The sequence below is a fragment of the Coffea eugenioides genome, chromosome 6 (assembly GCF_003713205.1).
Source record: "Coffea eugenioides isolate CCC68of chromosome 6, Ceug_1.0, whole genome shotgun sequence".
NCBI lineage: Eukaryota > Viridiplantae > Streptophyta > Magnoliopsida > Gentianales > Rubiaceae > Coffea > Coffea eugenioides.
Window position 1 is genome coordinate 20,483,569 of NC_040040.1, and position 72,089 is coordinate 20,555,657.

General features: G+C 35.0%; 5 protein-coding genes, 1 long non-coding RNA gene and 1 pseudogene across 9 annotated transcripts in view; all 7 read left to right on the forward strand.

The window, feature by feature from the left end:
- LOC113773803 overlaps positions 1–2,779 on the forward strand; it is a 3,182-nt pseudogene extending 403 nt beyond the window's left edge.
- An 11,594-nt stretch (positions 2,780–14,373) lies between these two features.
- LOC113773804 (probable leucine-rich repeat receptor-like protein kinase At1g35710) lies at positions 14,374–17,247 on the forward strand. The gene is made up of 2 exons (XM_027318412.1): positions 14,374–16,630; positions 16,847–17,247. The coding sequence occupies exons 1-2, from the start codon at positions 14,374–14,376 to the stop codon at positions 17,245–17,247; spliced, it is 2,658 nt and encodes an 885-aa protein (XP_027174213.1).
- Positions 17,248–24,520: 7,273 nt separating this feature from the next.
- Positions 24,521–26,474, forward strand: LOC113776018. Its single transcript, XR_003468962.1, has 2 exons — positions 24,521–24,649; positions 26,213–26,474. It is a non-coding gene; the product is annotated as an uncharacterized LOC113776018 (long non-coding RNA).
- Positions 26,475–26,563: 89 nt separating this feature from the next.
- Positions 26,564–31,801, forward strand: LOC113775806 (pentatricopeptide repeat-containing protein At3g24000, mitochondrial-like). 3 transcript variants are annotated; one of them, XM_027320822.1, is made up of 4 exons: positions 26,564–26,941; positions 28,201–31,285; positions 31,377–31,445; positions 31,780–31,801. In XM_027320822.1, the coding sequence occupies exon 2, from the start codon at positions 28,219–28,221 to the stop codon at positions 31,240–31,242; it is 3,024 nt and encodes a 1,007-aa protein (XP_027176623.1). In that variant the 5' UTR covers positions 26,564–26,941; positions 28,201–28,218; the 3' UTR covers positions 31,243–31,285; positions 31,377–31,445; positions 31,780–31,801. The 3 variants fall into 3 exon arrangements, with proteins under 3 accessions (XP_027176623.1, XP_027176622.1, XP_027176624.1); XM_027320821.1 differs by lacking the exon at positions 26,564–26,941 and adding an exon at positions 27,715–27,834; XM_027320823.1 differs by lacking the exon at positions 26,564–26,941 and having other exon boundaries at positions 27,995–31,285.
- A 41-nt stretch (positions 31,802–31,842) lies between these two features.
- On the forward strand, positions 31,843–34,256 carry LOC113775808. 2 transcript variants are annotated; one of them, XM_027320825.1, is made up of 4 exons: positions 31,843–31,911; positions 33,482–33,554; positions 33,637–33,762; positions 33,842–34,256. In XM_027320825.1, exons 2-4 carry the CDS (start codon positions 33,528–33,530, stop codon positions 34,070–34,072), a joined length of 384 nt encoding a protein of 127 aa, XP_027176626.1. In that variant the 5' UTR covers positions 31,843–31,911; positions 33,482–33,527; the 3' UTR covers positions 34,073–34,256. The 2 variants fall into 2 exon arrangements, with proteins under 2 accessions (XP_027176626.1, XP_027176625.1); XM_027320824.1 differs by lacking the exon at positions 31,843–31,911 and adding an exon at positions 32,919–33,309 and having other exon boundaries at positions 33,477–33,554.
- An 8,397-nt stretch (positions 34,257–42,653) lies between these two features.
- On the forward strand, positions 42,654–46,114 carry LOC113773805 (MDIS1-interacting receptor like kinase 2-like). Its single transcript, XM_027318413.1, has 2 exons — positions 42,654–45,432; positions 45,637–46,114. The coding sequence occupies exons 1-2, from the start codon at positions 42,654–42,656 to the stop codon at positions 46,026–46,028; spliced, it is 3,171 nt and encodes a 1,056-aa protein (XP_027174214.1). The 3' UTR covers positions 46,029–46,114.
- Positions 46,115–62,619: 16,505 nt separating this feature from the next.
- The window catches only part of LOC113773806 (probable leucine-rich repeat receptor-like protein kinase At1g35710), a 12,156-nt gene continuing 2,686 nt past the window's right edge, over positions 62,620–72,089 (forward strand). The window contains exons 1-4 of the mRNA XM_027318414.1: positions 62,620–63,082; positions 63,297–64,022; positions 70,991–71,680; positions 71,751–71,909. Coding sequence (XP_027174215.1) covers positions 62,620–63,082; positions 63,297–64,022; positions 70,991–71,680; positions 71,751–71,909 — 2,038 coding nt within the window. The remainder of the gene's footprint in view (positions 63,083–63,296; positions 64,023–70,990; positions 71,681–71,750; positions 71,910–72,089) is intronic.

A 72,089-nucleotide genomic window follows, 5' to 3' on the forward strand; every position in this document is an offset into this window, starting at 1 on the left:
CTCTGGTAAACCTTACGCAACTAGCACATCTCGATGTTTCTTCGTATTCGATTGAAAGCTTATTACCTCCAGGGATCGGAAACTTGATAAATTTGGTTACTCTAAATTTGAGCCACAATTTGTTTTTTGGTCCAATCCCTCCGACTCTTGGCCACTTGTCCAAGTTAACCTCCCTTTACCTCCATAATAACAACTTTAGTGGGACAATTCCTTCCGCTCTTTTTAATTTGACAAGTCTTTCCCGACTATACATTCACTCGAATCCCTCAATGGGAGGATTTCTCTCAAAAGAAATAGGAAATTTGAAGAGTTTAGTTGAATTAGACTTGAGTTACAATAGATTTTCTGGCAGCATCCCTCCAACTCTTGGCTGGTTGTCCAATCTACATTTCCTTGATCTCAGCAATAACCACTTTAGCGGGACAATTCCTTCAGCTCTTTTTAATTTGACAAATCTTTCCCTACTATACATTCACTCGAATCCCTCAATGGGAGGATTTCTCCCAAAAGAAATAGGAAATTTGAAGAGTTTAGTTGAATTAGACTTGACTTACAGTGGATTTTCTGGTAGTATCCCTCCCACTCTTGGCCAATTGTCTAATCTAGATTTCCTGGACCTTAGCAATAACCACTTCAATGGGACAATTCCTTCGGCTCTTTTTAATTTGACAAATCTTTTCCGGCTAGACATTCACTCGAATCCCTCAATGGGAGGATTTCTCCCAAAAGAAATAGGAAATTTGAAGAGTTTAGTTGAATTAGACTTGACTTACAGTGGATTTTCTGGTAGTATCCCTCCCACTCTTGGCCAATTATCTAATCTAGAATTCCTGGACCTCAGCAATAACCACTTCAATGGGACAATCCCTCCGACCTTGGCAATCTGACTGCTCTAGTTAGTTTGGACCTCTCTTCTAACCAAATAAGTGGTTCCTTGCCTCTTGGACTTTTCAATCTGCCTTTTCTACAAATTCTAGATCTTTCCTCAAACCAACTTACAGGCCCAATTCCTACCCAATTTGGGGATGACATTCTTAAATCCGAGCGGTACTTCTTGACTTTGAATCTTTCCCACAATATTCTCTCTGGCACCATCCCCTCGTCTCTCTGGCGACCGGGGGACGTCGACCTGTCCTATAATGCTTTGGAAGGTGAACTTCCGTGCGAGCTTGTCTCTTGGTTTGGTTTAGAAAGATTTGCCGGCAATCGAGACTTGCGTCACGATTCCACTCTTTGTGGAGTATCTCCTTCTGTTATGGTAAATCACACTCCTGTTGTTGTGGGAAATCATAGACATCGCACCCTATACTACATCATAGGTCTTGGCGTAACCTTGTTGGTGTTCGCAATAACTGGCGGATTAGTAATTTATACCCGCTGCTTCAAGAAAGTTAAAGTTGAGCTGATGGACAATAAACATGGAGACATTTTTAGAATATGGAACTATGATGGACATATGGCTTACGAAGACATAATTAAAGCAACCAACGATTTTGATGTCTGTTATTGCATCGGGACAGGAGGGTATGGCTCTGTATACAGAGCACGGTTGCCAAGTGGGAAAGTAGTGGCTTTGAAAAAGCTTCACCGTTTGGAAGGCGAGAATCCAAATTTTGACAAGAGCTTTAGGAATGAAGCCGACATGCTTTCTAAAATCAGGCACAGGAACATTGTAAAGCTCTTCGGATTCTGTCTGCACAAGCGATGCATGTTTCTGATTTATGAGTATATGGACAGAGGAAGCTTGTTTTGTATCTTGCGAGATGAAACCGAAGCTGTGCAGCTGGACTGGATTAAAAGAGTGAATTTGATCAAGGGCATTGCCAGTGCATTGTCCTACACTCCTACCTGCATCATGATTGTGATCCGCCAATCATTCACAGGGATGTATCAAGCAACAACATTCTTTTGAATTCACATCTCGAAGCAACTCTTTCTGACTTTGGAACTGCGAGGATTTTGGAACTTGATTCATCAAATCAAACAGTCATTGCAGGCACCTTTGGTTACATGGCACCAGGTAGGTTACCTTTTTATCCCAGATCACCTTCTTCTTTTCACCTTGTTTTTCATATTTTCTTGATGCACATATTAGGCTTAACTTTCAAGGACAGAAAAGAAAAAAAAATTCTTCCAACTGAAACGATTATTTTGTTGAATAGTAAGTATGGTAACATTGTTCAGATCATCTAGTATTGAAAACTTGATGCAATTTGTACTAAGAGTCTAGAGTTGGATACCAATTAGATTATTTGGACTAAGAGTCTAGAGTTGTCCCAGTTGAGATTAACTTCATTTTTATCCAAATATATAATTACTTGCCAATGCAGAGCTAGCCTATACCATGGTGGTCACTGAAAAGTCCGATGTGTATAGCTTTGGTGTTGTGGTGCTGGAAACGCTGTTTGGAAAGCATCCACAAGATTTCCTTTCTTGCATATCATCACAACCCAATGAACCAACAATGCTGAAGGATCTTCTAGATGCCCGTCTGCCCCCTCCGACTAACCCTTTGGTGGTTCGAAATGTGGTTGTCGCAACTGCGTTAGCCCTGGATTGCATCAACGCAAACCCGAAATGTCGACCAACAATGCAGCAAGTGGTGAACCGATTTGAAGTGGGCAGGCGAGAATCAACTAGTCCTTTGCACACCATTGCTGTGAATCAGCTTGTTAGTCCACCAGTATTTTCACTGCGTGACCAAACCTACACAGATGGACAAGTGGTTTAAGCACCACAAATGAATTCCAAGTGGATATCTCTGACATCATCCAATTTTTCTGTCCATGTTTTTACCTAAACAACTTTGACATCTGGTAGGAAACAGAATAAGATCTGCTTTGCAAAATAGAAGCTTGACCAAGCACTTAGATTGCTACATACTACCATTTAGTGTGCTAATGAAAATAAAGTGTACTAATTAATGAACAAGTGCTTGGATTCCCGGTAGTTCATCAATTGAGGAAAACGCTGGTGATTCCGTTTTTTTTTTTTTTTAAGGAAAATGCTGGTGATACCTTATTGCTTCCTGGATTTTTAAGCTAAAGTGTATAATAGCTTAAGAAAACGTTGTACTATTAAAGAAATTCTGGAGCGCACGAAGTACCCATAGAATCCAAGGGAAACAGGGAGTTGATATGTGTAGGAGGCAGGGGAGGTGGCCGTTGGGTTGGAGTGGAGTGGATATTTGCGTTGTTTTCAGAATGGTTGGTAAAAAGAATTATTGGTTGGGATTTCACAATTGGGTGCTTTACAGATGGTTGATGATACTGTTATCCCATATGTGAACCAGGGAAAATTATGATACTGTTTACAGACGGATATTCCTGATACGCATTCAGAATCTGCTTCTAAGAGTAGAACTGATAGTTTGAGTAATCTTGACCTTTCTTCATATGTGAACCAAGGAATGCCTCTGCCTGGACGTATTGTTCACCAAGAAACCTAGTCTCTGGTAGATTGGATGATCAAAATGGTTCTTGCAAATATACTATAACCTAATCTAAAGAAAAGGGGAACCGAAGGGATTTTCTCATCGGAGGAAGGCACAATTAAGTGGTAGAGTGGGAGGTCAAGAGTTCAAGACTTAATGTCTTGGTAGTACCAATAACCCAAGATGCTGTTGGCTTATAATTTAATAGTATATTGATTTGTAGTATTGTTGTATATAGGTACAAATGTTCAGGAGATGCAAGGAAAGACATTTGAGTTATAAATTCTATTTTATAACAAAAAATGGAAAAATAAATTATGTAGTTAGCTAATTCGGTTTTTCTTTTCTTAGCTAACTATATGTTCCGAAGCAAAGATTTCGGTATCGAAAGTTATATGTGCAGGCATTGTGCATTAATGGAAATATAGAAACACATTAGAAGGTTAATAGCAAGTTAAGTTATGCTATAGATGTTATGCACGTATCGGGTTAGATCCCGCCTTCCTTTGATTTTTTAGTGCTAGAAAACAATAAACAGTATTCGTAGAAATAGTTTTGTAAGTTCAAAAATTTATTGTGATTTTAACAACTTCTCAAAGAAGTGTATGATTGAAGAAATGATATTCTTTAGTAAAACTAATGCTAAATCAAAGGTAGGTGATTCCACATGTAGTTCAAAAGATCCTGCAACAAACTTTTCTTTTAGTCCTAATTATGCATTGTTTTTCATTCCTGAGCATGGTAGTCTACTTGTTTAATTCTTGTTTTAAGATTGTAGTTTTCAATTTGTTTTATGGGTCAATGTTACTTATTTTGTAACTTACATCTGTGAAATATAATTGTATCAACTACTTTAATTAAATATTTATACCATAATCCTACCAAGTATGTTAAGACTTAACAATCAAAAGAACTGAACTTCATTTTTATTAGAAGTCATACATTAAAGATTTAGATATCGAGCTGTAGGTCATATCAACTAAGGTAGGATATTAAAGATAGTTTTTTCGCATACCATTATTTCTTAGACAATAAAAGATATTTCTTCTTAAAACATTTTGTCTTAGATGTCAATTAATTTTCTTTCTTGATTCGAGTGGCATGGTTTTGATTATAATTGGTGCATTATATTATATGTATAATTTGATAATTTCATGCAATTAGCCTTTGAATTAGTTATTCATACCAAAAACCACCACATATAAACTCATATGTATTCATTCCAAATTAAGTGAATATTTATGCAAAACGATAGAGGACTTAAGTAGATATTTATGTAAACGAAGATGCTTTCCATCCATTTTTTATTGTACCTAATGTCATAGGAGATTATGTGAGTATTTTGAAACTTTAAAGGAGGTCATGTCATATTACGCAAAAATACAAGAGGTTGAGCAATTTGCCTATATAAAAGAAGCCAAATTTTGTACCTCTGTAAACTACTATAATATGATTCAAAGAGAAGCTTCTAGACTATGAATAGTTTTTCTTCCATGACAATAATACGCATTGTAAATGTAAGAGGGAAAGGAAAAAAATTAATAGAAATTCCACTTTTTCACTATCTAAGAAACTTTTATCATCAATGGACTTTAAAACAAATAAGCTATATCTTAGTTGAACTATTTGTACTTGAAGTTGGGGCTATATCTAAGCAGTTGCACACAAGACCCGAGTGAAAGATCGACTTTGACTCTCGAAAGCGAGATGAAATCAGATGCCGAAAAGGACAGCATTGCAAGTGTTCCAAATTAAAACGCGTAATAAAATATCCATGTCGGTTATTAGATTCAAAGGACCTTGACTTGATTGTAAATGCAAGACTTTAAATCCAAACTAACCCAGGTTAATTAACTCATGCAATTGACCTGAAATGGCAAAAAGGAATTAGCCACTTCATTTAGTAAAAAAGAGTAAATTGCTCAGCCGACTCCCAAAGCGATCCATCACTTTTGTACACTTTTAACCCCCAAATATTATATATATATATATATATATATATTATTTAAACCCTTGGACAAGTTAATGTGTAAGTTTTTGGCCATTCTATCAATTTTTGCTATTTGACCTGACAGAATGGAAGGGCAAAGGGGTGAAATTATCCGTTACATATTTGAGCAGGAGAATATACTTCTAAGGCCAACATATATATTATATACTACTCATATTTAGAATTGTAAACGAATCGTGTCGAGTCGAGTATCTCATGTTTGAACTCTGTTCGTTAACCTATTCGAATAAGATTCATGTTCGTTTGATAATGTTTGAGATCTAATTCTGTGTTGGTGTTCGATTCGATAAACAAAATCCTAGTTCAAATTCTACTCGTTTAATATAACCGAGCCGTTTGCGAACAATTAAACCCATGTTTGCAAACAATTAAGCATGAAATTAGTATTACAATATTACCCATAAATTTTGTAAAATGACAATTAAGTCTATGTTCGTGAACGAACTCCTGTTCGTTCAATTACTTATCAAGTCAAAATATTTGTTAGAATTCGACTCATATAAAATTTCCAACGAGTCTAAATAGGCCGAGCTAATGAACAGTTCAGTTCATTTAACGACTCTACTCATATTTCTCTTCTTTTCACGAGACTGCCAAAACAACGTTAAAGAAAGTACCAGTACTTTTTCTCCTTTCTTGTTTCTTTTTCGCTTTTAAATTCACAAATTAAGCCTTGCATGCTAAAATTTACTGTTAATCACATTTTCAAAATTTGCCCTTGGATTTCCCCTATAGCAAAAAAGAGGACACCCATTGGATTTGAGAAGCATACGAGGATGATGGATAATGTTCTTAAATAAGACAAAGTTTATGAATAATTTCCTTTTAATTGTACCACTTCTTCTTAAAATTTGGCAAAGGTTACCAATTTATTCAAAGTTCTATTGGGTAGAATTGTACACGTATCTGGTAAAAGTCCTTTTCCAAAAAAATATGTCAGTTCAAAGAGATAATAGAGTTGCTGAATCATTCTCTTTCTGAGAAGCGTCTAAATTGCGTTTGCCTTTTAAGAACAATCAACTTGGTTACAGAAACCTTTCAGCCTGATAAATTTGACCGGTTTTTGAAGTATGAAAGATGTGACATATTAAAACACGTATGTCGTGGTGCTTGTTTAATTGTCCATATCAAGTCATTAAATCCAGACTACCACAGATACTCTTCGGAAAACTTTTTCTTGCGGTTGTTCCAAACCTATTGCATCATAACTGCACAATTCAAATTACACAGACCAACCAAATTTGTGAAAAAATCATAATATTATAGTTAAATTATGCAATCAGATTTTCAAATTTTGCCATAGAAGTAGTCATTCGACGCGACACACCACCAAAACCACCCACATAAACAATAAAATTAAGAAACAAAACTCAACTCAAATTGAACCACCAATAATAGTTTCGCTTGAAAATCATTTTGGAATGCAGAGTGTAAAGGCAGTAAAAATAGTCCAATCTCGAAAGTCGAAAAAAAAAACTGAAGAATGTGAAGGAGAAGGCATTTGAACAACTATAATCGATGCTAAGGTATAAATTCATTAACATACCCACATTTTCTTCAGTTTAATTAAGATGTAAATGACAATGACAATTGAATATGTTTTAAGCAATTGAATATCCTCAAGCGGTAAGATTATTGCAACATGCCTTTATTTCAATTACACAATAAATACCACACTTCAAGTAAATGTGTTTGTAACACCATTTAAGTATTTGCACCAATACATAAGCTTGTATGACTTGTACATGATGCAAAAATGATTATAAAATAATTCTATATTCCAAAAGTACCCAAATGTCTTCATAAATAAACGCTTTAAATGTGCAAATATGAGGAGATTTCTGTAAACATACCAAAACACATACTACCATCACTTGTATCCAAAGTTAAAAATAAACTCCACATCATTTCACATTTCAAAAATACCCTTATCCATGCGGTTGAAATTCAAAACCCTTTTTTACCACAACTCATTCCTATATAGTATAAGAATGTTTATTCCCTCACATTATAGCAATTCAAAAAAAAAGAAAAAGAAAAAGAAAAAAGGAAACTAAACTTAGGTCATGTTTGGAATGCATTTTTCTGATTTTTTTTGTAAAAAAATTACTGTAACAATTTGATATATGTGAGATAAAAAGATGATTGACAAAATATGTTCACAAAAAATATAGCAATTGAACACAATAACTTTCTCCAAACAAAAAAATTGCTTTCCAAACAAGTAAGTTTGTAATTTCCCCCGTCTCCTCCTTCTCATCACATTGAACACAATAACTTTCTCTAACTCTTCACCAACTAATGAATACTTTTTTGAAATCAAGTACTCATAGAGAGTTTGCAATACCTAGTGTGGTATAATGTTTAGAATTTCTTTTATAGTTGCACTACAAAGGGTAAAATGGTGCCAAATCACAAAACCCCCATCAAGAATTTGATAATCTTACTAATCCCGTAAAAAGAAAAAAACACTAACAATAAGTATAATTATCATGGTCTTAGATTTTCCAAAAGCATAATTTAACAAGATAACTTAAATTCTTTTATCAATTTGTAAGAGAGTAAAATTAAGCAGTTTATAAATTTTTAAGTGCAAAAAAAATAATTTCAAAAATCCTAGGGGCTATCTAGTTAAAACTCAAACTTCGGCTATTAATGAGATAGTTTGGATTGCACTTTTTGAAAAGTTTTTTTTTAACAAAAAATTACTTAACACTTTTTTCGGATATGATGTATGTGAGGTAAAATTAAAAAATATGTAAAAAAAAAAATCACCAAAACCATAAAAATATTCTTAAAAAATTAATAATCTAGACTAGCGACGGATTTAAGGTGGGGGCACTGGGGGCACGGGCCCCCACTGTCCCCCTTAAATTCTTATAATATTTATACAATTTTAACGTAATTTTGAGTGTGCCTCCACTCCCCAAATTCCCTTTCCTCCTTTGTCCCCAATTCCCCCCCTACAACCGATGGTCTATCTTTCTTAATCCATCCTTTACTTCCTTTATCCCCACTTCCCAATTTCCTTTTCCTCCATCATTTATTGCTCCTCTGATTTCCCTTTTTCCCCCCCAACAAAGCCACAAATCTATCTGCACCGAACTTTGCTCATAAGCACATCCCATATGCCGTCCCACACTGAATTGGATATTCTAAGTTGGATATTCTTGCACTTGACACTGAATTGCACACTTATATTAATGACTTGAAATCAGCTAAGGAATTTCTCGATTTAAGAAAAATCTCTGATCTAGCTCAAAGGTTGGTGGAGACTAAGAGAGATATTGTGTATCTATTGGTTTATATGCTCTTAAAGTTGGTTTTGATTTTGCCTGTTGCTACAGTTACAGTAGAAAGGGCTTTTTCAGCTATAAATATAGTGAAGAATCGGTTACGAAATAAAATGGGAGACACTTAGATGAATAATTATTTAGTTACTTATATTGAGAAAAATATACTTCGTGAAGTTCAAAATGAGAAAGTCGTAGACAGTTATCAAAATATGAAAACTCGCCGTGAACAATTGTAAATAGTTTAGTTTGTTTTTGAAATAAAATTATTATTACATTAATAATTTTGAGTTTGTCTTTTTATGTTTTTCATGGAATATACGTATCATTTGCACTTGTTGGTGATTTTTTTTTTTTTTTTGCTTAAAAAACTAGATAAAAAGTAGATAAAAAACTTTTAGTGTTATTTTTGCCCCCACTGAGATTTTTTTCTGGCTCCGCCACTACTCGCAACCTTTTTTTTTCTACCAAAAAAGTTTAAAAATTTACTCCACAATCCTCATATGGTTCTTAAATCTAATTATTGCTCTCTTTGTGCTAAAGAATAAATTCTAACTTCTAAGAGCAGATTTCTAAAACCCAAAAAAAAAAAATTGTAAATCTTAGATATAAGACGTAGCTTGTCAATCCTGGACATTAAAAAGAAAGAAGGAAGAACAATTTGAGTATTCCGTGGTAGTCTGGATTTAATGACTTGATATGGACAGTTAAACAAGCACCATGACATACATGTTTTAATGTGTACCACTAGAATTGTTGTGTGTAATTTGTTAGAAATGCCATTAAAACAAAACACACTCTGTATAATTACTCTAAAGTCCCTAGATCATGTACACATTCACATCTCCCCCGGTGAATTGATTGGTTATAGTAATCTTGTTGATCAGGATTTTCTTGTCTCCTCGATATTTTGGTCCCAATAATGATTTTTTTATTTATCTGAATAATTAGTAACACATAAGATATACTCATCTTTTTTCACAATTCGTAAGCTTAAACCTGTGATTGGAGGGATTGTTTAGCATTGATTACTGGTTAATGGGCATTGCTCAAAGTCACATCTTTCAAGTTTCAAAAACCAGTCAAATTTATCGGGCTGAAAGGTTTCTATTCAACTATGTTGATTGTTCTTAAAAGGCAAATATAGTTTAGACACTTCTCAGAAAGAGAATGATTCATTTGGATTGCATTTTCCGTTATTTTTCATGGAAAAATTACTGTAGCGATTTGATGTATGTGAGAGAAAAAGGTATTAGGGAAATGTGATCACGGAAAACGGTGTAATTTTCTGGCAGAAAATGGCAATCCAAACAGGGTTCTTTGAACTGACATATTTTTTTAGAAAAGGACTTTTATCAGATACGTATACAATTCTACCCAATCGAAATTCAAATAAATTGGTAACCTTTGCCATGATTTAAGAAAAAGTGGTACAGTTAAACAGAAATTATTCATAACCTTTTTCTTATTTAAGAACATTCTCCATCATCCTCATATGCTTTACAAATCCAATGGGTGTCCTCTTTTGTGCTAAAGGGAAAATCCAAGGGCAAATTTTAAAAATGAGATTAACAGTAAATTTTAGCATACAAGGCTTAGTTTGTGAATTTAGCAGCGAAAAAGGAACAAGAAAAAGGAGAGAAAGTACTAGCACTTTCTTTGACATTGTTTTGACAGTCTCATGAGAAGAAAAGAAATATAAGTAGAGCTGTTAAACGAACTGAACTGTTCATTAGCTTGGCCCGTTTAGACTCATTTGAAATTTTATATGAGTCGAATTCGAACAAATATTTTGGCTTGATAAGTAATCGAATGAACACGAGTTCATTCATGAACATGGACCTAATTGTCATTTTACAAAATTTATGGTTAATATTATATTCCTAATTCTATACTTAATTGATCGCAAACATGTGTTTCATTGTTTGTGAACGGCTCGGTTATATTAAACGAGTCGAATTCTAACTAGGATTTTCCTTAACGAATCGAACACCAACACAGATTTGGATTTCGAATATTATCGAATGAACATGAGTTTTGTTCGAATAGCTTAACAAACAGAATTTAAACATGAGATACTCGACTCTCGAGTTGACTCGTTTACAACTCTCTAAATATGAGTAGTATATAATATATATGTTGGGCGGCTTAGAAGTGTATTCTCCTGCTCAAATATGTGAACGGATAATTTCGCCCCTTTGCCCCTCCATTCTGTCAGGTCAAATAGCAAAAGTTGATAGAATGGCCAAAAACTTAAACTAACTTGTCTAAGGGTTTAAATAACATATAATATAATTTGGGGGTTAAAAGTGTATAAAAGTGATGGATCGCTTTAGGAGTCGGCTGAGGAATTTACTCTTTTTTACTAAATGAGGTGGCTAATTCCTTCTATACCATTTCAGGTCAATTGCATGAATCAAGTAGCCTGTGTTAGCTTGGATTTAAAGTCTTGCATTTACAATCAAGTCAAGGTCCTTCGAATCTATTAACCGACATGGACATTTTATTACGCATTGTAATTTGGAACACTCGCAAAACTGTCTTTTTCGGCCTTTGATCTCATTCTGCTTTCGAGAATCAAAGTCGGTCTTTCACTCGGGTCTTGTGTGCAACTTCTCAGATAGAGCCCCAACTTCAAGTACAAATAGTTCAACAAAGATATAGCTTATTTGTTTTAAGTCCATTGATGGTAAAAGTTTCTTAGATAGTGAAAAGGTGGAATTTCTTTTAATTTTTTCCTTTCCCTCTTACGTTTACAGTGCATTTTATTTTCATGGAAAAAAACTATACATAGCCTAGAAGTTTCTCTCTGAATCATATTATAGTAGTTTTACAGATGTACAAAATTTGGCTTCTCCTATTTGGGCAAATTGCTCAATCCCTTGTATTTTTGCGTAATATGACATGACCTCCTTTAAAATTTGAAAATACTTACATAATCTCCTATGACATTATGTACAATGAAAAATGGATTGAAAGCATCTTCGTTTACGATGATTGACCGAGACGTGGTGTTTCGAAAGTATGTTTGATAATAAAATTATAAAATCCACTTAACTCCTCTATAGTTTTGTATAAATATATATTCACTTAATCTGCTCTAGTTTCGTATTTATCTACACAATCCTCTTATAATTTTATGAAAAGTTATTAGACCCTTATTCAATTTAGTGCTTGAAATAAGGACAATATTATCATTATATCTAACATGTTATGAAGACTATTTTTCATCAAACTTCCCCTTCACATGGTTATGTGGATATTTTAAAACCTCATTTGGATCATATGGTATTATGCAAATGCACAAGAGGGTAGTCAATAATTTATCCTTCTTGGCTTCTTATTTAGGATCTTGGAATTTTGATAATTATTTTTAGGATAAATTACATATAACCCCCTTGTAATTTTATATATTACCACGTGACCTCTTAAAATTTTAAAATTTCCACATAATTCTCTTGCAGTTCTATATAAAGTGAAAAAGGGATGGAAAACACCATTAGTAACGGCAATTGAACTAGATGCCCTCAACAAATATGTGTGATGAAATGATAATGTCCACTAAATCATCAATACTTTGCATGAATATTCACTTAATTCTCGAGTGATTTTTACATTTATTCATATAATTCCTTTATGATTTTATGCCCATTATTTGTTTTAGTGCTTAAGTAACAGTGACATTGATATTTCAGCTAATTCCCGTCAAATTCTTTCTGAGGTAGCGTGAGTTTAAAGGTCTGCATTTAAAATCTAAGTCAAGGTCTTTCCAATCTGCGTCTTAGGGGACCAAGGGAGGCTTGTAACGTGTTCTTTCCGGCCTTGATTTGATTTCACATTTGAGAGTCAAGTTCACTGCAATTGTTGTGCAAAATTTCTTAGAAGACTTTTCTGCGGGACTTAAACACGGGGAAGGCTTTTTTGTTTCTTGACCAGGCTTTGTTTTTCCTTTTCTTTCCGATAAGGGTAAAATACACTTTACCTCTACGTGGTTTAATAATTTTTCATATAACTCTCTCAGTAGTTTTAAAAGATATACATAACCTCCTCATAATTTAAACTAAATTGTCAAAGTAACGAAAATGATCTTCTGTAACAGAAGCCAAGGAAATATCAAGAATATTCTTGTTTAAAAACTAAAGTGGTTGAATTGACCAAAATATATAAACTTAATATGTATGGCACTTTAACCCTTTATGATTTTATATTTTATTATATAACCCCTTATAATTTTTATATTTTACTATATAACTCCTTATAGTTTTCAAAATATATACATAACCCCTCTGAGATTAATTAATAATTTCCAACTTCACAAAAGGGTACTTTTGACATTTTAGTTGACTCCATTATAGAATGCAAATTCTGTAACTTTGACAGTTTAATTCAAATTATGAGTGAGTCATATATAATTTTTCAAACTGCAAGAGAGTTATTTGAAAAAGCGCTAAACCACAAGGGCGTGAAATGTGTATTGCCCTTTGGATAATTTAAAGGAGTTGCACTCTCAAGAATGACTGTATTAAGGATGACTGTATATTGCCCTTAAGAGTCAATGAGCCTTTCCCTGCCATGACCTCCAAAATACTTAGACCCTTGCGAGTAATTTCCTTTTAACTGTACCGCTTTTGTTGAATTTGGGTAAAATTTACCAGTTTAGTTAAAATTGAATTTCGCATCTGTACCTGTTAAACGAATAACCATGCAATTAAAATTTCAAAATTGGTGTCTAAATTTTATCAACAAAAGAATCATTGACAAAATATGAAGATTGTGCTGGTCTACACATTGTACCAATTATTACTATATCATCAAATGTTGTATTTCGTGTTGCACATTTTAACTAAATCTATAGAAATGCAAAAGAAGGATCATTACAGCTTAAACTCAAATGTCTTAGTGTTCACATGTACGCAAATGTCATGAATTTGATTGCCCATAGAAGGCAAAAGAGATACTAAAAAGGTATTGAATTACTGGCAGCAAAATGTACTTTTAGGACCGAAACATTACTAATTTGCTCCCTTTCTCGCTAATCTCAAACAACAAAAACGAAAGAAGTTCTAGTACTTCTTTTCCTTTTTATCATAACTTAAATTGTCCGTTCTTCTTTCTTTTTTTTTAATCTGCTAAACTCACAGACTAAGCCTTATATATCTGAGCTACAATTAGATTTTTTTTAAAATGGAAATCTGTCCTTAGAATTTATAATTTTCTCTTTAGCACAAAGAGCAATAATTAGATTGGAGAACCATGTGAAGATGATGGGGTGTGTTTTTAAAATTTTTTTAAGGGTTGTGAGTAATTTCCTTCTGATTGAACCGCTTTTGACAAAGGCTGCCAATTCAGTTGAAGTTCAATTTAGTAGAACCGTATGCCACTTGTTAAGAGTCCAATTCTAACTATAATTCTTTTCCTTCCCAATAAGAACGGTCAATATAGCCAATTGCGTGGCATTTTCACGAGAAATTCCACACAGCGTACCATTCAAATGCGGAAGGCCACAAACACTGCTGAGTGCTGACTGCACTGCATTTTAAGTGCGAGTCTTTCAATCCAGACTACTTAATCAGGGCGGGCGCTTACATTTCATCTATCTTATCTTAATTGCGGTCTTTCATGGTAATAGAGCATCGATGGATGTTGTATGCAGCGGATTTGTTCTTCTCATGATACTGCCTATCGCACCAGTAGCAATTGCAGGAGCAGCAAAGGAGTCTGCTGTGAATTTATTGGAAGCTGAAGCACTGCGCAAGAGTGGCTGGTGGGGAGACACTACTACTGCAACAAACGTCTCTGCCCATTGCTATTGGTATGGTATCATTTGCAACGATGCTGGTAGTGTTACCGACATACTACTTCGAAACTACGGAATTCTAGATGAGTTGACAAATTTCAGCTTCTCTTCTTTTCCGAACCTGGTTAGTCTAGATCTCATTGGAAATGGACTTCACGGAGCCATCCCACATCAAATAGGTGCACTCTCCAATCTCACCTATCTCACTTTGTCGAATAATTTTATCGAGGGCTTTATTCCCTCCTCCATCGCAAACTTGACAAATTTGGTTACTCTAAACTTGAGCTACAATTCCTTTTTTGGTCCCATCCCACCCACTCTTGGCCAATTGTCCAATCTAGAATTCCTGGACCTCAGCAATAACCACTTCAGTGGGATAATTCCTTCAACTCTTTTTAATTTGACAAATCTTTTTTGGCTAGACATTCACTCGAATCCCAAAATTGGAGGATTTCTCCCAGAAGAAATAGGAAATTTGAAGAGTTTAACTAAATTAGACTTGAGTAACAGTAGATTTTCTGGCAGCATCCCTCAAACTTTTGGACAATTGTCCAACCTTGACTCCCTTGACCTCAGCAATAACCATTTCAATGGAACGATTCCTTCAGCTCTTTTTAATTTGACAAATCTTTCCCGACTATACATTCACTCAAATCCCTCAATGGGAGGATTTCTCCCAAAAGAAATAGGAAATTTGAAGAATTTAGTTGAATTAGACTTGAGTAACAGTAGATTTTCTGGCAGTATCCCTCCAACTCTTGGACAATTATCCAACCTTGACTCCCTTAACCTCAGCAGTAACCACTTCAATGGGACAATTCCTTCAGCTCTTTTTAATTTGACAAATCTTTCCCAATTAGACATTCACTTGAATCTTATTTATGGTTCAATTCCCTCTGAAATAGGAAATTTAAAAATTTTGAAATTTCTTGTCCTTGGGTCCAACCGGCTGACTGGACAAATCCCTCCGACCCTTGGCAATCTAAATACTCTGTTTTCTTTGGACCTCTCTTCTAACCAAATAAGTGGTTCCATACCCCTTCAACTTTCCGATATATATTCTCTAAGATTTCTAGATCTTTCCTCAAACCAACTTACTGGCTCAATTCTTACCCAATTTGGGGATCACATTCTTAAATCCGAGGTGTACTTTTTGTATTTCAATCTTTCCCACAATATTCTCTCTGGCACTGTCCCCTCGTCTCTTCTGCGACTGGGCAACGTCGACCTGTCCTATAATGCTTTGGAAGGTGAGCTTCCGTGTGAGCTTGTCAATCAGTTTGGTTCAGAAAATTTTGCCGGCAATCCAGACTTGCGTTGCCCTTCCACTCTTTGTGGCATTTCTCCTTGTGTTATGAAAAATCACAGACATCACCCCCCATACTACATCATAGGTCTTGGCGTGCCCTTCTTGGTGTTCTCATTAATTGGCGGATTAGTGCTTTATATCTTCCACAGAACCAAAGTCAAGAAAGTGGAAGTTGAGCTGATGAACAATAAACATGGAGACATTTTCAGAATATGGAACTATGATGGACATATGGCTTATGAAGACATAATTAAAGCAACAAACGATTTTGATGTCAGTTATTGCATCGGGACAGGGGGGTATGGCTCTGTATACAGAGCACGGTTGCCAAGTGGGAAAGTAGTGGCTTTGAAAAAGCTTAACCGTTTGGAAGGCGAGAATCCAAATTTTGACAAGAGCTTTAGGAATGAAGCCGACATGCTATCTAAAATCAGGCACAGGAACATTGTAAAGCTCTTCGGATTCTGTCTGCACAAGCGATGCATGTTTCTGATTTATGAGTATATGGACAGAGGAAGCTTGTTTTGTATCTTGAGAGATGAAACTGAAGCTATGGAGCTGGACTGGATTAAAAGAGTGAATTTGATCAAGGGCATTGCCAGTGCGTTGTCCTACTTGCATCACGATTGTGATCCGCCAATCATTCACAGGGATGTATCAAGCAACAACATTCTTTTGAATTCACAGCTCGAAGCAACTCTTTCTGACTTTGGAACTGCGAGGATTTTGGAACTTGATTCATCAAATCAAACAGTCATTGCAGGCACCTTTGGTTACATGGCCCCAGGTAGGTTACCTTGTTATCCTAGATCACTTTCTTCTTTTCACCTTGTTTTTCATGTTTTCTTGATGCACATATTAGGCTTAACTTTCAAGGACAGAAAAGAAAAAAATTCTTCCAACTGAAACGATTATTATTTTTTTTTGGAATAGTAAGCCTAGAGTTGTCCCAGTTGAGATTAACTTTATTTTTATCCAAATATATACTTACTTGTCAATGCAGAGCTGGCCTATACCTTGGTGGTCACTGAAAAGTCCGATGTGTATAGCTTTGGCGTTGTGGTGCTGGAAACGCTGTTTGGAAAGCATCCACAAGAATTCCTTTCCTCCTTTTCATCACAACCCAATGAACCAATAATGCTGAAGGATCTTCTTGATGCCCGTCTGCCCCCTCCGACTAACCCTTTGGTGGTTCGAAATGTGGTTGTCGCAACAGCGTTAGCCCTGGATTGCATCAATGCAAACCCGAAATGTCGACCAACAATGCAGCAAGTGGTGAACCGATTTGAAGTGGGCAGGCGAGAATCAACTAGGCCTTTGCACACCATTGCTGTGAATCAGCTTGTCAGTCCACCAGTACTTTCACTGCCTGACCAAACCTACACAGATGGACAAGTGGTTTAAGCACCACAAATGAATTCCAAGTGGATATCTCTGCCATCATCCAATTTTTCTGTCCATGTTTTTACCTAAACAACTTTGACATCTGGTAGGAAACAGAATAAGATCGTGCTTTGCAAAATACAAACTTGACCAAGCACTTAGATTGCTACATACTACCAATTAGTGTGCTAATGAAAATAAAGTGTACTAATTAATGAACAAGTGCTTGGATTCCCGGTAGTTCATCAATTGAGGAAAACGCTGGTGATTCCGTTTTTTTTTTTTTTAAGGAAAATGCTGGTGATACCTTATTGCTTCCTGGACTTTTAAGCTAAAGTGTATAATAGCCTAAGAAAACGTTGTACTATTAAAGAAATTCTGGAGCGCACAAGTACCCATAGAATCCAAGGAAAACAGGGAGTTGATATGTGTAGGAGGCCGTTTGGTTGGAGTGGAGTGGATATTTGCGTTGTTTCCAGAATGGTTGGAAAAAAGAATTATTGGTTGGGTTTTCACAATTGGGTGCTTTACAGATGGTTGATGATACTGTTATCCCATATGTGTACCAAGGCCACATTAGTAACTTGAGATCGAACTACAAGACTTCAAAGAAACATGAGTTAGTTTATCATTGTACAGATGCTTTCGATACTTAAAAAAGGAAAGATTGAAAAGAACCTCAAGAGTTAGACATTTAAAAAACCATATTATATACTCACTTGTGATCTGAAGGATTTGGCCTCAGTTCATAAACAATTGCATTAACGACATTTCTCTTCAACTGTTGATAAGATGAAAACAATGTCATCTTCTTCAATACTGATAAAAGAACAAGATTCTCAACTTGAAAACAATTTACAACAAATTAAACCTTCGAGTGGAAACCAACTTCGATTATTATGTAGTTAGCTAATTCGGTTTTTCTTTTCGTAGCTAACTATATGTTCCGAAGCAAAGATTTTGGTATAGAAAGTTATATGTGCATTAATGGAATTATAGAAACACATTAGAAGGCTAATAGCAAGTTAAGTTAGATCCCGTCTTCCTTTGACCTTTTTAGTATTAGAAAACAATAAACAGTATTCGTAGAAATAATTTTGTGAGTTCAAAAATTTATTGTGATTTTAACAACTTCTCAAATGAATGTATGATTGAAGAAATGATATTCTTTAGTAAAACTGATGCATTTTTCTCTTGCTAAATCAAAGGTAGGTGATTCCACATGCAGTTTTAAAAAAAAAAAATCCTGCAACAAACTTTTCTTTTAGTCCTAATTATGCATTCTTTTTCATTCCTGAACATGGTTGTCTACTTGTTTAAGGATTGTAGTTTTCAATTTGTTTTATGGGTCAATGTTACTTATTTTGTAACTTACATCTGTGAAATATAATTGCATCAACTACTTTAATTAAATATTTATACCATAATCCCACCAAGTATGTTAAGACTTAACAATCAAAAGAACTGAACTTCATTTTTATTAGAAGTCATACATTAAAGATTTAGATATCGAGCTGTAGGTCATATCAACTAAGGTAGGATATTAAAGATAGTTTTTTTCACATACTTAGATAATAAAAGATATTTCTTCTTAAAACATTTTGTCTTAGATGTCAATTAATTTTCTTTCTTAATTCGAGTGTCATGGTTTTGATTATAATTGGTGCATTATCATATGTATAATTTGATAATTTCATGCAATTAGCCTTTGAATTAGTTATTCATACCAAAAGCCACCACAATTAGCCTTTGAATTAGCTTTACAATTCTTAGTATATAATTCTTATGTATGTTTTCATCCACAATATTATTAAAAGTCTTTCAACATACAAGATGCAGTCCAGTTAAAGAAACAGTTAAGAAGTCAAGAAGGATAAATTACTGACTACCCTCTTGTGCATTTGCATAATGCCATATGATCCCTCTAATGTTTTAAAATATCCAAATAACCTCCTTATGATTTTATGTAAAGGGGGAGTTTGATGAAAAATAGCCTTCATAACATGTTAGCTATAATGATAATATCGTCCTTATTTCAAGCACTAAATTGAATAAGGGTCTAATCACTTTTCATAAAATTATAAGAGGATTGTGTAGATAAATACGAAATTAGAGCAAATTAAGTGAATATTTATGCAAAACTATAAAGGAGTTAAGTGGATATTACAATTTTATTGTCAAACATACTTTCAAAACACGTCTCGGTCAATCATCGTAAACGAAGATGCTTTCCATCCATTTTCCATTGTACATGATGTCGTAGGAGATTGTGTGAGTATTTTGAAACTTAAAGGAGGCAATGTCATATTACGCAAAAATACAAGGGGTTGAGCAATTTGTCCAAACAGGAGAAGCCAAATTTTGTACCTCTGTAAAACTACTATAATATGATTCAGAAAGAAACTTCTAGGCTATGTATAGTTTTTTTTCCATGACAATAATACGCATGGTAAATATAAGAGGGAAAGGAAAAAAATTAAAAGAAATTCAACTTTTTTGTAGTTTTCTACTCCATTTCCTGAAATTAAGTCCAGGTACCATATATAACCAAATATAAGTAAATATTAATAATTAAAACAATATTTGGCAGGGACAAAGGGAAAATTAATAATAAAATAACCAACAATTAACACCCTATCAATACAGGACAGTGACTTGAGTAAGAAAGATGAAAATCACTATAGAAGATTTTGAATTAATTCCAAATGGCACCCCACGCTTCCAGAAAATCCCAAATGTCTATTTACACCATTCGATGAAAGTCCATATAGAAGATTATTGATTTTTTTTTTCAAATAATACTTTAACATTTTTTGTTTGTGACTTGATAAAAATGTGATAAGAATTAAAAACATGTCAAATTTTTCAAAAAATTTGGTCAATCTGGACAAACCTTCTTGTATCTTCACAAAATCACGCCTTTAAGAATGAGCACTGCCTTTTGATCCTTTTAATTATTATAAAGGTGTTTACTTTCTAATTTATGCCCTTAACAATACTAATATATCGATTGACTTCACTGAAACTGTCAATTTAGTGCCAGCAAAAGGCAAAGTTTCTATCGATCAGTTAATTTTTAAATTGTCTACCTGTGTTTTCTTGTCAATCTAAGTAGCCGGAATTTGTTTTGACTTTAGAACACTATGCATATATATTCTTTGCTCCTGCAAATCACCATCGTATAGAAACCTGAAGCTTTAATTTAGAGGTTAGACTAAATGAGATTATTAGAAAAAAAGAGAAAAGCAAAAGGAAAAACCTGGTCGTTGATTCAAAAACAGTAGATTAGTATCCTTGCATGGTTACAACGTTCATCCACAAAGCAAAGAGTCGGGGCATCGATTTACACCAAAATACACGCAGAAGAAAACAATTCCCCATTGTTTTAGACCAGTCTAAGTACACTCTTTAATTTCGCCGACTACAAGATCATAAGATATTGGAGATGGACTCTGACTCACATGTTGAGTTCTGTATAGTTCAAATCGATTCATATAATTTTTATTAAATTTAGTAGTGTAAACACTTATACTTTTAGTATAATCGTGACTCGTACATCAATTAATTTGTATGACTTGACAAATTTAAATTTACGCTTGCATTATACGAATTTTTACTAAAATTTATCGGAATTATATCAACTGATTTGAACATGACATAATTCAACTTGCAAGGCTCAGATCCGGGATGGATATATTTGGGGAGCAGCAGCTAGCTAGATTATGGCTCATGCAATTTTGCAACCAATTAGAAATATCGACTAAAGAAAAACATCTAGAAGGCAATTGTATTAAAAGTGAAATGAATGTCACAATTTAGACACCAATTGTTATATACAGAATTTCCCAGATACAAAATGTCACGTCGAGTAGTATCAAGTATTGATTTACTTTGTGCTAGCTAATTACTTCATTTTTTTTTTCTCTACCCAGCATTAATTACTTAAGATTAAGAGCATTAATTCTCTTGGCACGATTGCTTTTCAGTCAGTTGATTGATCTATTATGATGAGAAGTTCCAAAGCAGAAGCAGTTGAGTAGGGTTGACTGCTGATCCATGTGCTCCCGGAGTTCAATCATACTTTGCCACATGACGACCCAATCCATTAAGATTCCTTATTTATAATTTGGAGGGGATGGGTGATATTGAACCACGAGTGCTTAGAGATAAATGAATGTTAACAGATTATTTATTATTCATTTTTGGATACAAATGTCAAAGGAGTTCTTTTTTTTTTTTTTTTTTTGAAAAAAGTGTCGAAGGAATTCTTAGAGACGGGGTTTGACCAACATCGCATAAGTTTAAGAGTGGCAACCGGGCATGTGCACGGGGGTAAAAATGGGGCGGGGGCAGGGGCACAAAATTTTCACTTGCCTTAAAATTGGATGGGGGGTGGGGCAACATACACCCGCTCCGTCCTCCGTATACAATTAATATATATATATATATATAATACAATTTTAGGTACTATTTTACTCTTTGTCTCTCGAGGTTGATGATAAGCAAATGTTTTAAAATTGTTGAACTAGGTTAATGAAAAGAAAAGTTGGATTTATTGTTAAATGTTTTCAGTTTGTTGAATATGAGAAATCAATTCGACTGAATTTATTGAATACGGGAATGTAATTTGACTTGTTGTGTTTTGTTTCCATCTTAATAGCTTTTTTTATCCTATTTAACGTTATTTACAATTGTGTTATTATAAGTAAATATTTAAGATAAGTTGATTTCTTTCCCTCGTAAGAGACTGCAGGGGAAACGGGGCGAGGAACCGAGGGAGTTATTTGACAATGGGGCGGAGGTGGGAGATCATTGCCACCCATACATAAGTTCAACATTTGGGCTTGAATAACCAAATTTATTGGACTTGGGGTGTGTTTGTTTGGATGTAAAATGTTTTCCAAAAAACATTTTCGACATTTTCCACTGTTTGGCTTTTAATTAAGTGGGAAGAATATTTGCTGGGGAAAAAATTTTCCTTCAAAAGGAAGGAAAACAACTTACCCCAGCGAGTTACTGAAGTTATTTTCTTTTAATCAAACTTTTATATGTGGAGCTTTTTTCTAGCTACTTCGATGAAAGAACGATTAAGGAGACAGAGAGGTCACCAACAATGACTTCCATCTCCGGCGAAGGGATTGATCCAAGGTCAGATTCTAGCGATGTAAAATTCTTCGAGTCTTCCCTCCCCCACCCCTCTAAAAGGTACTATGAAAGTCTCTGTCTTTTGTATTTCGATCAAGGACACAGAGAGTAGAAAAGAAGGGAGAGATCACCAACGAAGACCTCCATCTCCGGTGGCGGCAACAGCTACGTGACTCAGGTAAGACTACAACAAATGTTATGGTGGCTTGTTGACCATTTCAGGACGTAAACTATCTTTTGAGTCATGTACGAGGTTGCTGCATGCGTTTCAATTTCCTTCCTTTTCTAGGAGCAGAGGAAGGAAGAATGACAGTTTTTGTTGCTATACTCTTTCGTTGACCAACTCTGGCACCGGAATCGCTAATTATTTAAGGAGCTGCATATGATTTTCATCTGTTTCTCCCTTTCTCGGACACTGAATTATGGCTGTTATATTACTAACTCTTTTCAAAATCTGTCAGAAATCGATAAGAAATGCATGAGACCGGTGTTAAAATTATGAATAACATGTCTACTAACTAAGCTTCCTGTATAGAAGTCTATCAAAATATCTTTCGCATGTAAACTGAGAGCATCAAGTTTATGCCTATTCCAGCAATGCGAGAAGTTGAATTCGGTTAATGATAACCGAGGATTTTGAAGGGATTATTGGAGGTTGAAGCCCGAGCACATCAATTATCTAGTATAAACAAATGTACATTACCTCTCATCTACACTAAATTCATCCAACTTTCATTCTATGTCGTTATAAAATAATGTAAATTTTGTTTTACAATACAAATAGCTAATTTAAGCGCGCTTAGAAATTTAGTACGTCAAGTTTATACCTAATCGAGGGATTAGATTGCCTGTCGCATAAATCACGGTTTCAAATTGATTTTTTAAATATAATTGTGTCACATGATTAGGGATAAAAAGATTCGCGTGATTGTGATTAGAAGTTGAAGGTACAAGCATGTGACTACTAAAACGTGTCAGCACCATATTTATGCGATTGATGTGACTGCAACTTTAAGCGACACAGGATTTGACCCCCCTATTCCAACAACGCGAGAAACTGAATTGAGTAAATTCCATTAAAATAACCAACAATTTTAGAGGGTCTGTTGGAGATTGAACCGCGAGTGCTTAGAGATAAATGAATGCCAAAGGAATTCTTAGGGACGGGGTATGGGGCCAAGTGACTGCTAAGGAGAAAAAGGCTTAGATTGTCATCCCACAAGTTCCACATTTGGGCTTGGATCACCAATGTTTTGGACTTGATCGACAAATTTTGACAGCGTGATCGAGCATTGTGATGTGATGGACTACGTTTTGATGCAAAGCGGAGTCCAAGCTCCAAGACTGGAACAATATCCATGCACTATAAATGTAAATCAAAAGGTCAAAAGATAAAAAAAAATATCTACAGATTTTACGTGTTTAGTGTATTTTTTAATCTTTTTCATTGGGGCGCCAATTTCTTTATTGAAAATCCTTTGAAAATTTCTTCAATTAAAAACACAAATAATTAAGGGAAACTATGTGTATTTTTTTTTTATTTTTTTTGCTTGAGGGGCGCGAATTTCATTCATACAAAATCAAAAATAAAAAAAGGAAAGAAAGAAAGAAAAAGAAAAAGGTGACTGTAACCTACCTGAGAGAACATTTTCAACCTAGTCAAAGCAAAAGTCAAAACCAAACCCGGTTAATCGCGGTAAAAAATGTACAACCGCTTACATAAATATCACCAACTATTATCAGAACTTTCAATTTTGTCAGGATAGAAGAATTAAACCAAAAGAATATAAGGTCTGGAACGGTGACGTTTTGGGCTAGATTAGGGTCAATTGAATGTATGAGTGAAATGGTGTTGTTTGAGTTAGTCTGTTAGTTAGAATAAGAGCACATGATTGGTAACTGAATTAGTTAAAGGTAATGTTTTTAAATCCGGATCGGATGTGTCCGGTCCGATTCATAACTTGTGTTAACTTGGTTCTGAGACTGATCAAACCTGTAAAAAATCGTTCAAATTGTTAAACTCGGGTCGAATCGTAAACCGGGGTTTTTTAATTTTTCACAAAATTGACTGAATTTTGACCGAAATTAAGGACTAAACATCTAAACCTAGTCTTCAGTCTATTCTTCACTCCAATCTTCGCCTCTTCAGTCTTCCAGCTTGGCTGCTCTTGCCGAGTTGCCGTCGTTGCCGAGTTGCCGTCTCTATTTCCTTCTCGGCTTCTCAGTCCAAACTCCAAACTTGATCCATAGCAATCAGCACGAAGGAAGCACGAAGCAAGTAAACTTGATCCCCTCGGCCCTCTGTATACATATCATCAATTTTTTTTTTAATTTTGTTAGTATATTTCTGATCTTGCTGTACTTATTTTTCTGGGTTTTTTTTGAAATTTTTACACTACTACCCAAAAAATAAGTTGCCAGATTATCTTGCCGGGAAATTGTTGGAATTTATGGAGGAAAATAGTGGTGGAATTTTTATTAGTTGGGTAGTTTTGTTCTCTGTTTCAGTTTATTAGAATAATCTCGAGACTAGCTAGTTCTTGAGGATGTTTCATGATCTGTGGAATACGATTCTTCGAGCAGAAGAACCGTAAAATTGGATATGATGGTCATATTATGGGTTTTTGTTATCTAAAAGAAATTCTTTATGAGTTTTGATACGGGTAAAAACAGAGAGTGCTGGAGCCTGGAGCACGAAGGTTTTGTCATTGGATGATTGCATGCATGCAAAATGTGAATAACTACATAAAGAAATGATTGGTTTTCTTGATTATGATCAGCAACAGAAAGAAAACGAAGAAAAGATGATTACTTATTTGTTGACCATGATCAGTATTATTGCCTGTTGATTTTTTACGAGGTCTAGTTCCTGTACTCAGTCAGGGTTCTTAATTTTTCTTTCAACTTCGATTCTCTTTGGCTTTCCCTTCGGGCGTGTTTTGTCAGTGTCCTCTTGCATGAAGGCAGTCATCACAGGATCAACCTCTTGATATTACTAAGCAGTGCATCTCTTTTTGCTGGAAATTCTTGTGAGCTAGGAATGAATATGGATGTGTACCACTGGAATCCCTTCATTTGTATTCAATAGAGTTTATTTTTAAGAATTAGAGATTGCTTTTACTGTCTGGAGTTTAAGGTGATGTTGTTGTGTATTGTTCTTATGCAATGCAATTATTGCTCTTATTATTTAAGAGGTTGAAAACAAAGAGATTCACAAATTTGTCTAATTCTTTTGATGTAATGGTATCCGTGTGTCTACTTGTCCTAACATATATAAGCTGAGCTCTTTGTAGTTATCTAATGGTCAGTAGCCAGAAGTGAAGGTCACCCTGTCCTTGTACCAAGGGCGTCCAGGCCAACTAACCTTAGCTTTATGTATATCTAGACAACAAAGTCCCACTCCCATGTTCTCCACAAGGGCTGGTTCTTTTCACCTTGAGAAAGTGCATATGAGATTGTTCAGTTAGTTGAACTGGATCTGCAACTTGTTTGGAAAAATCAGATAAAAGAATATGTCACCTGACCTGTGTTTTTAATTTGTCTAAGAAGATCCCCTGTTATTGTAAAAGCTGAAATTGTAATTTATTTATCATATCTAGTTGAATGTGTATATAATTAAATATGCTAATTTTTTAGATAATGAAGATGAAGCAGAAGATGTTGATTTAGAAATATTTCAGCTTCGAAACTTTTTTAATGATGATGAAGATGATGATTGGCATTAAATATTCAAATTGTAATTGGTATAGAATTGTTTGAACTCTTTTATTTTTATTTTTAAGATTTGTATCAATTGGTGTGATGATATTAATATGAATTTTATACTTTTGTCACTTGCCAGTGATTCATATAATGGTCTTGGATGGTGATGACGACTTGTCAAGATGACTTATTTTTGAAGCTTTGTTGTCCCAGAATGACGAAGAAGATTATAGAAACCTCAGAAATTGGATTTGTTTGGACCTTTTGAGTGTTTTCTAGACTTATATTGTTTTTTTTTTAATTCTAATATTTAGACAATTGGACATGCAAGTTGGATAACTATGATATTGCTCTTATGTTAATTGTGGTTTAACATTTATATCTTATTCTGTGCGCAGGTATGTGTGTGTGTGTGTGTATATATATATATATATATATTTATTGAATTGGAGTTGAACCGGTCCGATCGGTTGAATCTTGACCCTTTCACTTCACTGGTTCAATTAACGGTCCGGGTTTTAAAACATTGGTTAAAGGTTGTTAGCTGTCCTATTTGTACCCAACGGATTGGTTGGGAAAGTGAGAAAGGAAATTACAGAAATCAGTCTTCTTCTTTCTTTTTTTTCTCTCTCAACCCTTTTCCCTCTCAACTCATTCTTCTCTGCAATCCCCCTCTTCCTCTCTCTTATCCCCCCAAATTCAATTTCTGAGCTTATGCAGTCCGGATCCTGACAAATTTCTCGGTCTCGTTAGCAGTCACACGGTAGCAGTCCTTTGCAAAACGAAGCCAAAGCTGCCGCTGAGGCCACACAATCCACGCCGCCTCGTCCACTTCTTCTTTATTAACTTTCTCTTTTCTCCTTCGCAGGTAACTTTAACTCATTCTCATTCTCAGTTTTGATTTCGCCGTAGTTTCCACTTCCGGCTTTGATTTACTCGGAACACAGCTCATCGTCTAGGGTTTTGCACCGATTTCTCATAGATCTCGTTCTTCTGTTATTCTATTTCCGCTCATGTCTATACGTTCAATGTATCTGTTGCTTTTGGCGATTATTGCGTGAATCTACAGCGTATGATGTTTGTTGTCATTTTGGGGTTTAGCATGCTGCTGGGTTTAGTGTTTGACTCTGATTGTATGCTTAATTGCTGATTGTTTCCTGATCCAGATATCGGAGCCATTTAAGACTTCATCTAAAGCTGAAGAGAGAAAAGTATAAGAAATTTAAACGACAAAAGGAAAATTGTCTCTCTTTCTATATTGTTATTATTTTGGTTAATTCCCCTTGAATGTAGTTGTTGAGGATTGAATTTGTTTGAATATTGTCATTCCCTTAGAAAATATAGGAAATATGCCTTAGATATTACAGTCCTTGATATGTTTTCCTGCTGTTTCAATCCAGCAAAAGAAACCAAGTCATTTGCCTGAACTGCTGCCTCCTTCCCCACCCTGTTCTCTGTCTATTCGTTTATTACAATTAAGTTGTGCATAGCAAAAGTGCAACTTCATCTGGGACAAATGTGGACCAAATTAATTGATTAAGATGCTGAAAATGTATAGCTTTTGATTTATTGTGTTAGTAAAGGTGGTCATTATTCATATAGTTTCAATTGAAGTTTGTCATTATGCGGTGGGTATTCGGCTAACCCCTTGCTTCTTTGTGTATATCTGGTTGTACTGCAGCCAGAAACTTGGTTGGGTAGTGATAATTGGACGTTCTTATGCTTTTCCGGAGAGCAGTCTGGTGGCGTTTCTAATTTCATGTAAAATGATGCTTCTCTGAAAATTTTTTCCCCTTAAATGTGATGATTTCTTCCAGTGGATGTTCAGACCGTTGTGCTTTTTGACGTGGTCCAATAGATAAATGAGATACCTGTACATTATGGGCATAAATTATAATTTCTTCCCCCAGTAATATTGTTTCTCACAGCAGTAACATGTCATGCAAATTTTTGCAAAATGTGTTGAGTTGTATTATACGCTTTGCCAAGTATGTTGTTGCATCATTCAAATTGTCGAAAATGTATTTGCATTTATATCATTACTTTGTGGAACAGATCTTACTTTCATTTACTTGGATATAGATGAGATGTTTAACAATTATGTACTTATTTGTGCCTGTTGGCTAGGATTTAATTTTGGACTAGATGGCAGCAGGATTCAAGCAATTGCAGTCTAAGACACTTTTTCTTCCACCTCCTTTACTATCAGTGCGGTCTCTTTCTTCCTCTTGTGCTGCTCCCAGAATCATCGACTACAATAATATAGCTACCGATTCTCAATTCAGAAATGCCAAGATCCCAAGATTTGGGCCGCCTGATGCACCCACAAAGGGGTCCAGAAATGGAGGGAGGAACAAAGAAATCCCAAGATTCCGACTCTCAAATAGGTCCAAAAGAGGTCCAAATCTCGATTCTCCTGATTCGGAGTTGCTTCCCATGCAAAGAGGGATTAAAAGAAGAATTAGAGAGGATTATTTGGGCGGGGTGGATGACGACGGCGGTGTTGTAAATTTGGACAGAGGAAGGGTGTTGAGATGGTACTCGGAAACCTTTCGGTATTGTGCTGTAAATTTATGCTTGAATGAGGGTAAAGCTTGTCACGCAAATTTGATCAAGATTGGGATTGACCCTGACAGTCATTTATTTGTTTCGTTAATTAACTTTTATGCTAAGTGTGGAGCTTTGAGCTTTGCGCGTAGGGTGTTAGATGAGATGCCTGAGAAAGATGTAGTGTCGTGGACTGCTTTGATTTCGGGGTTTGCAGCTGAAGGGCTTGGCCAAGAAGGTGTTGAGTTATTTTGTGAGATGAGGAGGGAAGGCATAAGACCTAATGAGTTCACGTTGGCAACAGTTTTAAGAGCTTGTTCCATGGTCTCTGGTTTAGAATTCGGGAAACAGTTGCATGCTGAGGTTGTTAAAGGGGAGGCATTTACAGATGTTTATGTTGGTTCTGCTTTAGTTGATCTTTATGCTAAGTGTGGTGAAATGGAATATGCAGATAAAGTATTTTTCGTCATGCCGGAGCAGAATGCTGTATCATGGAATGTTTTGCTTAATGGGTATGCCCAACTGGGTGATGGACATAAACTTTTGATTTTGTTCTGTAAAATGACAGAGTCTGATATGAGGTTCAGTAACTATACCTTGTCAACTGTTCTGAAGGGATGTGCAAGTTCGCGGAGTTTGCAGGCAGGCCAGGTTGTTCATTCAATGGCAATCAAGATCGGGAGTGCCTTTGATGATTTTATTAGTTGTGGTCTAGTCGATATGTATTCCAAATGTGAGTTGGCAAATGATGCACTGCAAGTATTTAAGATGATCAGGGACCCTGATATTGTGACTTGGAGTACGATGATAAGTGGCCTTGATCAACAAGGACAGAAACTACAGGCGGTGGAGTTGTTTCGTTTGATGATGCAATCGGGATTGAGGCCTAACCAATTTTCACTCTCAACTGTTGTTAGCACTGCCACGGATTTGGGTGATCCACACTTTTGCAAAAGCATTCATGCTTGCATTTGGAAATTTCATTTTGAGTCCAATTTGTCAGTTAGCAATGCTCTGATCACCATGTACATGAAACTTGGTTTAGTTTATGATGGTCTAAAGGTTTTTTCTGCGATGAGTCAAAAGGATGTGGTTTCATGGAATGCACTTTTATCTGGATATCATGATGGTGAAAGTTCTGATCAAGGACCAATGATTTTTAAGAAGATGCTTACAGAAGGCCTAAGGCCAAACCAGTACACTTTAATAAGCACTTTGAGGTCTTGCACTAGCCAGCTAAATGCTAGTTTTGGGAAGCAAGTGCATGCCTATGTACTTAAGAATAACCTTTGTACTGATGGTCATGTAGGAATTGCTCTGATTGACATGTACTCTAAGTGCAGATGCCTGGATGATGTGGAGTTGATTTTTAACAGATTGAGTGAAAGGGACATCTTTACTTGGACAGTTCTCATTGCTGGTTATGCTCAAACTGATAATCAAGGAGAGAAGGCCCTTGGCTTCTTCAATCGGATGCATAGGGATGGAGTCAAAGCTAACGAATTTACTCTGGCCAGCTGCCTGAGTGCTTGCGCTGGGATAGCAAGCCTTATAAATGGACAGCAGCTGCACTCCTGGACAATTAAGTCTGGACATTTTTGTGATGTATATGTGGCCAGTGCACTGGTTGATATGTATGGAAAATGTGGTTGCATAGATGATGCTGAAATGATATTTAAGAGCATAGAAACAGTTGATACAGTGCTGTGGAACACAATGATATGTGGACACTCCAAACACGGGCAGAATGAAAAGGCTCTTCAGTCTTTCGGAGCCATGTTGAATAAAGATGTGCAGCCTAATAGGGTTAGTTTTATTGGTGTCCTTTCTGCATGCAGCCACATGGGTTTGGTTGAAGAAGGAAAGAAGCATTTCCACTTGATGAGCGAATTATATGGAATTGCTCCTTCAGTTGATCACTATGCTTGTATGGTTGATATCCTTGGCAGGGCAGGCAGGTTTAGCGAGCTGGAAAGCTTCATTCAACATATGAAAATAGCTCCAAATACGTTAATCTGGGAGACTGTTCTTGGGGCTTGTAAAATTCATGGAAATGTAGAAATGGGTGAAAAAGCTGCTCAAAAACTTTTCGAAATTGAACCTGATGAGGATTCAAGTTATATATGGTTGTCTAACATATATGCAGCCAAAGGTAGGTGGAATGATGTCTCAAGAATTAGAGCATTAATGTCGAGTAGAGGTGTTAAGAAGGAACCTGGTTGTAGCTGGGTGGAGGTCGATGCCAAAACGCATGTCTTTTTGTCTCAGGATGCTTCACATCCACGATTAACTGATATTTATCAAAAGTTGGAGGACCTGCATCAAAGACTTCAGTCAATTGGTTATACTCCAAACACACATTATGTGCTTCATAATGTACCAGATGCTGTTAAGAAAGAAAACCTCTTTCATCATAGCGAGAGGCTAGCTTTGGCTTTTGCACTTGTGAGCAATGCCAATGGTGGAAGAATTAGAATCTTTAAAAATCTTCGTATATGTGGAGACTGCCATGAGTTCATGAAGGGTGTGTCTGACATTACAAACAAGGAAATTGTTATTCGTGATTCCAAACGCTTCCACCATTTTCACAATGGAATTTGCTCTTGTAAGGATTATTGGTAATTGTGACACCGATGAATGAAGTTGAAGTTGAAGTGCATAAAAGGTTAAGTATAATAGCAGTTTGATATCCCATCAACTTATGTTTTCGACTTTCATCCTTATCATTTATGTCTCTTTTATTTGCTTGAATGCAGCTTGTTGAACAAGACTCTGAAGGACAGTGCAATTCAGAATGTAAAACAATTGAGCGAGCTTGTCAAGAGGTAATATTTATGGATCATTTTTGTTGATAAGATTTTACCAGTTGTTCCGCTGTATACTTTGACTGGCCAAAATTTTAGATACTGCATGTACAGACATTCTTAGTATTACAGAGAGTATATTTTAAGGAAAAATCAATTTCCTGTTACTGTATGTGGCAGTCAGAGTGAGGAAACTAATGTTACAACTGTTAACAAAATAGATTACTTGCCTGGCCTGCTTAACTTTGACAAGCCCTTTCTGCTTTCTGCATGTCTCACTGAATTTGCTCCCATCTTTTATTGACCCCTTTGGGAGGCATAACACCAAGATATTAAAAACTCCAGCATTTTGCAGGTCATGGGGTATTCAGATACTGATGTGGCAGAATACCTGTACAAGAACAAACCTCAGGTTGATTCTCTAGTGAAATTTCTTTGTAAGGACCTCACAGGAGCATGCAGCAAAAAGCCACCAAAAGCTCCTGAGGTAAATTTTCTCTGACGTCTACTGGCTAGTTTTCAAGTTAAAAAGATATGCTGAACCGTGGATTTCAGTAGTTTTTTTTCTCTATTGGGCCCATAAGGCAATCCATATAGCTATTTTAAATGCTTCTCTAGTCCTTCGTGACCCAAATCCTCAGGTGGCAAGAAACTGGACTCTGTTGCTGTATATAAAATTTTCTGTGTTCACAAACAATTGATTCAAGTGCCTTTGGGTATTCGTTATAGATGTAGACAACTAGGCTAGTTTCTCTGATTCTATCAATTAATGGTAATTACTGAAAATTTAAAGTTCTAAGTTTAAAGCAAGGGCATAAATTCCTGGATTAGTTCTTATTGGTAGTATGACATAATAACTTTATGAATATAACCAGACATAGAATTAGTGAAAGAGCCAATGAATGTGATTCTTGATAGATGTTGTACCAATTTTGAGAGCCATAGTGGAACTTATCTGATGTTAACATTGAAAAGTTTGACCATGACAAAACCATGTCTAACATGTCTAGTTTTTTGTGGAAATGAATAGGTGGACTAAATAGTGAAATGATGGGTTCAAATTTGATAGGTGTGGTTATTGAGTATTGGTCCCTGCAACAAAAGGATGTTAAAAAACAAATTTGTGTGTTATGCCTGGGTAAAATGCCACATGGGTTATCCATGACGCTTCAACAGATGCATCTGAAGTTATGAAGGGTCTGCTCTCATGCTTCAGTTTTTCTTAATCTGCTTAGGAAAAAAGTGATAATTTTAAAAAGCTATTTTAAGAGTTAAAAGGATATTTGTACTTGAAAGATTATGAAAAGTACATCAAGCCTGCTTGATATAGTCAATTCTGTTTTTGCTCAGTAATCTAATTGGAAAAGTATGACTGATGAGAACTGTCTAGACAGATGGCAAACAACAATTTCTCTGTTTAGGAAATTCACAAGGCTCCTGTTATTTATATTGATAGTGACAGGAGAGAGAGAGAGAGAGAATTGTTAAAAACCCATGGAAGTTTAAAGGTAGAACATATAATGCCATATCTAACAAATGTGACAAAATGCAAAGCTGCTGTTGAGAGATTTTTAAAGACTGGATAAGTTTGCTTCTAAAGCATGATGTTGTATTGATAGATCTTGTCACCAAAATGATGAGCATATACCAAGGATACTGTGGTTTTGATGTTGAAATATTTCAATGTTATAGCTTATCCATAAGTACCACCAAGGTGTTATTTAGCGCATGCATTGTAGCCATTGCAAGGCCAACTGTCCTCTACCCCCTACTTTTAATTTAATCATCAAGTGCTAATTCTATATGGGTGCACCATGACTTTTAAGACGTTTACAGAGATCAGAGATTACAGCTGACATCTCCGTTTGCACATGCTTTATTGCAGGTATAAGCATCATCTCTGAGTAGAATTTAATATGGATATTTGAGCTTAGCTAACAAGAAAAACTTCTTGTAGACGTTTCTTTGATTAGTTATCGTGGTTGCCTGTTCTGTTTATCAGTACCTTTTGCTAAAGAAATCAACCTTGTGATTCTTTCATTGTCTTGTCAGGATAGGATTCCAGGAGAGCCTTTTGTTCCCAAGTCCTCCAAGGAGGCTGAAATGGAGAAGATACTAAAATCTATGGAGGTGATTATCTGATATATGAGAATGGCAGCCTCCTTTTACTCTTGCGGTCAATCTTAACTCTGATCTTACTTTTGTGCTTCAGGGGACGCCAGGAGCTCCTGGCATGAAGATGTACTCAAAGGAAGATTTGATGAATATGGAAAACTTCGGTGATGATGATGTAGACGAGGAAGATGATGAAGATGAGGCACAATTTCCTTCAAATTTGGTAGCCAAGAAGATCCTTTTTTGCTTGAATGTCATTTAATATAAGTGATTCCACATGCTAACTCAAAATATTGCTGCAGGGAAAAGTCTCGAGGGAAAAGGAAAACAAGAAGGATGATTGGAAACGAAGGATTACAAAAGGAATCCTAAATGCTGGCGAGACAGTCAAGAATCATGCAAACAAAGTCTCTCACCGGATTAGAAAGTGGTGGAAACCAAAGAAGGCAGGCTGTATTGAACAAGAAGAATTCAAATGCCAAGAAGTCAGAGCTCTAGTCCGTAAAACACTTTTTAACAACAGCAATTCCTAAAGCTTTTTCTTTTAATCCCTTGACCTTTTCTTCATTGTATAATCTTAAATTCCCATACATGTGGTGCTCTGCAACTAGTAAATTGCTGTATTTTCTCCAGCAGTTTTGTTTTGCCCTTTGAATCAGCAAAGGTTGAGCTCCGTAGCAGGACTTTTATTGGTGCTCATATTGTGTATTTTGAACATCATTCTGGCGCTGAAGCCATCCATTCTTCCCCTTTCACCTCACAAACTCCCGCACCAAAAACAAGGATAGAATCATAGAAGAAGAAAACAAATTTACCTCGTACGCTGCTACTAGCGCTAATGCTTTCATACCTTTCCCAAATTTATTGGATGAGTTGGAGTTGGTTACTGCTGCATTGGATCTGTTTTAGAACGACGCACGTCCAAACTTGGTGTTCTCACTGATGACCGCGTACTCGGGAAGATTACTTGAGGATGCTTTATCAAGTTCCAAATTTTCATTCCTTTATTGTTTTTTTTCTTTGCCATTTTCACCACGGAAAGAATGACAAAACAAAAAAGAGTTTGTGCATTAACTTGCAATTTGCAATGTGCATTAACTTGTAAATACACTGCCTGGGTTAAAAATATCCCAGGATAAGGAGAGTTCAAGATTGACACAAAGTAATAAAGGTGTAAACTAATAAAACAAAAAAAAAAAAAAAATCGAGGGGTCAGTATCCAATTCAATTTCATACACTCCACATAACTTGTGTGTCTTGCAGATTCTTACAGCGGCGGTCCATCGCCGCCACTAGCTCATCGACTCCCCACTTTTGTAAGCTCGAACGACATTGAACACTCCTTCCGGCACCATTATCAGCAATAACATATGGCAGCGCCAGTAAATTGACCGTTCACTAACTGCTCATTAGATAATCAAGAAGTAAAAAATGAGCATCTTAAAGGAGAGGCGCAGATGATTGATAAAGGAATTTCAAATGATCTCCAGTCGGGGTGAATATGAAATTCCTCATCATCTGAATGCTTAAATTCTGACCGGATTTAATATCCCTATCTCTTCTAAGTTATCCAAACATGATGGGGATTCAAAATCCAAGTCCAACTAAATCCCTCAATCACAAAAAGTAAAGTAGAGTTAGAGGCTGCCGCCTACTAAAATTTCTTTCAGAAACAGAGACTCCTAAATGAGCACAAGCAACATTATGAATTTCCGAACTTTAAAGAATAAGAATACACTGTCAAGTTGAATCCAAGTTACAATCACAAGGATCCTCTACTTCACGCATGACACAATCACCAATAATCCAAGCAGGCTGTTCATATGATCAGCGAGTGTAGCAATCCACGCTGACATAATGTACTGTAGAGCAAAGAAAGAGGCAGAAACAACTTTGAGCATATGAGCGCCAAACAATTAACGCATCCGGAAACACTACTGAGTCCTTGACGCCTGACAGCATCGACCATTTATTGAATACTTGAGCATTATATCCACATCACGGGGATTCTTCTTGTTAGGGGCCACTGTCATGCTTCCCAATATGGATTCTCCTTCAAGGTACAGAACAGTTTGTTTCCAATGTGTGGCTCGTGATTTGGGACCTGTATGTACGACATTTTTGAGGCCAGGAATAATTACTATCAAGTTATGCTTAATCAATTATTGCTGCCTTCATACAAAGACTCTACACAATACTCATGCTAAAAGCCCAGGTGAAAGAGAAGCCATTAGTATTTGTTCAAGCGACAATGTAAACAAAACAAACTGAACACAGAAGAACCTGTTTCTCACTCAAGCAACAAAATTATGTAGCCAGAGAATAGTTCTTCAAGTTAGACTACAGCTGATTCTCACTTCAGAAACAGCTAGGACACAAAAAACTTGGTACACATACATGTACAGATACAATGATAGCTAATATTATCTGATACAGCGACACCTAAGGATAGATATCCTTGCACACATTTCCAGCCAATTTATCCATTGTGTTTAATTGAATGCATTACTTAGTAGACAATCGTCTGTCTATCTCCTTCTGCACATTCAAAGAATACTGTTGACAAGGAACAATTCTTGCCCCTGACAACTTGCTTAAGCTATTACAAGTAGAACTAATTTCTTGCTGCTGGTAGAATATTCAAAAAGAACATACACAGAAATCTATATTCTACATTTTAAGCTACAACATACAACACTCATATCAAAGGAATGACTAGAGTTAACGAAATGGCTGATTTGCAAGTTAAAGGCACAGGGCCATATTTTGTACGTCTTTGATTTCTGAACTATCAGAAGATAGAAGCAAGAAAGAAACCTACCCTGTCATTTGGGGCTGCAGCATGTCCATAGTGGAGAACAGCGCTGAAAATGAAGACATAAACTATGAACCAACAATTTTTAGCAATCAAAGAAATATCCATCTTACATACAACTGACCTGTTGAAACTCATTCGCTAGTAAAGGCACAACTAGCCCAAATAATGACATCAAAATGGGAAAAATAATGCAAACTTGACCAGACAAAAGGATCTCAAATATCATTAACAAAAACTTCAAAGACACCATAAAACAAACTAATGAAACAAAATCAAGCCTAATCAATTTCTTTAATATTCAAAAAAATCTTAAGCTGCGAAAATTAAAAAGAAATTCTCAACTGATAAACACTAACATCCAAGTTTACGTGAATAATTCTCTGATCTTAGTTGAACTCATAGAGTTACATTTAACCCCAACGCTACATCATATAAATATAAAATTTCCACCCCTTCAATGCTTTCAGGTTGTTTGTCGTCTCAATTTTCACTAGAATTACCAGCAGCCATTTGCTTCAGGTGGTTAGCATTAGATGTTGATTAGTTTATCCAAAGAGAACACATACAATGTGGGGTCACCCTTAACTTCTAACTAGATTGCCACTTACAGATGAATTAATTGTTATGACTTATCAGGATCCTGCAGAAAGAAAAAAGGTAGAGAATTTGAACGATAATAATCAAATACACTACTAGTTTTTGGTCGCAGTCCAACCTATGCCACAGTTGGAGCCGCCCCTTGTGGCTTAATTATTAGTACAGCGGGAGGGAAACCAGTTTCGTTGGCTATTCAATGGCCGAAACTCAATTGGATTGCAGACATGGCTCAAACAACCTTATACTACTCGATGATCGAAAACCCTTTTATCAATTCAAATGATTAATTTAATTTCTCTACTTCACTAATATTAGTTTTATGTTCGTTATCAATTGTTAAAAAAAAAAAAGGAAATTTCGACATTTTTTTCCCCACAATGTTTTGCGAAGGTGTAATTTCATTCACAATTCAAATGAAAACGAAAGCGCTAAGAATTATTGCTCATCAAACTTCCGTTGACGTGAAGCCCTTAGCCAGCGATATGACTGACACTATTGCTGAAATTTCAGCATTGAATGTAACAACTTGCTTCAAGTACATCTGCCGCTTTTGGAATTTGGTTTTGAATTTATGGTTTGTGCCTGCAGAAAGACGAAGCCGTGGATGGGGCGAGAGGAGACGGAGACGTGGTCCCGCAGTGACTTTAAGAGCTTGTCTCTGTTGAGTCTGTGGAGTTCCGTTGGAACCTCCGGGGGAGAGAGGGAAGAAGCCATTGCCTTCCTCCTCCTGTCTTCCGCATACGAGATTGAAAACTTTCACTCCTCGAGGCTCTGTAAATTGAAAAGGACAAAAGCTTTTTCTATTCCAATTGTAGTGTAGTATTAGTGAGTATTATGAGTTTTGGCACGATGAAAATGAAAATCGGATTCGCGTGACAAGTAAGTTTCTGTGTCTGTACAGCGAAAAGATCTACTCCTCTCCTGCTTAAAAAACTCGTACTAGTAATCAACTAAAAAAAAGAAACAAATTATCAGTAGCATTTTTGTTGTTTATTTGTCTGAACTCAACAACTCATAAAAACGAAGAAATGAAGTACACTAGGCCGGGCTTTAGCTTAGTCGGCCGACTCTCTTTTGAACCTGAATATTTGCTCTTGTTCTCACATCTGTTTCAGATGATTACTCTTTATCTGGACTTAAATGATTGGGCCAATCGAATATTCGTGGAAAGATTACAAATAAAGAAAGGGTAGAAGAACATTTTAATATTCATTCAAATTCAATTATTGGAATTGCTTGTACTGGAGTGCATATATAACATAATTTCAACATCAGTTTCATTTTCCAGTTTGTAAAATTTTGTTGGCTAATAATAATCAGAAGATGCGAGTAGCTATTTCAGCCCAAAATTATGAAATGTGCATTTGTGGTCAGAAATGATAACAATCACTTTAAAAATCATGCATCCTTATTGATCAGGGAGAATAATCCATCCTTTTCACTATATTCGTGTAGAAAAGACGAAAGAACCTAATGCTAATTAATTGCGCAATAGAGTAGAACAGAAGACACTTGCAGAGAAGAACAGGTCTCTTCGTCTATGCGTAATTGAATGCGGAAGATTGCATGGAAGTGAGTAGTTAAGAGTCGGACTACCGGCAGTTTTGTGTATTTTGCACGTCGCTAACTTTGTTTGCACACGGCGTAATTTTTTTCGCATAACGTGTAACCCTTTTTGGTCGATGATTTCCAAGGCAACCCTTTTTGGTTGACTCTTGTCCCCTTGAGCACCATATATGATACATGCGTGCATCGTTGGACGGAAGCTGGCACAGTGGCACGTACCAATCTATAGTTTTGGTGGTAAGTAGTTTAGGCTTAGTTTGGGAGTTTATGATCGAAAAGATGAAGAAAAACTTAAGTTATGGGAGAAGAGAAGGGATATTGTTATGTTGTTTGGAAGTTTTAAGAATTAGTAGAATGATTTTAGATATGAAAGTCATTAAATATTTGTTCAAGACATTTTTAAGGATAAAATAGGTATGTTAAAAAATTTTCACATGTTTGCTCAAACTTTCTCTCCATTTCTCTCCAATTTGGGAGAAAGAAATTTGTTTACTATTCATCCTCCTATTTCCTTTCTTTTCTCTCTTACTAAAAACTTATAAACAAAAGAAAATCAAATTTTCTCTTCTTTCATTTTCTTTTCTGTCCAAATCCTCAACTCCCAAATGAACCCTTAGAGTTTAGATAGTGTATCTATTCATAATAAAGCATTAACGTGATTTTGTCAACAATGCGTTTTCTTCATTTTTGTTCTGCTTTTTAACTTCTTCGGGATATTAGAGCGAAAAAAAAAATCCTTTTACCTAGCCACTGCTCATTTGTATGCATTCTAAGTTTCGAACTACTATGGTAAGTGCTTGTTTGATAAGACCGAAGTTTGAAATCTGAATTTCAAAATTTTAAAAGTAAGTATTGAAAATATTAAGTTATTGAATTGATTAAATTATATCTGTTTGATAATTAACTGAATTATAATACTAAATTGAAATATGGTAGAAATATTATATTTTTATCTTGAAAACAATTGTTTTCATTTATGTATTATTTAAACGTGCATATTTATGTATGAGAGAGAGTATATTTTCATGTGTGTATGTAAACGGAAAGAGAACAAATATACATTTTATGCGAAAGCATGCATGAGAACATGTTGTATGCATAAGAGTTATAGTATACGTGGTTAAGTTATAAAATTCAATAAAAAATTTTCACTTAAAAGTTCGTACACAAATTAAGCAGTACTTAACGTATTGAGTCGTAAGACATTTCTGTTATCAAACATGCTTTTTTTTTTTTTTTTTTGTGAAAAACTACTGTTATCAGACATGCTAAATTCAAAAGTTTATAAATGAATTAATTTTTAGAAGAGTTATCAAACAACCCTTACGTTTGACAATTGATGAGTGAATGATAAGACAGGCTACTTTTGGCGAATGTTGAACTGTTGAAGTCCAAGTTGGGATTACTAATTACAACAACAGCGTAGGATTAATATAAAAAGATATAAATTAAGCTAAAACAGATGCAACTAGAAGCAAAACTAATACCGGTAGCGAAATTCACAGTCCATATAGTATAATGTAACTACAACAAAGCTTATGTGGAATCTTTCCGATCACAATTTCGCGACCACAAGTTGTATTCTTCTGTTTTCATTTATCCATTCTTTTTAGAACTGGTCAGTATGGAGTGGGCGAGGATAGAAGCGATGTCGAGGGACTTGAAAATTTTGTCAAAAAATTTTCCAGTTTGTTGTATAGTAGTTTTGTCCCATTTATATGCATGTCCCAATAGCTGTCCCGTATTTTGAAAATATCAACTATTATTCCTTTGCCCTTTTTTGACAACTTTTTATGTTTGGAATAGAGTTTTGAATGGATATAATAGTCCTTTTAACCGTATCAAATCCAATGCTTGAATTATGGATCAAGATTTTTTGGTTAGAAATGAAAGTTCCTTAAGAATGAAATTAATGTTGAAATCCGTATCTTAACACGGTCGATATAAACATTTTTTTGGTCTTTATGCATTTGATGCGGCTGTTAAAGATGGAACACAAAGTCATCTTGAAGAATTGTAACACAAAAAAATTTGGCCAAACGACAAAAGTAGGTGATCAGTAAAGGGTGGGTGACACGGTTGAATGAATGGGAAACCAAAACTGCGAACACATTCACATCATGCCCCAAGCTATAATATTAAGAAAAAAAAAAACTGGCGTATTTGAATCTTGACTTGTAAAACCTTCGCTGACTATACTCAAATTTAGAGGTGCGAAAATGGTGACTCGAACGAGTTTGAAAGGGTCATAATTGAATAAATAATTGAGTCAGTGACATGATAATATAAAATAAATTAAGCCACACTATACATGTGTATTTTATTTTATATCTTGTGCAGGTGTATCAGACGTCAAAGTTGACAGAATGAGTTCAAATTTTAGACGGTATACAACTGTGCACGACAAGATCAACCGTGTTTAAAAAGCTTAATAATAATTGAGCAAAACAGATCGAGTAGTTAAAGAATCTGGGCTTACATCCCAAAACAACGTGTTTGTTCATGGTTCAACAAAATTCTTTTGGTATTCATGTGTGAGTTGAATAATTTTTCGGAATATTAATTAGATTCCTGTGGTTCAATCTTCGAAATTTTTTGGGACTAGTGCTATTCTGATTTCAAAAGATTCTCTATTCTTTTTTATTGGTCGGAAGGATTATGATAGCCGCATCTGTCAAAACAATCAAAAATTTAAATGGTGTTAAGGTATAACAGTGAGCTCTAAATTTTCTATAGTTACACTTTCGAGTGAATTGACCAGTTACACGAGCACGTTCCACTTGAGGAGCTTAATTAGAACCAAAACTACAAATCTTGAGAAGCTGCTGGATAAACCCAAAAAAAAAAAAAAAAATCTTGAATATCTTTAACATAATTATTGATCAACCTGGAAAGACTCAATTTTGTCATGATCCAGATTGCAAAGCTACATGAGACCCATGTGAAATTGTTAAGTAGTAATACGAAATTCCAATTCAGAAGTTCATCGAAGAAGAATGAAATTTTTTCAAAGAAAAATGATGATGATTTTTTTTTTTTTTTTGATAACCATGGCTCCGTTTGGATTAACTGTTTTTGAAGATGTTTTTTTAAAAATTTTACTGTAACTGTGTATATAAAAAAACTTTTCATGTAATTAAAATTTCAAAATTGGTGTCTCAATTTTATCAACAAAAGAATCATTGACAAAAAATCAAGATTGTGCTGGTCTACACATTGTACCAATTATTACTAGATCATTTATGACATCAAATGTTGTATTTCGTGTTGCACATTTTAACTAAATCTATAGAAATGCAAAAGAAGGATCATTACAGCTTAAACTCATGTCTTAATCAGTGTTCACATGTACGCAAATGCCTTGAACAAAGATATGTCATGCATTTGATTGCCCATAGAAGGCAAAAGAGATACCAAAAAGGTATTGAATTACTGGCAGCAAAATGTACTTTTAAGACCGAAATATTGCCTAATCTCAAACAACAAAAACGAAACAAGTTCTAGTACTTATTTTCCTTTTTATCATAAACTTAAATTGTTCGTTCTCCTTTCTTTTTAATCTCCTAAACTCACAAACTAAGCCTTATATATTTGAGATACAATTAGATTTTTTTTTTTTTTAGAAATCTGTCCTTAGAATTTATAATTTACTCTTTAGCACAAACAGCAATAATTAGATTCGAGAACCATGCGAAGATGATGGGGTGTGTTTTTAAAATTTTTTTTTTTTTAAAAAAAAGGGTTGTGAGTAATTTCCTTCTGATTGAACCGCTTTTGACAAAGGTTACCAATTCAGTTGAAGTTCAATTTAGTAGAACCGTATGCTACTTGTTAAGAGTCCAATTCTAACTCTTATATTGGCTCACAGTAATAATGGAAGAGTTCTTGATATATATTTTTTTCTCTTGTTGATGATTGTCTATAATTCTTTTCCTTTATAATAAGAACAGTCAATATAGCCAATTGCGTGGCAATTTTTACGAAAAATTCCACACAGCATACCATTCAATGCGGAAGACCACAAACGCTGTCGACTGCACTCCATTTTAAGTGCGAGTCTTTCAATCAGGGGCGGGCGCTTACATTTCATCTATCTTATCTTAATTGCGGTCTTTCATGGTAATAGAGCATCGATGGATGTTGTATGCAGCGGATTTGTTCTTCTCATGATACTGCCTATCGCACCAGTAGCAATAGCAGGAGCAGCAAAGGAGTCTGCTGTGAATTTATTGGAAGCTGAAGCACTGCGCAAGAGTGGCTGGTGGGGAGACAATACTACTGCAACAAACGTTTCTGCCTACTGCCAGTGGCCTGGTATCATTTGCAACGATGCTGGTAGTGTTACCGACATACTACTTCCAAACTACGGAACTCTAGATGAGTTGACAAATTTCAGCTTCTCTTCTTTTCGGAACCTGGTTAGACTAGATCTCAGTGGAAATGAACTTTACGGAGTCATCCCACAACAAATAGGTGCACTCTCCAAACTCACCTATCTCAATTTATCTTCTAACCATCTTCGAGGTGAGCTTCCTTCTTCTCTGATAAACCTCACACATCTAGCACAACTCGATGTTTCTGTCAACTGGATTGACAGCTTAATTCCTCCGGGTATTGGAAACTTGACGAGCTTGGTTGCTCTAGATTTGAGCCACAATTATTTTGAGGGTTCCATCCCTCCAACTCTTGGACAATTGTCCAATCTAAACTCCCTTGACCTCAGTAATAATATCCTCAAAGGAACAATTCCCTCAGCTCTTTGTCGTTTGACAAATCTTTCCCAGTTAGACATTAGCTTCAACTACAATGTTGGAGGATCTCTCCCAGAAGAAATAGGACAGTTAAAGAGTTTAATAGAGTTAAAATTGAGTAGCAATCAATTTTATGGTAGCATCCCTCCCACTCTCGGTCACTTGTCCAAATTAACCTCCCTCGATCTCAGGGGCAATGAACTTTACGGAGCCATCCCACATCAAATAGGTGCACTCTCCAAACTCACCTATTTCATTTTGTCTTCCAATGGACTTGAAGGTGAGCTCCCGTCTTCTCTGGAAAACCTGACACAACTAGCACAACTCGATGTTTCTTCGAACTGGATTGAAAGCTTAATTCCTCCAGATATCGGAAACTTGACAAATTTGGTTACTCTAGACTTGGGCCAGAATTCTTTTGGGGGTCCCATCCCTCCAACTCTTGGCCAATTGTCTAACCTTGACTCCCTTGACCTCAACAATAACCACTTCAATGGGACAATTCCTTTAGCTCTTTTTAATTTGACAAATCTTTTCCGACTATACATACACTCGAATCCCGCAATGGGAGGAGTTCTCCCAGAAGAAATAGGAAATTTGAAGAGTTTAGTTGAATTAGACTTGAGTAACAGTAGATTTTCTGGCAGCATCCCTTCAACTCTTGGCCAATTGTCCAACCTTGACTCCCTTGACCTCAGCAATAACCATTTCAATGGGACAATTCCTTCAGCTCTTTTTAATTTGACAAATCTTTCCCGACTATACATTCACTCAAATCCCTCAATGGGAGGATTTCTCCCAAAAGAAATAGGAAATTTGAAGAGTTTATTTGAATTAGACTTCAGTGACCTTCATCTTTCAGGTGCCCTTCCTTCAGGTCTTTGCGGCCTAACCAAACTAGCATTTCTTTCAGGTGCTGAGAATCAAATTTATGGTTCCATTCCCTCTGAAATAGGAAATTTGAAAAATTTGGAATATCTTTTCCTTGGGTCCAACCGGCTAACTGGTCAAATCCCTCCGACCCTTGGCAATCTGTCTGCTCTAGTTAATTTGAACCTCTCTTCTAACCAAATAAGTGGTTCCATACCTCTTGGACTTGTCAATTTGCCTTCTCCAGCAATTCTAGATCTTTCCTCAAACCAACTTACAGGCCCAATTCCTACCCAATTTGGGGATGACATTCTTAAATCGGAGTGGTACCTTTGGACCTTGAATCTTTCCCACAATATTCTCTCTGGCACTGTCCCCTCCTCTCTTCTGCGACTGGGCAACGTCGACCTGTCCTATAATGCTTTGGAAGGTGAACTTCCGTGCGAGCTTGTCATTGAGTTTGGTTTAGAAAGATTTGCCGGCAATCCAGACTTGCGTCACGATTCCACTCTTTGTGGAGTATCTCCTTCTGTTATGGGAAATCACACTCCTGTTGTTGTGGGAAATCATAGACATCGCACCCTATACTACATCATAGGTCTTGGCGTAACCTTGTTGGTGTTCGCAATAACTGGCGGATTAGTAATTTATATCCGCTGCTTCAAGAAAGTTAAAGTCGAGCTCATGGACAATAAACATGGAGACATTTTCAGAATATGGAACTATGATGGACATATGGCTTACAAAGACATAATTAAAGCAACCAACGATTTTGATGTCTGTTATTGCATCGGGACAGGGGGGTATGGCTCTGTATACAGAGCACGGTTGCCAAGTGGGAAAGTAGTGGCTTTGAAAAAGCTTCACCGTCTGGAAGGCGAGAATCCAAATTTTGACAAGAGCTTTAGGAATGAAGCCGACATGCTTTCTAAAATCAGGCACAGGAACATTGTAAAGCTCTTCGGATTCTGTCTGCACAAGCGATGCATGTTTCTGATTTATGAGTATATGGACAGAGGAAGCTTGTTTTGTATCTTGAGAGATGAAACTGAAGCTGTGGAGCTGGATTGGATTAAAAGAGTGAATTTGATCAAGGGCATTGCCGGTGCATTGTCCTACTTGCATCATCATTGTGATCCGCCAATCATTCACAGGGATGTATCAAGCAACAACATTCTTTTGAATTCACAGCTCGAAGCAACTCTTTCTGACTTTGGAACAGCGAGGATTTTGGAACTTGATTCATCAAATCAAACGGTCATTGCAGGCACCTTTGGTTACATGGCACCAGGTAGGTTACCTTGCTATCCTAGATCACTTTCTTCTTTTCACCAACTTGTTTTTCATATGCACATATTAGGCTTAACTTTCAAGGACAGAAAAGAGAAAAAAATCCTACCAACTGAAACGATTATTTTCTTTGGAATAGCAAGTCTAGAGTTGTCCCAGTTGAGATTAACTTCATTTTTATCCAAATATATACTTGTCAATGCAGAGCTAGCCTATACCATGGTGGTCACTGAAAAGTCAGATGTGTATAGCTTTGGCGTTGTGGTGCTGGAAACGCTGTTTGGAGAGCATCCACGAGAATTCCTTTCTTGCATATCATCACAACCCAATGAACCAATAATGCTGAAGGATCTTCTAGATGCCCGTCTACTCCCTCCGACTAACCCTTTTGTGGTTCGAAATGTGGTTCTCGCAACAGCGTTAGCCCTGGATTGCATCAACGCAAACCCGAAATGTCGACCAACAATGCAGCAAGTGGTGAACCGATTTGAAGAGGGCAGGCGAGAACCAACTAGGCCTTTGCACACCATTGCTGTGAATCAGCTTGTTAGTCCTCCAGAACTTTCACTGCCTGACCAAACCTACACAGTAGTTTAAGCACCACGAATGGCTTTCGTGTGGATATCTCTACCGTCATCCAATATTTACACCAAAGGAGAAATTGAATTTGCTTGCTGTCTTTATTTATGTAGGTGAATTCTAGCACGCATAACCTATACCCAAATTTAAAGTTTAAACCCTAAATATGTAGCATGCATTTACCTTTAGCAGTTAAAAGAGAAAAAGGAATTTTACACGTAAGAAATGATTCAAACATAAATGGTGCAAACTTTCTTTTCAAAATTTTTTTTAATATAAATGTGCAAGTTTTTATCAATCTCTAGTTTGCCATACAAACATAGAATGATTTTCAATATGAATTTATTATATCACCTATTAGTTTTAATTCACTAAACTTAAACAAATTCCAATTCTCAAAACTTGCTTTACCCAAGATCATTTTCACCAGTTTCTACCCAAGATCATTTTTTTCCAATACCCAAGATCATTTTCACCAATAACAACCGCAGAAAAGAAAAAAAAAACACGGACACCAAGTTTCGAAATGTGGAACCTATATTCAGCGGGTACTATTTTGGTGCTTTTGACCCATAAGTCGATTGCTGCAATTTTTTGCTTCCTCCTAGGATGCCCCAAAAAAAAAAAAAAAAAAAAAAAAAAAAAATTTCCCGGTTGCTTATCAATTGAGGAAAACGCTGGCGATTCCTTTATTTTTTTTTTTTTGAAGGAAAAAGCTGGTGATTCCTTATTGCTTCCTGGATTTTTAACCTAAAGTGTATAATAGCTTAAGAAAACGTCGTACTATTAAAGAAATTCTGGAGCGCACGAAGTACCCATAGAATCCAAGGAAAACAGGGAGTTGATACGTGTAGGAGGCAGCAATGACGGAGCCAGGGGGCTGAGGGGGGCCATGGCCCCCCCTAAGTTTTGAAAATTTTAATTTATAATATGTAAATATATGTATAAGACAAAGTTGTCCCCCCCTAATTTTTTACAATTTTAATTTATATTATGAGAGTTTATATATATATGTATGTGTGTATAAATTAGCCGCCTATGATTTAATTTTTTCTTCAAAAAAAGTTATTTATTTTTTATTGTGCTAATTATTTAACATTCAAAAAATTAAACATATAATTTGATAATCCATAGTAAATTGACCCAATTTGATATATTATAATAAAAGACTCAATTCATAATTATCAATGGGCTACAACAAAAATAATTACTTTATTGGTCCATATACAAATATACGACTTAGCCTAATTGATTAAAAATTTAAAATTAGTGATCTATACTCTTGTTGATCCATATACAAATATACAAATAATTACTTGAAGGCTTGGTGAAAACAAGAAATTGAGTGATCTATCTTGTTGTTGACAGATTGATTATATTTGTTCTCACTCTTCCTATGTCAACTGCAACTATAGAACGGATATTTTCAATTATGAATATAATCAAAACAAAGATCCAAAACAAGATAAAAGATAATTTATTGAATGATCGTCTAACAATGTACATAAAAAAAAGGAAGTTGTTCAAAAATTTAGTACTAATTCAATTATAGATGAATTTAGTTCCATGAAAGAACACAAAACTCAGTTTACTTTTAAGAAAAGAGGTTGAAATTCAAGGTATGCTAACATAACTTTTATCTTTTATTAATTGAAAATAGTTATATTTATATTGCATAGTTATATTTTTGTTTTTGCACAAGTGACATATTGGAGCATTTTCTCATAATGTACAATTTGGGTAATTTGTGATGTTATAAGATATTTAATCAAAGGTTATTTCTTATCCTAATTTTTGTTATGACTAGGCTGCATATTTACGAAATAGACATACATTTATAATTAAAATTAAAATTTGGTATTTTAAGATGTCATACATTTAAATAGATGAAAATTATTTTGAATATAACATATTAAGATAATTTTGTTCAGAAAAATTTTGGCCCCCCTCCTAAGGAAAAAATCTTGGCTCCGTTCTACAGTCTATAGAATAGACATTTTCAATTATGAAGATAATCAAAACAAAGCTCCAATGTAAGATAAAAGATAATTTCTTGAATGATTGTCTAACAATGCACATAAAAAAGGAAGTTGTTCAAAAATTTAGCATTGATTCAATTATACATGAATTTAGTTCTATAAAAGAACGTAAATCTCAATTTACTTTTAATAAAAGAGGATAAAATTTCAAGGTATGCTAACATAACTTTTATCTTTTATTAATTGAAAATAGTTATATTTATATTGCATAGTTATATTTTTGTTTTTGCACAAGTGACATATTGGAGCATTTTCTCATAATGTACAATTTGGGTAATCTGTGATGTTATAAGATATTTAATCAAAGGTTATTTCTTATCCTAATTTTTGTTATGACTATGCTGCATATTTATGAAATAGACATACATTTATAATTAAAATTAAAATTTGGTATTTTAAGATGTCATACATTTAAATAGATGAAAATTATTTTGAATATAACATATTAAGATAATTTTGTTCAGAAAAATTTTGGCCCCCCTCCTAAGGAAAAAATCTTGGCTCCGTTCTACAGTCTATAGAATAGACATTTTCAATTATGAAGATAATCAAAACAAAGCTCCAATGTAAGATAAAAGATAATTTCTTGAATGATTGTCTAACAATGCACATAAAAAAGGAAGTTGTTCAAAAATTTAGCATTGATTCAATTATACATGAATTTAGTTCTATAAAAGAACGTAAATCTCAATTTACTTTTAATAAAAGAGGATAAAATTTCAAGGTATGCTAACATAACTTTTATCTTTTATTAATTGAAAATAGTTATATTTATATTGCATAGTTATATTTTTGTTTTTGCACAAGTGACATATTGGAGCATTTTCTCATAATGTACAATTTGGGTAATCTGTGATGTTATAAGATATTTAATCAAAGGTTATTTCTTATCCTAATTTTTGTTATGACTATGCTGCATATTTACGAAATAGACATACATTTATAATTAAAATTAAAATTTGATATTTTAAGATGTCATACATTTAAATAGATGAAAATTATTTTGAATATAACATATTAAGATAATTTTGTTCAGAAAAATTTTGGCTCCCCTCCTAAGGAAAAAATCCTGGCTCCGTTCTATAGTCTATAGAATGGACATTTTCAATTATGAAGATAATCAAAACAAAGCTCCAATGTAAGATAAAAGATAATTTCTTGAATGATCGTCTAACAATGCACATAAAAAAGGAAGTTGTTCAAAAATTTAGCATTGATTCAATTATACATGAATTTAGTTCTATAAAAGAACGTAAATCTCAATTTACTTTTAATAAAAGAGGATAAAATTTCAAGGTATGCTAACATAACTTTTATCTTTTTTTAATTGAAAATAGTTATATTTATATTGCATAGTTATATATATATATTTTTTGCACAAGTGACATGTTAGAGCATCTTCTCATAATGTGCAACTTAGGTGGTTTGTGATGTTATAAGATATTTAATCAAAAGTTATTTTTTGTCTTAATTTTAGTTATGACTATGTTACATATTTATAAAATGGACATACCTTTATAATTAAAGTTAATATTTGATATTTTAAGATGTCATATATTTAAATAGATGAAATATTTAGAACATAATATATTAAGGTAATTTTGTTCGAAAAAATTTTGGCCCTCCAAGGAAAAAATCCTGGCTCCGTCACTGGGAGGCAGGGGAGGTGGCCGTTGGATTGGAGTGGAGTGGATATTTGCATTGTTTTCAGAATGGTTGGTAAAAAAAATTATTGGTTGGGTTTTCACAATTGGGTGCTGTACAGATGGTTGATGATAGTGTTATCGCATATGTGAACCAAGGAAAATTATGATACTGTTTACAGATGGATATTCCTGATACGCATTCAGAAACTGCTTCTAAGAGTAGAACTGATAATTTGAGTAATCTTGACCTTTCTTCACATGTGAACCAAGGAATGCCTCTGCCTGGATGTATTGTTCACCAAGAAACCTAGTCTCATGTTTCTGGTAGATTGGATGATCAAAATGGTTCTTGCAAATATTACTTTTAGAAGAAATTGGAGGCCACCTTCTGGTTCATTTGCCGCCAACGATCCAGTTTGACCTGCTTATGGATGGAATTGGAGGCCATGATAAATGAATGCAGGATCTGTAAAATGCTGTAAATGAATGCTAGCAAAGTTTCATCAATTAATGCGTATATTGCTCCTCACAGTCGAATCGAAATAGTGATGCCTCCCTGCTGACAAATTGACCATCTTATATTAGCTTGTGGAATTTGAAACTTCTTTTCTGGTTGCTTGTAGACATCTTATTAAGGTTTCTGGACATATTCACAGTATCTGGGATGTCCTTTTTTCATGATTACTACCACGTACTTTGCACTTTGAGTTATAAATTCTATTTTATAACAAAAAATGGAAAAATAAATAAACAATTATGTTCCGAAGCAAAGATTTTGGTATAGAAAGTTATATGTGCATTGATGGAAATATAGAAACACATTAGAAGGCTAATAGCAAGTTAAGTTTTGCTATAGATGTTATGCACGTATCGGGTTAGATCCCGTCTTCCTTTGACCTATATTTTCAGAACCGAACCGGATAGCGATTCGGCCGAGGTCAGGGGTCAGGGGTCAATGGGTTCGACCGGGGTCGATAGGGGTCGAACCGGATGACGTCATAAATAAAAATTATTTAAAAATTAAAATATTATATATATAATATCTAATAATATATTGATATTAATAAAGGTATATCCATATATATTTGATGTTTCAAATATATTTAACAAGAAAATACAAAGAAATTAGAACAATAAAGTACCAATTTATATTATTTAATAAATATTAACAAGTTTAGAATTAAAATTATGAATTTAATTGAAAAATAACATCAAATTTTAGGACAATATTTATAAAGTATCAAATATTTGAGGTATATCAATAAGTTTTAACAATTTAGGGGGTCAAAACATAATATTAAAAAGTTTGAATTTTTTTTTAAAAAATTACTGTTGAATCGGAAAAATCGGTTTTTTTCCGGTCAAACCCGGTTTTTGACCGGATTTTAAATTTCCGATTTTTTAATATGACTCGGACCGGCTACCTGGCCGGTTCCCGGTTCGACCGGCCGGTCCGGTCCGAGTTTTAAAACAGAGCCTTTGACCTTTTTAGTATTAGAAAACAATAAACATTATTCGTCGAAATAATTTTGTGAGTTCAAAAATTTATTGTGATTTTAACAACTTCTCAAATGAATGTATGATTGAAGAAATGATACTCTTTAGTAAAACTAATGCATTTTTCTCTTGCTAAATCAAAGGTAGGTGATTCCACATGTAGTTTAAAAAAAAAAATCCTGCAACAAACTTTTCTTTTAGTCCTAATTATACATTGTTTTTCATTCCTGAACATGGTAGTCTACTTGTTTAATTCTTGTTTTAAGATTGTAGTTTTCAATTTGTTTTATGGGTCAATGTTACTTATTTTGTAACTTACATCTGTGAAATATAAATGTATCAACTATTTTAATTAAATATTTATACCATAATCCTACCAAGTATGTTAAGACTAAACAATCAAACGAACTGAACTTCATTTTTATTATAAGTCATACATTAAAGATTTAGATATCGAGTTGTAGGTCATATCAACTAAGGTAGGATATTAAAGATAGTTTTTTCACCTACTTAGATAATAAAAGATATTTCTTCTTAAAACATTTTGTCTTAGATGTCAATTAATTTTCTTTCTTAATTCGAGTGGCATGGTTTTGATTATAATTGGTGCATTACATCATATGTATAATTTGATAATTTCATGCAATTAGCCTTTGAATTAGTTATTCATACCAAAAACCACCACATATAAACTCATATGTATTCATTCCAAATGTGTTAGCTTTACAATTCTTAGTATATAATTCTTATGTATGTTTTGATCCACAATATTATTAAAAAGTCTTTCAACATACTAGATGCAGTCCAGTTAAAGAAACAGTTAAGAACTATTTTAAATAAAAGTCAAGCCATAAAAGAGTATTTCGTTTAATAGGTTCGACTAACGAGTCTTCTAGGACACGCGTTATTGGTTAAAAGGGCGTCGATTGTTAATATTTTAGCAAAAGTGTAATTATTTCAGAAGAATAATTGTGTGTATTCATATTGTAAATTAGGTGCGATTTAAGTGTTTTAATGAGTTTCAGCACTCATTAAAAAGTCCTTGACATATTAATTCTTGAGAGTGCAACACCCTTTAAATTATCGAAAATAAAAGGAAAAAACAAAGCCTGACAAGAAACAGAAAAGTCTTCAACGTGTTTAAGCACCGCAGAAGAGTCTTCTAAGAAATTTTGCACAAGAATTGCAGTGAACTTGACTCTCAAATGTGAAATCAAATCAAGGCCAGAAAGAACACGTTACGAGTCTTCCTTGGTCCCCCTAAGGCGCGGATTGGAAAGACATTGACTTAGACATTAAATGCAAATCTTTAAATTCATGCTATCTCAGAAAGATTTGACGGGAATTAGCTGAAATATCAATGTCGCTATTACTTAAGTACTAAAACAAATAATGGCCTAACCATCCTGCATAAAATCGTATTGGAATTATATGAATAATGTAAAAATCACACGAGAATAAAATGAATATTCATGCGAATTAGAAATGGTTTAGTGGACATTATGATTTTATCACACACATTGTTGAGGGTATCTAGTTCAATTGCTGTTATTGATGGTGTTTTCCATCCCTTTTTCACTTTATATAGAATTACAAGAGAATTATGTGAAAATTTTAAGAGGTCATGTAGCAATATATAAAACTATAAGGGGGTTATATGTAATTTATCCTAAAAATAATTATCGAAATTCCAAGATCCTAAACAAGAAGCCAAGAAGGACAAATTACTAGCTACCCTCTTGTGCATTTGCATAATATCATATGATCCCTCTAAGGTTTTAAAATATCCACATAACTCCCTTATGATTTTATGTAAAGGGGAAGTTTGATGAAAAATAGTCTTCATAAGATGTTAGCTATAATGATAATATTGTCCTTATTTCGAGCACTAAATTGAATAAGGGTCTAATCACTTTTCATAAAATCATAAGAGGATTGTGTAGATAAATACGAAACTAGAGCAAATTAAGTGAATATTTATGCAAAACGATAGAGGACGTAAGTAGATATTTATGTAAACGAAGATGCTTTCCATCCATTTTTTATTGTATATAATGTCATAGGAGATTATGTGAGTATTTTGAAACTTTAAAGGAGGTCATGTCATATTACGCTAAAATACAAGAGGTTGAGCAATTTGCCTATATAAAAGAAGCCAAATTTTGTACCTCTGTAAAACTACTATAATATGATTCAAAGAGAAGCTTCTAGACTATGAATAGTTTTTCTTCCATGACAATAATACGCATTGTAAATGTAAGAGGGAAAGGAAAAAAAATTAATAGAAATTCCACTTTTTCACTATCTAAGAAACTTTTATCATCAATGGACTTTAAAACAAATAAGCTATATCTTAGTTGAACTTCTTGTACTTGAAGTTGGGGCTATATCTAAGAAGTTGCACACAAGACCCGAGTGAAAGACCGACTTTGACTCTCGAAAGCGAGATGAAATCAGATGCCGGAAAAGACAGCATTGTGAGTGTTCCAAATTAAAACGCGTAATAAAATATCCATGTCGGTTATTAGATTCAAAGGACCTTGACTTAATTGTAAATACAAGACTTTAAATCCAAACTAACCCAGGTTAATTAATTCATGCAATTGACTTGAAATGGCATAAAGGAATTAGCCAGCCACTTCATTTAGTGAAAAAGAGTAAATTGCTCAGCCGACTCCCAAAGCGATCCATCACTTTTGTACATTTTTGACCCCCAAATATTATATATATATATTATTTAAACCCTTGGACAAGTTAATGTGTAAGTTTTTGGCCATTCTATCACTTTTTGCTATTTGACCTGACAGAATGGAAGGGCAAAGGGCTGAAATTATCCGTTACATATTTGAGCAGGAGAATATACTTCTAAGGCCAACATATATATTATATACTACTCATATTTAGAGTTGTAAACGAATCGTGTCGAGTCGAGTATCTCATGTTTGAACTCTGTTCGTTAACGTATTCGAATAAGATTCATGTTCGTTTGATAATATTTGAGATCTAATTCTGTGTTGGTGTTCGATTCGTTAAACAAAATCCTAGTTCAAATTCTACTCGTTTAATATAACCGAGCCGTTTGCGAACAATTAAACCCATGTTTGCAAACAATTAAGCATGAAATTAGTATTACAATATTACCCATAAATTTTGTAAAATGACAATTAAGTCTATGTTCGTGAACGAACTCCTGTTCGTTCAATTACTTATCAAGTCAAAATATTTGTTCGAATTCGACTCATATAAAATTTCCAACGAGTCTAAATAGGCCGAGCTAATGAACAGTTCAGTTCATTTAATGGCTCTACTCATATTTCTCTTCTTTTCACGAGACTGTCAAAACAACGTTAAAGAAAGTACCAGTACTTTTTCTCCTTTCTTGTTTCTTTTTCGCTTCTAAATTCACAAATTAAGCCTTGCATGCTAAAATTTACTGTTAATCACATTTTCAAAATTTGCCCTTAGATTTCCTCTTTAGCAAAAAAGAGGACACCCATTGGATTTGAGAAGCATACGAGGATGATGGAGAATGTTCTTAAATAAGACAAAGTTTATGAATAATTTCCTTTTAATTGTACCACTTCTTCTTAAAATTTGGCAAAGGTTACCAATTTATTCAAAGTTCTATTGGGTAGAATTGTATACGTATCTGGTAAAAGTCCTTTTCCAAAAAAATATGTCAGTTCAAAGAAATAATAGAGTTACTGAATCATTCTCTTTCTGAGAAGCGTCTAAATTGCGTTTGCCTTTTAAGAACAATCAACTTGGTTGCAGAAACCTTTCAGCCTGATAAATTTGACCGGTTTTTGAACTATGAAAGATGTGACATATTAAAACACGTATGTCATGGTGCTTGTTTAACTGTCCATATCAAGTCATTAAATCCAAACTCCCACAATACTCTTCGGAAAATTTTTTCTTGCAGTTGTTCCAAACCAATTGCATCATAACTACACAATTCAAATTACACAGACCAACCAAATTTGTGAAAAAATCATAATATTATAGTTAAATTATGCAATCAGATTTTCAAATTTTGCGATAGAAGTAGTCATTCGACGCGACACACCACCAAAACCACCCACATATACAATAAAATTAACAAACAAAACTCACCTCAAATTGAACCACCAATAATAGTTTCACTTGAAAACCATTTTGGAATGCAGAGTGTAAAGGCAGTAAAAATAGCCCAATCTCGAAAGTCGAAAGAAAAAAAACTGAAGAATGTGAAGGAGAAGGCATTTGAACAACTATAATCGATGCTGAGGTATAAATTCATTAACATACCCACATTTTCTTCAGTTTAATTAAGATGTACATGACAATGACAATTGAATATGTTTTAAGCAATTGAATATCCTCAAGCGGTAAGATTATTGCAACATGCCTTTATTTCAATTGCACAATAAATACCACACTTCAAGTAAATGTGTTTGTAACACCATTTAAGTAATTGCACCAATACATAAGCTTGTATGACTTGTACATGATGCAAAAATGATTATAAAATAATTCTGTATTCCAAAAGTACCCAAATGTCTCCATAAATAAACGCTTTAAATGTGCAAATATGAGGAGATTTCTGTAAACATACCAAAACACATACTACCATCACTTGTATCCAAAGTTAAAAATAAACTCCACGTCATTTCACATTTAAAAAATACCCTTATCCATGCGGTTGAAATTCAAAACCCTTTTTTACCACAACTCATTCCTATATAGTATAAGAATGTTTATTCCCTCACATTATAGCAATTCAAAAAAAAAGAAAAAGAAAAAGAAAAAAGGAAACTAAACTTAGGTCATGTTTGGAATGCATTTTTCTGATTTTTTTTGTAAAAAAATTACTGTAACAATTTGATATATGTGAGATAAAAAGATGATTGACAAAATATGTTCACAAAAAATATAGCAATTGAACACAATAACTTTCTCCAAACAAAAAAATTGCTTTCCAAACAAGTAAGTTTGTAATTTCCCCCGTCTCCTCCTTCTCATCACATTGAACACAATAACTTTCTCTAACTCTTCACCAACTAATGAATACTTTTTTGAAATCAAGTACTCATAGAGAGTTTGCAATACCTAGTGTGGTATAATGTTTAGAATTTCTTTTATAGTTGCACTACAAAGGGTAAAATGGTGCCAAATCACAAAACCCCCATCAAGAATTTGATAATCTTACTAATCCCGTAAAAAGAAAAAAACACTAACAATAAGTATAATTATCATGGTCTTAGATTTTCCAAAAGCATAATTTAACAAGATAACTTAAATTCTTTTATCAATTTGTAAGAGAGTAAAATTAAGCAGTTTATAAATTTTTAAGTGCAAAAAAAATAATTTCAAAAATCCTAGGGGCTATCTAGTTAAAACTCAAACTTCGGCTATTAATGAGATAGTTTGGATTGCACTTTTTGAAAAGTTTTTTTTTAACAAAAAATTACTTAACACTTTTTTCGGATATGATGTATGTGAGGTAAAATTAAAAAATATGTAAAAAAAAAAATCACCAAAACCATAAAAATATTCTTAAAAAATTAATAATCTAGACTAGCGACGGATTTAAGGTGGGGGCACTGGGGGCACGGGCCCCCACTGTCCCCCTTAAATTCTTATAATATTTATACAATTTTAACGTAATTTTGAGTGTGCCTCCACTCCCCAAATTCCCTTTCCTCCTTTGTCCCCAATTCCCCCCCTACAACCGATGGTCTATCTTTCTTAATCCATCCTTTACTTCCTTTATCCCCACTTCCCAATTTCCTTTTCCTCCATCATTTATTGCTCCTCTGATTTCCCTTTTTCCCCCCCAACAAAGCCACAAATCTATCTGCACCGAACTTTGCTCATAAGCACATCCCATATGCCGTCCCACACTGAATTGGATATTCTAAGTTGGATATTCTTGCACTTGACACTGAATTGCACACTTATATTAATGACTTGAAATCAGCTAAGGAATTTCTCGATTTAAGAAAAATCTCTGATCTAGCTCAAAGGTTGGTGGAGACTAAGAGAGATATTGTGTATCTATTGGTTTATATGCTCTTAAAGTTGGTTTTGATTTTGCCTGTTGCTACAGTTACAGTAGAAAGGGCTTTTTCAGCTATAAATATAGTGAAGAATCGGTTACGAAATAAAATGGGAGACACTTAGATGAATAATTATTTAGTTACTTATATTGAGAAAAATATACTTCGTGAAGTTCAAAATGAGAAAGTCGTAGACAGTTATCAAAATATGAAAACTCGCCGTGAACAATTGTAAATAGTTTAGTTTGTTTTTGAAATAAAATTATTATTACATTAATAATTTTGAGTTTGTCTTTTTATGTTTTTCATGGAATATACGTATCATTTGCACTTGTTGGTGATTTTTTTTTTTTTTTGCTTAAAAAACTAGAAAAAGAGCAGATAAAATATTTTAGTATTATTTTTGCCCCCACTGAGATTTTTTTCTAGCTCCGCCACTAATCCAGACAGGGTCTAAGTATTTTGGAGGTCATGGCAGGGAAAGGCTCATTGACTCTTAAGGGCAATATACAGTCATCCTTAATACAGTCATTCTTGAGAGGGCAACTCCTTTAAATTATCCAAAGGGCAATACACATTTCACCCCCTTGTGGTTTAGCGCTTTTTCAAATAACTCTCTTGTAGTTTGAAAAATTATATATAACTCACTCATAATTTGAATTAAACTGTCAAAGTTACAGAATTTGCATTCTATAATGGAGTCAACTAAAATGTCAAAAGTACCCTTTTGTGAAGTTGGAAATTATTAATTAATCTCAGAGGGGTTATGTATATATTTGAAAAACTATAAGGGGTTATATAATAAAATATAAAAACTATAAGGGTTATATAATAAAATATAAAACCATAAAGGGTTAAAGTGCCATACATATTAAGTTTATATATTTTGGTCAATTCAACCACTTTAGTTTTTAAACAAGAATATTCTCGATATTTCCTTGGCTTCTGTTACAGAAGATCATTTTCGTTACTTTGACAATTTAGTTTAAATTATGAGGAGGTTATGTATATCTTTTAAAACTACTGAGAGAGTTATATGAAAAATTGTTAAACCACATAGAGGTAAAGTGTATTTTACCCTTATCGGAAAGAAAAGGAAAAACAGAGCCTGGTCCAGAAACAAAAAAGCCTTCCACGTGTTTAAGTCCCGCAGAAAAGTCTTCTAAGAAATTTTGCACAACAATTGCAGTGGACTTGACTCTCAAATGTGAAATCAAATCAAGGCCGGAAAGAACACGTTACAAGCCTCCCTTGGTCCCCTAAGACGCAGATTGGAAAGACCTTGACTTACATTTTAAATGCAGACCTTTAAACTCACGCTACCTCAGAAAGAATTTGACAGGAATTAGCTGAAATATCAATGTCGCTGTTACTTAAGCACTAAAACAAATAATGGGCATAAAATCATAAAGGAATTATATGAATAAATGTAAAAATCACTCGAAAATTAAGTAAATATTCATGCAAATTATTGATGATTTAGTGGACATTATGATTTCATCACATACATTTGTTGAGGGCATCTAGTTCAATTGCCGTTACTAATGGTGTTTTCCATCCCTTTTTCACTTTATATAGAACTACAAGAGAATTATGTGAAAATTTTAAAATTTTAAGAGGTCACGTGGTAATATATAAAATTACAAGGGGATTATATGTAATTTATCCTAAAAATAATTATCAAAATTCCAAGATCCTAAATAAGAAGCCAAGAAGGATAAATTATTGACTACCCTCTTGTGCATTTGCATAATACCATATGATCTCTCTGAGGTTTTAAAATATCCACATAACCCCCTTATGATTTTATGTGAAGGGGAAGTTTGATGAAAAATAGTCTTCATAACATGTTAGATATAATGATAATATTGTCCTTATTTCAAGTACTAAATTGAATAAGGGTCTAATAACTTTTCATAAAATTATAAGAGGATTGTGTAGATAAATACGAAACTAGAGCAGATTAAGTGAATATTTATGCAAAACTATAGAGGAGTTAAGTGGATTTTATAATTTTATTATCAAATATACTTTCGAAACACCACGTCTCGGTCAATCATCGTAAACGAAGATGCTTTCAATCCATTTTTCATTGTACATAATGCCATAGGAGATTATGTAAATATTTTGAAACTTTAAAGGAGGTCATGTCATATTACGCAAAAATACAAGGGATTGAGCAATTTGCCCAAATAGGAGAAGCCAAATTTTGTACATCTGTAAAACTACTATAATATGATTCAGAGAGAAACTTATAGGCTATGTATAGTTTTTTCCATGAAAATAAAATGCACTGTAAACGTAAGAGGGAAAGGAAAAAATTAAAAGAAATTCCACCTTTTCACTATCTAAGAAACTTTTACCATCAATGGACTTAAAACAAATAAGCTATATCTTTGTTGAACTATTTGTACTTGAAGTTGGGGCTCTATCTGAGAAGTTGCACACAAGACCCGAGTGAAAGACCGACTTTGATTCTCGAAAGCGGAATAAGATTAAAGGCCGAAAAAGACAGCTTTGCGAGTGTTCCAAATTACAACGCGTAATAAAATGTCCATGTCAGTTAATAGATTCGAAGGACCTTGACTTGATTGTAAATGCAAGACTTTAAATCCAAGCTAACCCAGGCTACTTGATTCATGCAATTGACCTGAAATGATATAGAAGGAATTATTCACTTCATTTAGTAAAAAAGAGTAAATTCCTCAGCCGACTCCTAAAGCGATCCATCACTTTCATACACTTTTAACCCCCAAATTATATTATATGTTACTTAAACCCTTAGACAAGTTAGTTTAAGTTTTTGGCCATTCTATCAACTTTTGCTATTTGACCTGACAGAATGGAGGGGCAAAGGGGCGAAATTATCCGTTCACATATTTGAGCAGGAGAATACACTTCTAAGCCGCCCAACATATATATTATATACTACTCATATTTAGAGAGTTGTAAACGAGTCAACTCGAGAGTCGAGTATCTCATGTTTAAATTCTGTTTGTTAAGCTATTCGAACAAAACTCATGTTCATTCGATAATATTCGAAATCCAAATCTGTGTTGGTGTTCGATTCGTTAAGGAAAATCCTAGTTAGAATTCGACTCGTTTAATATAACCGAGCCGTTCACAAACAATGAAACACATGTTTGCGATCAATTAAGTATGGAATTAGGAATATAATATTAACCATAAATTTTGTAAAATGACAATTAGGTCCATGTTCATGAACGAACTCGTGTTCATTCGATTACTTATCAAGCCAAAATATTTGTTCGAATTCGACTCATATAAAATTTCGAACGAGTCTAAACGGGCCAAGCTAATGAACAGTTCAGTTCGTTTAACAGCTCTACTTATATTTCTCTTCTTCTCATGAGACTGTCAAAACAATGTCAAAGAAAGTGCCAGTACTTTCTCTCATTTTTCTTGTTTCTTTTTCGCTGCTAAATTTACTGTTAATCTCATTTTTAAAATTTGCCGTTGGATTTTCCCTTTAGCACAAAAGAGGACACCCATTGGATTTGTAAAGCATATGAGGATGATGGAGAATGTTCTTAAATAAGAAAAAGGTTATGAATAATTTCTGTTTAACTGTACCACTTTTTCTTAAATTTTGGCAAAGGTTACCAATTTATTCGAATTTCGATTGGGTAGAATTGTATACGTATCTGATAAAAGTCCTTTTCTAAAAAAATGTCAGTTAAAAGAAATAATAAAGTTATTGAATCATTCTCTTTTTGAGAAGTATCTAAACTGCATTTGCCTTTTAAGAACAATCAACATAGTTGAATAGAAACCTTTCACCCGATAAATTTGACTGGTTTTTGAAACTTGAAAGATGTGACTTTGAGCAATGCCCATTAACCAGTAATCAATGCTAAACAATCCCTCCAATCACAGGTTTAAGCTAATGAATTGTGAAAAAAGATAAGTATATCTGATGCGTTACTAATTATTCAAATAATTTAAAAAATAATGCATTATTGGGACAAAAATATCGAGGAGGCAAGAAAATCCTGATCAACAAGATTATTATAACCAATCAATTCACCGGGGGAGATGTGAATGTGTACATGATCTAGGGACTTTAGAGTAATTATACAGAGTGTGTTTTGTTTTAATGGCATTTCTAACAAATTACACACAACAATTCTAGTGGTACACATTAAAACATGTATGTCATGGTGCTTGTTTAACTGTCCAGACTACCACGGAATGCTCAAATTGTTCTTCCTTATTTCTTGTTAATGTCCAGGATTGACAATTTTTTTTTTTGGGTTTTAGAAATCTGCGCTTAGAGGTTAGAATTTATTCTTTAGCACAAAGAGAGCAATAATTAGATTTAAGAACCATATGAGGATTGTGCAGTAAGTTTTTAAACTTTTTTTTTTTAAAAAAAAAGGTTGCGAGTAATTTCCTTTTAACTGTACCGCTTTTGTTGAATTTGGGTAAAATTTACCAGTTTAGTTAAAGTTGAATTTCGCATCTGTACCTGTTAAACGAATAACCATGTAATTAAAATTTCAAAATTGGTGTCTAAATTTTATCAACAAAAGAATCATTGACAAAATATGAAGATTGTGCTGGTCTACACATTGTACCAATTATTACTATATCATCAAATGTTGTATTTCGTGTTGCACATTTTAACTAAATCTATAGAAATGCAAAAGAAGGATCATTACAGCTTAAACTCAAATGTCTTAGTGTTCACATGTACGCAAATGTCATGAATTTGATTGCCCATAGAAGGCAAAAGAGATACTAAAAAGGTATTGAATTACTGGCAGCAAAATGTACTTTTAGGACCGAAACATTACTAATTTGCTCCCTTTCTCGCTAATCTCAAACAACAAAAACGAAAGAAGTTCTAGTACTTCTTTTCCTTTTTATCATAACTTAAATTGTCCGTTCTTCTTTCTTTTTTTTTAATCTGCTAAACTCACAGACTAAGCCTTATATATCTGAGCTACAATTAGATTTTTTTTAAAATGGAAATCTGTCCTTAGAATTTATAATTTTCTCTTTAGCACAAAGAGCAATAATGATTGTGAGTAATTTCCTTCTGATTGAACCGCTTTTGACAAAGGCTGCCAATTCAGTTGAAGTTCAATTTAGTAGAACCGTATGCCACTTGTTAAGAGTCCAATTCTAACTATAATTCTTTTCCTTCCCAATAAGAACGGTCAATATAGCCAATTGCGTGGCATTTTCACGAGAAATTCCACACAGCGTACCATTCAAATGCGGAAGGCCACAAACACTGCTGAGTGCTGACTGCACTGCATTTTAAGTGCGAGTCTTTCAATCCAGACTACTTAATCAGGGCGGGCGCTTACATTTCATCTATCTTATCTTAATTGCGGTCTTTCATGGTAATAGAGCATCGATGGATGTTGTATGCAGCGGATTTGTTCTTCTCATGATACTGCCTATCGCACCAGTAGCAATTGCAGGAGCAGCAAAGGAGTCTGCTGTGAATTTATTGGAAGCTGAAGCACTGCGCAAGAGTGGCTGGTGGGGAGACACTACTACTGCAACAAACGTCTCTGCCCATTGCTATTGGTATGGTATCATTTGCAACGATGCTGGTAGTGTTACCGACATACTACTTCGAAACTACGGAATTCTAGATGAGTTGACAAATTTCAGCTTCTCTTCTTTTCCGAACCTGGTTAGTCTAGATCTCATTGGAAATGGACTTCACGGAGCCATCCCACATCAAATAGGTGCACTCTCCAATCTCACCTATCTCACTTTGTCGAATAATTTTATCGAGGGCTTTATTCCCTCCTCCATCGCAAACTTGACAAATTTGGTTACTCTAAACTTGAGCTACAATTCCTTTTTTGGTCCCTCCCTCCAATCTTGGCCAATTGTCCAACCTTGACTCCCTGACCTCAGCAATAACCATTTCAATGGAAATTCCTTCAGCTCTTTTTAATTTGACAAATCTTTCCCGACTATACATTCACTCAAATCCCTCAATGGGAGGATTTCTCCCAAAAGAAATAGGAAATTTGAAGAATTTAGTTGAATTAGACTCCAGTGACCTTAATCTTTCAGGTGCCCTTCCTTCGGCCCTTTTCCGCCTAACCAAACTAGTATCTCTTTCAGGTGCTGAGAATCTTATTTATGGTTCAATTCCCTCTGAAATAGGAAATTTAAAAATTTTGAAATTTCTTGTCCTTGGGTCCAACCGGCTGACTGGACAAATCCCTCCGACCCTTGGCAATCTAAATACTCTGTTTTCTTTGGACCTCTCTTCTAACCAAATAAGTGGTTCCATACCCCTTCAACTTTCCGATATATATTCTCTAAGATTTCTAGATCTTTCCTCAAACCAACTTACTGGCTCAATTCTTACCCAATTTGGGGATCACATTCTTAAATCCGAGGTGTACTTTTTGTATTTCAATCTTTCCCACAATATTCTCTCTGGCACTGTCCCCTCGTCTCTTCTGCGACTGGGCAACGTCGACCTGTCCTATAATGCTTTGGAAGGTGAGCTTCCGTGTGAGCTTGTCAATCAGTTTGGTTCAGAAAATTTTGCCGGCAATCCAGACTTGCGTTGCCCTTCCACTCTTTGTGGCATTTCTCCTTGTGTTATGAAAAATCACAGACATCACCCCCCATACTACATCATAGGTCTTGGCGTGCCCTTCTTGGTGTTCTCATTAATTGGCGGATTAGTGCTTTATATCTTCCACAGAACCAAAGTCAAGAAAGTGGAAGTTGAGCTGATGAACAATAAACATGGAGACATTTTCAGAATATGGAACTATGATGGACATATGTTAGGGTGGTTATCTAAATTTAACCATTGGTGAAAACCATCACCTATTGAACCCAAGATCTATATGGCGATTATTAAGAAATACATTAACTGTAAAATAGCGGAAGCGTACCTGAATCCATATTGATAACCTTGATACTTGAATCCCTAGAGATTTGGGGTGGCCTTCCAGATCAACAGGTATTCACCGATCCTTTGAGAGAGGCCTTTAGTTTCTCTCTGGTATCTTTCCTGACGATGGGATATCAGGGAAGGGGTATTTTGTGGTATTAGGAAATACGACAACTAAAACGATGCCTGTGACCTGGGGACCATAACCCTATTTATAGGTAACATTCCTGTTACCTTTGGAGCCCTATTTCAGCCCATCATTGAAATAGGAGCCCATAAGTTTCTACACATAAAAGGGCCCACATCCTATTAGATACATTAAACCCAAACTATATTTGATCACTTTAATTGGGTTTAACCTTAATTGACAGTTTGCAATACATAATTATTCACATATAAGTCCAATGTTGGATTAAGGATCCAACAATCTCCCACTTGGACTATATGTGTAACCTTATAATTATATTTTGCAATTAACCGTATGAGCTCAACTTTACTGTCATTATCACAATGTATCTGCAACCAATTCGGTCCATCAATTACACCAATATAGGATCAAAGCGGCCTTTGTTACAATTTCGTAACTCGACCCATCAATGGTCACATATATCAATGCAATTGAATGACATGAATTATGATGTGGATGTGTAGCATGAAAATTTCATGTAATGTGACCAAAACATGCCTATTTCCAACTGGTCCACCTTAAATTTTATGAGATCAAACCATACCAAAATTAGAGTGCAAATAAATCCAAACTTTATTTATGCATAAAATATCCTTAAATCCTTAATAACTGAAAAATATCATAAGAGCATTTAAAATAACAAACTCCCACAAAAACTATACATCATTTAACACGACACCCATATGAGCAGTATGCTCATGAAACATTTTGGGTGGCAATCCCTTAGTAAGCGGATCCGCAACCATGGAGTTTGTCCCGATGTGCTCTATTGATAACTGTCCATTCTGCACTCTTTCTTTAACAGTCAGGAACTTGATATCTATATGTTTAGATTTGGTCGAGCTCCTATTGTTATTGGAATATAAGACTGCTGACTTATTGTCACAGAATAATTTGAGTGGTCTTTCAATGCCATCCACTACACGTAATCCTGTGACGAAATTTCGCAGCCAAATTCCCTGATTGGATGCCTCATAACAAGCTATAAACTCTGCAGCCATAGTGGAAGATGCTATGAGGGACTGTTTAGCACTCTTCCAGGATATGGCACCTCCAGCCAACAAGTAGACATAGCCTGACGTTGACTTCATAGTATCTTTGCATCCAGCATAATCGGAATCAGTATACCCAATGATCTCCAACTCATCTGACTTCCGATACGTGAGCATGTAGTCTTTTGTTTTCTGTAGATACCGTAAGACCCGTTTGGTTGCTTTCCAATGATCTAATCCAGGATTACTCAAATATCTACCCAACATTCCAGTAATGTATGCAATATCCGGACGCGTACATACTTGAGCATACATTAGACTCCCTACTGCTGAGGCATAAGGAATCTTTTGCATCTCTCTTTCCTCAAAAGCATTCTTGGGACACTGCTCAAGACTAAATTTGTCTCCTTTAGCCACAGGGGTGTCACCTGGTTTACAATTTTGCATGCCATACCTTTTAAGGACCTTTTCGATATAGCCCTTTTGTGATAGTCCTAAAATACCCCGAGAGCGATCACGGTGTATCTGTATGCCTAACACAAAAGATGCATCACCAAGATCTTTCATCTCAAAATTCTTAGTTAGAAATTTCTTGGTTTCATGCAATAGACCAATATCGTTGCTGGCAAGCAAAATGTCATCAACATACAATACCAGAAAAATATATTTGCTCCCACAGAACTTATGGTATATACAATCATCCACTAAATTCATCTCAAAACCAAATGAGATGATCACCTGATGAAATTTGAAATACCATTGTCGAGACGCTTGTTTGAGCCCATAGATGGATTTTTTAAGTTTGCAAACCATATTCTTTGGATCTCCTGATACAAAGTTTTCTGGTTGCACCATATAAATCGTCTCATCAATGTTACCATTGAGAAACGCTGTCTTTACATCCATCTGATGTAACTCAAGATCAAAATGTGCCACTAATGCCATAATAACTCTAAAGGAGTCCTTTGAAGAGACTGGAGAGAAGGTTTCTTTATAGTCGATACCTTCTTTTTGTGTAAATCCCTTAGCGACAAGACGAGCTTTGAATCTTTCCACATTGCCTTTCGAATCCCTTTTGATTTTAAATATCCATTTACAACCAATGGGTTTCGCACCTTCTGGCAATGGGACAAGATCCCAAACATCATTGTCCTTCATGGATTTAATCTCCTCATTCATGGCATCGATCCACTTTTGAGAATTTGAACTTTCCATGGCTTGACGGAAGTTGATTGGATCATCTTCCATCAATCCAGAGTCATCCTCATGTTCTTGGAGAAAAACAATGTAATCATCTGGCACTGCACTTCTCCTTTCTCTAGTGGATCTTCTTAATGGCACTGGTTCTTGAAGAGGAAGAGTTTGTTCTTCTATAACAGTTTGCTCTTCGACATTGTCTTGATTTGTTGTATCATGATCAAATTCAGGAATAGGGTCCTGAGCAAGAGTAATGACACCTGTGGGAATATTAATATATTCCTCTTTAAAGACAATGTCCCTTACTGTATGTTCTCCCCCAAACTCGACATCCTCAAAGAACCGGGCATTTCCTGTCTCAAAAATTGATTTGGCTGTGGGATCATAAAACTTGTAACCTCTGGATCTTTCAGAATATCCAATAAAATAACAACTAATCGTTCTTGAATCCAGTTTCTTTTCATTTGGCCTGTAAGGCCTTGCCTCAGCTGGACACCCCCAAACATGCAGATGCTTTAAACTGGGCTTTTTCCCTGTCCAAAGCTCATAAGGGGTTTTGATAGTTGCTTTAGTTGGAACTCTGTTAAGAATATATGCTGCAGTCTTAAGTGCTTCTCCCCAGAGTGACTCTGGTAAGGTGGAATGACATATCATACTCCTTACCATGTCTTTAAGCGTTCTATTTCGTCTTTCAGCTACACCATTCATAGTGGGTGAACCCGGCATAGTGTACTGTGGAACGATACCGCATTCCTCTAGGTATTTAGCAAATGGTCCTGGACGTTGTTCACCTGAACCGTCATATCTACCATAGTACTCACCACCACGGTCAGATCTGACGCTTTTAATTCTTTTGTTGAGTTGATTCTCAACTTCGGCCTTAAAATTTTTGAACACGTCCAGTGACTGTGACTTTTCAGAAATGAGATATATGTAGCCATATCTTGAAAAATCGTCTATGAACGTTATAAAATATTGTTGACCATTCCAAGCAGATGTAGGAAATGGTCCACAAATATCTGTATGTATAAGTTCTAAGACGTCTAAGGACCTATTGGCTTCAAATCTCCTTTTATTGGTTTGTTTCCCCTTTATACAGTTAATACAATCATTAAAATCTGTAAAATTCAAGGGGTCGAGAATTTCATTTGACACAAGTCTTTTCATTCTCCGTTTGGAGATATGTCCTAATCTCTTGTGCCATAATGCAGCTGAATTCTCATTGGCTAATTTTCTTTTAACTCCTCTAGTACTCAAATGCAGAGATTCATTAAATGAGACAATTGTGTCAATTAAATATAGATTATCGTAGTGCATTAAAGAACCAGAGCCAACCAATTTTGAATCATGAAACAATTCAAATTTTCCATTTCCAAATGAACAGAAATAACCAAATTTGTCCAAAGCAGAAATAGAAATTAAATTCCGTCTAAATGACGGTACAACAAATGTCTCATTGAGATCCAAATAAAATCCGGTCTTTAACAATAATCTAAAAACTCCAATTGCCTCAACTTGAACTGTTTTGCCATCGCCCACGTAGATATATCTTTCACTATCATTGGGCTTTCGGCAATTCAGGCAACCCTGCATAGACACACTGATGTGAGTTGTTGCACCGGAATCTAACCACCATGTGTGTCTAGGTACCGAAGTTAAATTAACCTCAGAACAAACCAAATTAAGAAGCATACCTTTCTTAGCACGCCAAGCGTGATAGTTGGTGCAATGCTTCTTTTGATGCCCTTCAGCCCCACAGAAGAAACAACTATTCTTTCCCTGATCATTTGATTTCTTTTGTTGTTTCTTTTGTGGCGCTGTACCTGCAGCTCCTTTTTCCTTCTTTCTTTTAAGTCCCTTACTTTTATTATTAGTGGTTGACACCAGATGAGCACTTTCTGTCTGCTCTTGCTTCAACCTTTCCTCTTCCTCTACACAGTGTGAGATGAGTTCATTTAGAGACCAAGTCTCCTTTTGACAATTGTAACTCACCTTAAATTGGCTAAATTGTGTAGGAAGAGATATTAAAATCAAATGCACTAGTAACTCTTCGGAGAGTTTCAACTTAAGTGCATTTAATTTCGAAGCAAGATGAGACATCTCCATGATATACTCTCTGATATTGCCTTTACCACTATATTTCATTGAAACCAGGCGTGTCAAGAGCGTACTAACTTCAGCCTTTTCGTTCTTGACAAACCTTTTTTCAATGTTCTGAAGGAACTCTTTAGCGGTTACAGTCGTTTCTGACATTGTTCCCCTGAATGCTTCTGGAACGGCCTTTTTAATGATCATCAGACACAAGCGATTTGATCTCTCCCACCTCTCATTATTTCTCTTTTCATCAGAGGTACTTTGATCTGTAAGAGGTGGGGGAGAATCATCCCTTAACGCAAGGTCGAGATCCATTACTCCAAGTACTATCAAGAGATTTTCTTTCCAGGACTTGAAGTTTGTGCCATTCAGCATAGGAATATTATTGATGTTGGAAGTAATATTTGTAAGATCATTCGCAACTGAACAGAAAACATAACATAATTAAAACAAGCTCACATAAATCAAAACAATAATAAATTCAAATAATGGCAGTCCCATCTCAAGATACCGATATTCCATTAATATTTCGTCTTTGGACAAAAATATTAACTTCTGAGTGATATCTTGGTGCAGTAATAAATACTGATAATAATAACATGTCGAAAATAAATTTTCCTTTGGGCCAATTTATAAATCACATGTAAAATCCAAATAATTATCACGTATTTATTACCACAAGTGCACATGTAATTTTATTAAATATGGACCTTCCTTTGGGCCGATCAATATTCATAAAATTACAAGTACTCAACTAGTTATATTCTAAAATAAATTAATTTTCCTAATAGAGGTCACTTTGGTGGCATATTATGTCAATTAATTTATTCCAAAATATATATAATCATACCAATATTCAAATTTAAAATTATACAAATTAAACAAAATTTTGATTAAAGTCAACTTTAGTCAACTCCAATCAACCAATTAATTGGACCAAAACTTATTGGACCAAAGGTCCATATCCATAATTTGACCCAATTTACTATTCAAGCCCAAAAAAATTTTCTTGAAATCCATAAGTACTTTACAAAATTACATATTTAATGGGCCACACATATGAATTTTATAAGGCTTGAATATTATATTTAACTTTATTAGGATTCACTTAAATTAAAGAAAACCCTAATATTCTTAACATAAATTACATGTGAACTGGCTCTTAAACAAAATACGCAGTTAAAGAAGATAGCAACAATTGATTGACCACATCCAGAGAATAAGCCAACTAAGTATCTTAGTAAAATAAAGCAGCTAAAGTTTGACTACTGTAGGATCTACCAGAATGTCATAGCAAAACAATTGATTCGTGTAACTCATGAATTGCATTAAGTGAATCGGCCAAGTGAAAACAACAAAGCAAACAACCATGGTTTGACTATTATGGGATCTGACCGAAGGCACAACCATAAGCAACTAAACAAGATAACTATTTCATTCTCGTGGGATCCACTGAATTCAATGATCTAAGTTGACCAAAGCTGCAAAACAAAGGTATAATTGATACAAGAATGCATGCCAACGGAGTCATATGCCACCGTGGAGCCCACTGAAAGTCAAAGCCATAACCTTTTGTTTTCATGGTCCAGGATTCATGTTGAATCAATAAAACCAAGTGGGACCACTGAATTTAATCAAACACTGAATCGTACAATTCATGAATTAGCTATTGTCATGAAAACTGACTGAATCCTTATTGCAAACAATCTGAGTGCCGTAAAACCCGAAAGCCGAACACAATGCAATAAATTCTTCACAAATATTATACATAATTTTCTTAAACACAAAAATTACTAAATCCATATTATTTCCTAATAATCAACCATAAGGGGCTCTGATACCACTTGTTAGGGTGGTTATCTAAATCTAACCACTGGTGAAAACCATCACCTTTAAACCCAAAATCTGTATGGCGATTATTAAGAAATACATTAACTGTAAAATAGCGGAAGCGTACCTGAATCCATATTGATAACCTTGATACTTGAATCCCTAGAGATTTGGGGTGGCCTTCCAGATCAACAGGTATTCACCGATCCTTTGAGAGAGGCCTTTAGTTTCTCTCTGGTATCTTTCCTGACGATGGGATATCAGGGAAGGGGTATTTTGTGGTATTAGGAAATACGACAACTAAAACGATGCCTGTGACCTGGGGACCATAACCCTATTTATAGGTAACATTCCTGTTACCTTTGGAGCCCTATTTCAGCCCATCATTGAAATAGGAGCCCATAAGTTTCTACACATAAAAGGGCCCACATCCTATTAGATACATTAAACCCAAACTATATTTGATCACTTTAATTGGGTTTAACCTTAATTGACAGTTTGCAATACATAATTATTCACATATAAGTCCAATGTTGGATTAAGGATCCAACACATATGGCTTACGAAGACATAATTAAAGCAACCAACGATTTTGATGTCTGTTATTGCATCGGGACAGGAGGGTATGGCTCTGTATACAGAGCGCGGTTGCCAAGCGGGAAAGTAGTGGCTTTGAAAAAGCTTCACCGTTTGGAAGGCGAGAATCCAAATTTTGACAAGAGCTTTAGGAATGAAGCCGACATGCTTTCTAAAATCAGGCACAGGAACATTGTAAAGCTCTTCGGATTCTGTCTGCACAAGCGATGCATGTTTCTGATTTATGAGTACATGGACAGAGGAAGCTTGTTTTGTATCTTGCGAGATGAAACTGAAGCTGTGGCGCTGGACTGGATTAAAAGAGTGAATTTGATCAAGGGCATTGCCGGTGCATTGTCCTACTTGCATCATGATTGTGATCCGCCAATCATTCACAGGGATGTATCAAGCAACAACATTCTTTTGAATTCACAGCTCGAAGCAACTCTTTCTGACTTTGGAACTGCGAGGATTTTGGAACTTGATTCATCAAATCAAACGGTCATTGCGGGCACCTTTGGTTACATGGCCCCAGGTAGGTTACCTTGTTATCCTAGATCACTTTCTTCTTTTCACCAACTTGTTTTTCATATGCACATATTAGGCTTAACTTTCAAGGACAGAAAAGGAAAAATTCTTCCAATTGAAATGATTATTTTGTTGAATAGTAAGTCTAGAGTTGTCCAGTTGAGATTAACTTTAATTGTATCCAAATGTATACTTACTTGTGAATGCAGAGCTAGCCTATACCATGGTGGTCACTGAAAAGTCTGATGTGTATAGCTTTGGCGTTGTGGTGCTGGAAACGCTGTTTGGAAAGCATCCACAAGAATTCCTTTCCTCCTTTTCATCACAACCCAATGAACCAATACTGCTGAAGGATCTTCTTGATGCCCGTCTGCCCCCTCCGACTAACCCTTTGGTGGTTCGAAATGTGGTTCTCGCGACTGCGTTAGCCCTGGATTGTGTCAATGCAAACCCGAAATGTCGACCAACAATGCAGCAAGTGGTGAACCGATTTGAAGAGGGCAGGCGAGAACCAACTAGGCCTTTGCACACCATCGCTGTGAATCAGC

Bases quoted from the DNA above. Each gene is read 5' to 3' on its own strand.
- LOC113773804 (XM_027318412.1), top strand. From the start codon at position 14,374: ATGGATGTTGTATGCAGCGGATTTGTTCTTCTCATGATACTGCCTATC. The intron at 16,631-16,846 runs GTAGGTTACCTT...TTGTCAATGCAG, and splicing joins CTTTGGTTACATGGCCCCAG to AGCTGGCCTATACCTTGGTG.
- LOC113775806 (XM_027320822.1), top strand. From the start codon at position 28,219: ATGGCAGCAGGATTCAAGCAATTGCAGTCTAAGACACTTTTTCTTCCA.
- LOC113775808 (XM_027320825.1), top strand. From the start codon at position 33,528: ATGGAGAAGATACTAAAATCTATGGAG. The intron at 33,555-33,636 runs GTGATTATCTGA...TTTGTGCTTCAG, and splicing joins AGATACTAAAATCTATGGAG to GGGACGCCAGGAGCTCCTGG. The intron at 33,763-33,841 runs GTAGCCAAGAAG...ATATTGCTGCAG, and splicing joins CACAATTTCCTTCAAATTTG to GGAAAAGTCTCGAGGGAAAA.
- LOC113773805 (XM_027318413.1), top strand. From the start codon at position 42,654: ATGGATGTTGTATGCAGCGGATTTGTTCTTCTCATGATACTGCCTATC. The intron at 45,433-45,636 runs GTAGGTTACCTT...TTGTCAATGCAG, and splicing joins CTTTGGTTACATGGCACCAG to AGCTAGCCTATACCATGGTG.